The sequence below is a fragment of the Mesoplodon mirus genome, assembly GCF_964341445.2.
Source record: "Mesoplodon mirus genome assembly, chromosome: 1".
Classification (NCBI taxonomy): Eukaryota; Metazoa; Chordata; class Mammalia; order Artiodactyla; family Ziphiidae; genus Mesoplodon; species Mesoplodon mirus.
In genome coordinates, this window is record NC_138976.1 from 111,940,927 (window position 1) to 112,013,015 (window position 72,089).

Sequence of the window (72,089 nt, forward strand, 5' to 3'; positions counted from 1 at the left end):
GCACTGTCACCTTGGGTACTGCCACCATGAGTGCTGTCACCATGAGCACTGTCACCATTGTGAGTATCACAATGTGCACTGTCACCATGGGCACTGGCACAATGTCGTGTGTCACCTTGAGCAATGTCACCATGGGAAATGTCACCGTGAGATGTGTCACCATAGGCAATGTCACCATGGGCAATGTCATCATGGGAAATGCCATTTTGCACACTGTCACCATGGGTACTGCAACCATGAGTACTGTCACCATTGGCAGAATGACCATGTGCACTGTCACCATGGGCACTATCACCATGACAACTCTCAGCGTGAGCACTGTCACTGTGGGAACTGGCATTGTGTGCAATTCCACCATGGGCAATGTCACCATGGGCACTATCACTGTGAGCACTGTCAATATAAGCACGTCAACATGAGCCCTGTCACCATTGGCAATGTCACCGTGAGAAGTGTCACTATAGGCGATGTCACCGTGGGCACTGTCACCATGGTCACTGCCACCACTGTCACTGTCATTTTGAGCACTGTCACCATGGGTATTGCAACCATGAGCACTGTCACCATGAGCACTGTCACCATTGCGATTATCACCATGTGTACTGTCACCATGGGCACTATCACAATGAGAACTGTCAGCATGGGCACTGTCACTGTTGGCAAGGGCACCGTGGGCACTTCCACCATGGGCAATGTCACCATGGGCACTATCACTGTGAGCACTGTCAACATGAGCACGTCACCATGGGCACTGTCAACATGGGTACTATCTCGAAGGGCAATGTCACCATGAGCATTGTCAGGAAGGGCAATTTCACCATGAGCACTGTCACCAAAGGCACTATCACCATGAGCAATGTCACTGTGGGCCGTGTCACCAGGGGCACTATCACCATGGTTAATGTTATCATTGGCACTTTCCCCGTGAGCACTGTCACCCTGGGCACTGTCATCATGGGCACGGTCACCGTGAGCACTATCTCCATGAGCACAGCCACTGTGAACACCATCACCATAATCACTGGCCTCATCGGTACTGTCACCATGAGCAGTGCCACAATGAGCACTGTCAGCATGGGTACTTCCCCCATGAGCACTGTCACTATGAGAACTGCTAGCATGGGTATTTTCACCATGAGTACTGTCACCCTCTGTATTGTCACCATTTGCACTGTCACCATCAGGACTATTACCGTGAGTGCTATCACCGTGAGATCTCTCACCATGGTCACTGTCACCATGGCACCTTGCACAATGCGTGCTGTCAACATGAGTGCTGTCACCATTGGCACTATCACCGTGAGCATTCTCACTGTGGTCAGAGTCAACATGGGCTCTGTCACCATGAGCACTGTCACCATTGGCAATGTCACCGTGGTCAGTGTCACCATGAGCAATGTCACCATGGGCACTCCTACAGTGGGCACTGTCACTGTGCGAACTGTCACCATGGTTACTGCCACTATGAGCAGTGTCTCTGTGAGTACTGTCAGCATGGGTTTTTACCGTGAGCACTGTCACCATGAGCCCTGTCACCATTTTTCAGTGCCACCATGTGCACTACCACCATGTGCACTCTCACCATGGGCACTATCACCGATAACACTGTCACCATACGTACTGTCTGCATGGGCACTGTCACCAAGGGCACGGCCAACATGTGACCTGTAACCATTGTCAGTGTCACTGTGAGAAGTGTCACCATGGGAATTAACAACATAGGCACTCTCATCATGAGCACTGTCACCATGAGCACTGACACCACGAGCACTGTCACCCAGGGCAGTGCCACCATGAGCACTGTCACCATAACTGTTGCTATGAGAATTGTAACCATGGGCAATTTCTCAATGAGTAATGTCACCATGTGTATTTTCATCTTGGGCATTCTCAAAGTAAACAGTATTACCATGAGCACTTTCACTGTGAACACTGTCACCATGGGCACTGGCACAATGTGGTGTGTCACCATGAGCCATGTCACCATGGGAAATGTCACCGTGAGAAGTGTCACCATAGGCAATGTCACCATGGGCAATGTCACCATGGGAACTGCCATTTTGAGCACTGTCACCATGGGTACTGCAACCATGAGTACTGTCACCATGAGTAATTTAACCATTGGCAGTATGACCATGTGCACTGTCACCATGGGCACTATCACCATGACAACTCTCAGCGTGAGCACTGTCACTGTTGGAAATGGCATTGTGTGCAATTCCACCATGGGCAATGTCACCATGGACATTATCGCTGTGAGCACTGTCAATATGAGCACGTCAACATGAGCCCTGTCACCATGGGCAATGTCACTGTGAGAAGTGTCACTATAGGCAATGTCACCGTGGGCACTGTCACCATGGTCACTGCCACCACTGTCACTGTCATTTTGAGCACTGTCACCATGGGTACTGCAACCATGAGCGCTGTCACCATGAGCACTGTCACCATTGCAAGTATCACCATGTGTACTGTCACCATGGGCACTATCACAATGAGAACTGTCAGCATGGGCACTGTCACTCTTGGCAATGTCACCATGGGCACTATCACTTTGAGCACTGTCAACATGAGCACGTCACCATGGGCACTGTCAACATGGGTACTATCTCGAAGGTCAATGTCACCATGAGCATTGTCAGGATGGGCAACTTCACCGTGAGCACTGTCACCAATGGCACTATCACCATGAGCAATGTCACTGTGGGCCGTGTCACCAGGGGCACTATCACCATGGTTAATGTTATCATTGGCACTTTCCCCGTGAGCACTGTCACCCTGGGCACTGTCATCATGGGCACGGTCACCGTGAGCACTATCTCCATGAGCACAGCCACTGTGAACACCATCACCATAATCACTGGCCTCATCGGTACTGTCACCATGAGCACTGCCACAATGAGCACTGTCAGCATGGGTACTTCCCCCATGAGCACTGTCACTATGAGAACTGCTACCATGGGTATTTTCACCATGTGTACTGTCACCCTGTGTATTGTCACCATTTGCACTGTCACCATGAGGACTATTACCATGAGCGCTATCACCGTGAGATCTCTCACCATGGTCACTGTCACCATGGCACCTTGCACAATGGGGGCTGTCAACATGAGTGCTGGCACCATTGGCACTATCACTGTGAGCATTCTCACTGTGGTCAGTGTCACCATGGGCACTGTCACCATGAGCACTGTCACCATAGGCAATGTCACCATGGTCAGTGTCACCATGAGCACTGTCAACATGGGCACTCATACAGTGGGCACTGTCACTGTGAGCACTGTCACCTTGGGTACTGCCACCATGAGTGCTGTCACCATGAGCACTGTCACCATTGTGAGTATCACAATGTGCACTGTCACCATGGGCACTGGCACAATGTCGTGTGTCACCTTGAGCAATGTCACCATGGGAAATGTCACCGTGAGATGTGTCACCATAGGCAATGTCACCATGGGCAATGTCATCATGGGAAATGCCATTTTGCACACTGTCACCATGGGTACTGCAACCATGAGTACTGTCACCATTGGCAGAATGACCATGTGCACTGTCACCATGGGCACTATCACCATGACAACTCTCACCGTGAGCACTGTCACTGTGGGAACTGGCATTGTGTGCAATTCCACCATGGGCAATGTCACCATGGGCACTATCACTGTGAGCACTGTCAATATAAGCACGTCAACATGAGCCCTGTCACCATTGGCAATGTCACCGTGAGAAGTGTCACTATAGGCGATGTCACCGTGGGCACTGTCACCATGGTCACTGCCACCACTGTCACTGTCATTTTGAGCACTGTCACCATGGGTATTGCAACCATGAGCACTGTCACCATGAGCACTGTCACCATTGCGATTATCACCATGTGTACTGTCACCATGGGCACTATCACAATGAGAACTGTCAGCATGGGCACTGTCACTGTTGGCAAGGGCACCGTGGGCACTTCCACCATGGGCAATGTCACCATGGGCACTATCACTGTGAGCACTGTCAACATGAGCACGTCACCATGGGCACTGTCAACATGGGTACTATCTCGAAGGGCAATGTCACCATGAGCATTGTCAGGAAGGGCAATTTCACCATGAGCACTGTCACCAAAGGCACTATCACCATGAGCAATGTCACTGTGGGCCGTGTCACCAGGGGCACTATCACCATGGTTAATGTTATCATTGGCACTTTCCCCGTGAGCACTGTCACCCTGGGCACTGTCATCATGGGCACGGTCACCGTGAGCACTATCTCCATGAGCACAGCCACTGTGAACACCATCACCATAATCACTGGCCTCATCGGTACTGTCACCATGAGCACTGCCACAATGAGCACTGTCAGCATGGGTACTTCCCCCATGAGCACTGTCACTATGAGAACTGCTAGCATGGGTATTTTCACCATGAGTACTGTCACCCTCTGTATTGTCACCATTTGCACTGTCACCATCAGGACTATTACCGTGAGTGCTATCACCGTGAGATCTCTCACCATGGTCACTGTCACCATGGCACCTTGCACAATGCGTGCTGTCAACATGAGTGCTGTCACCATTGGCACTATCACCGTGAGCATTCTCACTGTGGTCAGAGTCAACATGGGCTCTGTCACCATGAGCACTGTCACCATAGGCAATGTCACCGTGGTCAGTGTCACCATGAGCAATGTCTCCATGGGCACTCCTACAGTGGGCACTGTCACTGTGCGAACTGTCACCATGGTTACTGCCACTATGAGCAGTGTCTCTGTGAGTACTCTCAGCATGGGTTTTTACCGTGAGCACTGTCACCATGAGCCCTGTCACCATTTTTCAGTGCCACCATGTGCACTACCACCATGTGCACTCTCACCATGGGCACTATCACCGATAACACTGTCACCATACGTACTGTCTGCATGGGCACTGTCACCAAGGGCACGGCCAACATGTGACCTGTAACCATTGTCAGTGTCACTGTGAGAAGTGTCACCATGGGAATTAACAACATAGGCACTCTCATCATGAGCACTGTCACCATGAGCACTGACACCACGAGCACTGTCACCCAGGGCAGTGCCACCATGAGCACTGTCACCATAACTGTTGCTATGAGAATTGTAACCATGGGCAATTTCTCAATGAGTAATGTCACCATGTGTATTTTCATCTTGGGCATTCTCAAAGTAAACAGTATTACCATGAGCACTTTCACTGTGAACACTGTCACCATGGGCACTGGCACAATGTGGTGTGTCACCATGAGCCATGTCACCATGGGAAATGTCACCGTGAGAAGTGTCACCATAGGCAATGTCACCATGGGCAATGTCACCATGGGAACTGCCATTTTGAGCACTGTCACCATGGGTACTGCAACCATGAGTACTGTCACCATGAGTAATTTAACCATTGGCAGTATGACCATGTGCACTGTCACCATGGGCACTATCACCATGACAACTCTCAGCGTGAGCACTGTCACTGTTGGAAATGGCATTGTGTGCAATTCCACCATGGGCAATGTCACCATGGACATTATCGCTGTGAGCACTGTCAATATGAGCACGTCAACATGAGCCCTGTCACCATGGGCAATGTCACTGTGAGAAGTGTCACTATAGGCAATGTCACCGTGGGCACTGTCACCATGGTCACTGCCACCACTGTCACTGTCATTTTGAGCACTGTCACCATGGGTACTGCAACCATGAGCGCTGTCACCATGAGCACTCTCACCATTGCAAGTGTCACCATGTGCACTGTCACCATGGGCACTATCACAATGAGAACTGTCAGCATGGGCACTGTCACTCTTGGCAATGTCACCATGGGCACTATCACTTTGAGCACTGTCAACATGAGCACGTCACCATGGGCACTGTCAACATGGGTACTATCTCGAAGGTCAATGTCACCATGAGCATTGTCAGGATGGGCAACTTCACCGTGAGCACTGTCACCAATGGCACTATCACCATGAGCAATGTCACTGTGGGCCGTGTCACCAGGGGCACTATCACCATGGTTAATGTTATCATTGGCACTTTCCCCGTGAGCACTGTCACCCTGGGCACTGTCATCATGGGCACGGTCACCGTGAGCACTATCTCCATGAGCACAGCCACTGTGAACACCATCACCATAATCACTGGCCTCATCGGTACTGTCACCATGAGCACTGCCACAATGAGCACTGTCAGCATGGGTACTTCCCCCATGAGCACTGTCACTATGAGAACTGCTAGCATGGGTAATTTCACCATGAGTACTGTCACCCTCTGTATTGTCACCATTTGCACTGTCACCATCAGGACTATTACCGTGAGTGCTATCACCGTGAGATCTCTCACCATGGTCACTGTCACCATGGCACCTTGCACAATGCGTGCTGTCAACATGAGTGCTGGCACCATTGGCACTATCACCGTGAGCATTCTCACTCTGGTCAGAGTCAACATGGGCTCTGTCACCATGAGCACTGTCACCATAGGCAATGTCACCGTGGTCAGTGTCACCATGAGCAATGTCTCCATGGGCACTCCTACAGTGGGCACTGTCACTGTGCGAACTGTCACCATGGTTACTGCCACTATGAGCAGTGTCTCTGTGAGTACTCTCAGCATGGGTTTTTACCGTGAGCACTGTCACCATGAGCCCTGTCACCATTTTTCAGTGCCACCATGTGCACTACCACCATGTGCACTCTCACCATGGGCACTATCACCGATAACACTGTCACCATAAGTACTGTCTGCATGGGCACTGTCACCAAGGGCACGGCCAACATGTGACCTGTAACCATTGTCAGTGTCACTGTGAGAAGTGTCACCATGGGAATTAACAACATAGGCACTCTCATCATGAGCACTGTCACCATGAGCACTGACACCACGAGCACTGTCACCCAGGGCAGTGCCACCATGAGCACTGTCACCACAACTGTTGCTATGAGAATTGTAACCATGGGCAATTTCTCAATGAGTAATGTCACCATGTGTATTTTCACCTTGGGCACTCTCAAAGTAAACAGTATTACCATGAGCACTTTCACTGTGAACACTGTCACCATGGGCACTGGCACAATGTGGTGTGTCACCATGAGCCATATCACCATGGGAAATGTCACCGTGAGAAGTGTCACCATAGGCAATGTCACCATGGGCAATGTCACCATGGGAACTGCCATTTTGAGCACTGTCACCATGGGTACTGCAACCATGAGTACTGTCACCATGAGTAATTTAACCATTGGCAGTATGACCATGTGCACTATCACCATGACAACTCTCAGCGTGAGCACTGTCACTGTTGGAAATGGCATTGTGTGCAATTCCACCATGGGCAATGTCACCATGGACATTATCGCTGTGAGCACTGTCAATATGAGCACGTCAACATGAGCCCTGTCACCATGGGCAATGTCACTGTGAGAAGTGTCACTATAGGCAATGTCACCGTGGGCACTGTCACCATGGTCACTGCCACCACTGTCACTGTCATTTTGAGCACTGTCACCATGGGTACTGCAACCATGAGCGCTGTCACCATGAGCACTGTCACCATTGCAAGTATCACCATGTGTACTGTCACCATGGGCACTATCACAATGAGAACTGTCAGCATGGGCACTGTCACTCTTGGCAATGTCACCATGGGCACTATCACTTTGAGCACTGTCAACATGAGCACGTCACCATGGGCACTGTCAACATGGGTACTATCTCGAAGGTCAATGTCACCATGAGCATTGTCAGGATGGGCAACTTCACCGTGAGCACTGTCACCAATGGCACTATCACCATGAGCAATGTCACTGTGGGCCGTGTCACCAGGGGCACTATCACCATGGTTAATGTTATCATTGGCACTTTCCCCGTGAGCACTGTCACCCTGGGCACTGTCATCATGGGCACGGTCACCGTGAGCACTATCTCCATGAGCACAGCCACTGTGAACACCATCACCATAATCACTGGCCTCATCGGTACTGTCACCATGAGCACTGCCACAATGAGCACTGTCAGCATGGGTACTTCCCCCATGAGCACTGTCACTATGAGAACTGCTACCATGGGTATTTTCACCATGTGTACTGTCACCCTGTGTATTGTCACCATTTGCACTGTCACCATGAGGACTATTACCATGAGCGCTATCACCGTGAGATCTCTCACCATGGTCACTGTCACCATGGCACCTTGCACAATGGGGGCTGTCAACATGAGTGCTGGCACCTTTGGCACTATCACTGTGAGCATTCTCACTGTGGTCAGTGTCACCATGGGCACTGTCACCATGAGCACTGTCACCATAGGCAATGTCACCATGGTCAGTGTCACCATGAGCACTGTCAACATGGGCACTCATACAGTGGGCACTGTCACTGTGAGCACTGTCACCTTGGGTACTGCCACCATAAGCGCTGTCACCATGAGCACTGTCACCATTGCGAGTATCACAATGTGCCCTGTCACCATGGGCACTGGCACAATGTCGTGTGTCACCTTGAGCAATGTCACCATGGGAAATGTCACCGTGAGATGTGTCACCATAGGCAATGGCACCATGGGCAATGTCATCATGGGAAATGCCATTTTGCACACTGTCACCATGGGCACTGCAACCATGAGTACTGTCACCATTGGCAGAATGACCATGTGCACTGTCACCATGGGCACTATCACCATGACAACTCTCAGCGTGAGCACTGTCACTGTGGGAACTGGCATTGTGTGCAATTCCACCATGGGCAATGTCACCATGGGCACTATCACTGTGAGCACTGTCAATATAAGCACGTCAACATGAGCCCTGTCACCATTGGCAATGTCACCGTGAGAAGTGTCACTATAGGCGATGTCACCGTGGGCACTGTCACCATGGTCACTGCCACCACTGTCACTGTCATTTTGAGCACTGTCACCATGGGTATTGCAACCATGAGCACTGTCACCATGAGCACTGTCACCATTGCGATTATCACCATGTGTACTGTCACCATGGGCACTATCACAATGAGAACTGTCAGCATGGGCACTGTCACTGTTGGCAAGGGCACCGTGGGCACTTCCACCATGGGCAATGTCACCATGGGCACTATCACTGTGAGCACTGTCAACATGAGCACGTCACCATGGGCACTGTCAACATGGGTACTATCTCGAAGGTCAATGTCACCATGAGCATTGTCAGGATGGGCAACTTCACCGTGAGCACTGTCACCAATGGCACTATCACCATGAGCAATGTCACTGTGGGCCGTGTCACCAGGGGCACTATCACCATGGTTAATGTTATCATTGGCACTTTCCCCGTGAGCACTGTCACCCTGGGCACTGTCATCATGGGCACGGTCACCGTGAGCACTATCTCCATGAGCACAGCCGCTGTGAACACCATCACCATAATCACTGGCCTCATCGGTACTGTCACCATGAGCACTGCCACAATGAGCACTGTCAGCATGGGTACTTCCCCCATGAGCACTGTCACTATGAGAACTGCTAGCATGGGTAATTTCACCATGAGTACTGTCACCCTCTGTATTGTCACCATTTGCACTGTCACCATCAGGACTATTACCGTGAGTGCTATCACCGTGAGATCTCTCACCATGGTCACTGTCACCATGGCACCTTGCACAATGCGTGCTGTCAACATGAGTGCTGTCACCATTGGCACTATCACCGTGAGCATTCTCACTGTGGTCAGAGTCAACATGGGCTCTGTCACCATGAGCACTGTCACCATAGGCAATGTCACCATGGTCAGTGTCACCATGAGCAATGTCTCCATGGGCACTCCTACAGTGGGCACTCTCACTGTGCGAACTGTCACCATGGTTACTGCCACTATGAGCAGTGTCTCTGTGAGTACTCTCAGCATGGGTTTTTACCGTGAGCACTGTCACCATGAGCCCTGTCACCATTTTTCAGTGCCACCATGTGCACTACCACCATGTGCACTCTCACCATGGGCACTATCACCGATAACACTGTCACCATAAGTACTGTCTGCATGGGCACTGTCACCAAGGGCACGGCCAACATGTGACCTGTAACCATTGTCAGTGTCACTGTGAGAAGTGTCACCATGGGAATTAACAACATAGGCACTCTCATCTTGAGCACTGTCACCATGAGCACTGACACCACGAGCACTGTCACCCAGGGCAGTGCCACCATGAGCACTGTCACCATAACTGTTGCTATGAGAATTGTAACCATGGGCAATTTCTCAATGAGTAATGTCACCATGTGTATTTTCACCTTGGGCACTCTCAAAGTAAACAGTATTACCATGAGCACTTTCACTGTGAACACTGTCACCATGGGCACTGGCACAATGTGGTGTGTCACCATGAGCCATATCACCATGGGAAATGTCACCGTGAGAAGTGTCACCATAGGCAATGTCACCATGGGCAATGTCACCATGGGAACTGCCATTTTGAGCACTGTCACCATGGGTACTGCAACCATGAGTACTGTCACCATGAGTAATTTAACCATTGGCAGTATGACCATGTGCACTGTCACCATGGGCACTATCACCATGACAACTCTCAGCGTGAGCACTGTCACTGTTGGAAATGGCATTGTGTGCAATTCCACCATGGGCAATGTCACCATGGACATTATCGCTGTGAGCACTGTCAATATGAGCACGTCAACATGAGCCCTGTCACCATGGGCAATGTCACTGTGAGAAGTGTCACTATAGGCAATGTCACCGTGGGCACTGTCACCATGGTCACTGCCACCACTGTCACTGTCATTTTGAGCACTGTCACCATGGGTACTGCAACCATGAGCGCTGTCACCATGAGCACTGTCACCATTGCAAGTATCACCATGTGTACTGTCACCATGGGCACTATCACAATGAGAACTGTCAGCATGGGCACTGTCACTCTTGGCAATATCACCATGGGCACTATCACTTTGAGCACTGTCAACATGAGCACGTCACCATGGGCACTGTCAACATGGGTACTATCTCGAAGGTCAATGTCACCATGAGCATTGTCAGGATGGGCAACTTCACCGTGAGCACTGTCACCAATGGCACTATCACCATGAGCAATGTCACTGTGGGCCGTGTCACCAGGGGCACTATCACCATGGTTAATGTTATCATTGGCACTTTCCCCGTGAGCACTGTCACCCTGGGCACTGTCATCATGGGCACGGTCACCGTGAGCACTATCTCCATGAGCACAGCCACTGTGAACACCATCACCATAATCACTGGCCTCATCGGTACTGTCACCATGAGCACTGCCACAATGAGCACTGTCAGCATGGGTACTTCCCCCATGAGCACTGTCACTATGAGAGCTGCTACCATGGGTATTTTCACCATGTGTACTGTCACCCTGTGTATTGTCACCATTTGCACTGTCACCATGAGGACTATTACCATGAGCGCTATCACCGTGAGATCTCTCACCATGGTCACTGTCACCATGGCACCTTGCACAATGGGGGCTGTCAACATGAGTGCTGGCACCATTGGCACTATCACTGTGAGCATTCTCACTGTGGTCAGTGTCACCATGGGCACTGTCACCATGAGCACTGTCACCATAGGCAATGTCACCATGGTCAGTGTCACCATGAGCACTGTCAACATGGGCACTCATACAGTGGGCACTGTCACTGTGAGCACTGTCACCTTGGGTACTGCCACCATAAGCGCTGTCACCATGAGCACTGTCACCATTGCGAGTATCACAATGTGCCCTGTCACCATGGGCACTGGCACAATGTCGTGTGTCACCTTGAGCATTGTCACCATGGGAAATGTCACCGTGAGATGTGTCACCATAGGCAATGGCACCATGGGCAATGTCATCATGGGAAATGCCATTTTGCACACTGTCACCATGGGCACTGCAACCATGAGTACTGTCACCATTGGCAGAATGACCATGTGCACTGTCACCATGGGCACTATCACCATGACAACTCTCAGCGTGAGCACTGTCACTGTGGGAACTGGCATTGTGTGCAATTCCACCATGGGCAATGTCACCATGGGCACTATCACTGTGAGCACTGTCAATATAAGCACGTCAACATGAGCCCTGTCACCATTGGCAATGTCACCGTGAGAAGTGTCACTATAGGCGATGTCACCGTGGGCACTGTCACCATGGTCACTGCCACCACTGTCACTGTCATTTTGAGCACTGTCACCATGGGTATTGCAACCATGAGCACTGTCACCATGAGCACTGTCACCATTGCGATTATCACCATGTGTACTGTCACCATGGGCACTATCACAATGAGAACTGTCAGCATGGGCACTGTCACTGTTGGCAAGGGCACCGTGGGCACTTCCACCATGGGCAATGTCACCATGGGCACTATGACTGTGAGCACTGTCAACATGAGCACGTCACCATGGGCACTGTCAACATGGGTACTATCTCGAAGGGCAATGTCACCATGAGCATTGTCAGGAAGGGCAATTTCACCATGAGCACTGTCAGCAAAGGCACTATCACCATGAGCAATGTCACTGTAGGCCGTGTCACCAGGGGCACTATCACCATGGTTAATGTTATCATTGGCACTTTCCCCGTGAGCACTGTCACCCTGGGCACTGTCATCATGGGCACGGTCACCGTGAGCACTATCTCCATGAGCACAGCCACTGTGAACACCATCACCATAATCACTGGCCTCATCGGTACTGTCACCATGAGCACTGCCACAATGAGCACTGTCAGCATGGGCACTTCCCCCATGAGCACTGTCACTTTGAGAACTGCTAGCATGGGTATTTTCACCATGAGTACTGTCACCCTCTGTATTGTCACCATTTGCACTGTCACCATCAGGACTATTACCGTGAGTGCTATCACCGTGAGATCTCTCACCATGGTCACTGTCACCATGGCACCTTGCACAATGCGTGCTGTCAACATGAGTGCTGTCACCATTGGCACTATCACCGTGAGCATTCTCACTGTGGTCAGAGTCAACATGGGCTCTGTCACCATGAGCACTGTCACCATAGGCAATGTCACCGTGGTCAGTGTCACCATGAGCAATGTCTCCATGGGCACTCCTACAGTGGGCACTGTCACTGTGCGAACTGTCACCATGGTTACTGCCACTATGAGCAGTGTCTCTGTGAGTACTCTCAGCATGGGTTTTTACCGTGAGCACTGTCACCATGAGCCCTGTCACCATTTTTCAGTGCCACCATGTGCACTACCACCATGTGCACTCTCACCATGGGCACTATCACCGATAACACTGTCACCATAAGTACTGTCTGCATGGGCACTGTCACCAAGGGCACGGCCAACATGTGACCTGTAACCATTGTCAGTGTCACTGTGAGAAGTGTCACCATGGGAATTAACAACATAGGCACTCTCATCATGAGCACTGTCACCATGAGCACTGACACCACGAGCACTGTCACCCAGGGCAGTGCCACCATGAGCACTGTCACCATAACTGTTGCTATGAGAATTGTAACCATGGGCAATTTCTCAATGAGTAATGTCACCATGTGTATTTTCACCTTGGGCACTCTCAAAGTAAACAGTATTACCATGAGCACCTTCACTGTGAACACTGTCACCATGGGCACTGGCACAATGTGGTGTGTCACCATGAGCCATATCACCATGGGAAATGTCACCGTGAGAAGTGTCACCATAGGCAATGTCACCATGGGCAATGTCACCATGGGAACTGCCATTTTGAGCACTGTCACCATGGGTACTGCAACCATGAGTACTGTCACCATGAGTAATTTAACCATTGGCAGTATGACCATGTGCACTGTCACCATGGGCACTATCACCATGACAACTCTCAGCGTGAGCACTGTCACTGTTGGAAATGGCATTGTGTGCAATTCCACCATGGGCAATGTCACCATGGACATTATCGCTGTGAGCACTGTCAATATGAGCACGTCAACATGAGCCCTGTCACCATGGGCAATGTCACTGTGAGAAGTGTCACTATAGGCAATGTCACCGTGGGCACTGTCACCATGGTCACTGCCACCACTGTCACTGTCATTTTGAGCACTGTCACCATGGGTACTGCAACCATGAGCGCTGTCACCATGAGCACTGTCACCATTGCAAGTATCACCATGTGTACTGTCACCATGGGCACTATCACAATGAGAACTGTCAGCATGGGCACTGTCACTCTTGGCAATGTCACCATGGGCACTATCACTTTGAGCACTGTCAACATGAGCACGTCACCATGGGCACTGTCAACATGGGTACTATCTCGAAGGTCAATGTCACCATGAGCATTGTCAGGATGGGCAACTTCACCGTGAGCACTGTCACCAATGGCACTATCACCATGAGCAATGTCACTGTGGGCCGTGTCACCAGGGGCACTATCACCATGGTTAATGTTATCATTGGCACTTTCCCCGTGAGCACCGTCACCCTGGGCACTGTCATCATGGGCACGGTCACCGTGAGCACTATCTCCATGAGCACAGCCACTGTGAACACCATCACCATAATCACTGTCCTCATCGGTACTGTCACCATGAGCACTGCCACAATGAGCACTGTCAGCATGGGTACTTCCCCCATGAGCACTGTCACTATGAGAACTGCTACCATGGGTATTTTCACCATGTGTACTGTCACCCTGTGTATTGTCACCATTTGCACTGTCACCATGAGGACTATTACCATGAGCGCTATCACCGTGAGATCTCTCACCATGGTCACTGTCACCATGGCACCTTGCACAATGGGGGCTGTCAACATGAGTGCTGGCACCATTGGCACTATCACTGTGAGCATTCTCACTGTGGTCAGTGTCACCATGGGCACTGTCACCATGAGCACTGTCACCATAGGCAATGTCACCATGGTCAGTGTCACCATGAGCACTGTCAACATGGGCACTCATACAGTGGGCACTGTCACTGTGAGCACTGTCACCTTGGGTACTGCCACCATGAGTGCTGTCACCATGAGCACTGTCACCATTGTGAGTATCACAATGTGCACTGTCACCATGGGCACTGGCACAATGTCGTGTGTCACCTTGAGCAATGTCACCATGGGAAATGTCACCGTGAGATGTGTCACCATAGGCAATGTCACCATGGGCAATGTCATCATGGGAAATGCCATTTTGCACACTGTCACCATGGGTACTGCAACCATGAGTACTGTCACCATTGGCAGAATGACCATGTGCACTGTCACCATGGGCACTATCACCATGACAACTCTCACCGTGAGCACTGTCACTGTGGGAACTGGCATTGTGTGCAATTCCACCATGGGCAATGTCACCATGGGCACTATCACTGTGAGCACTGTCAATATAAGCACGTCAACATGAGCCCTGTCACCATTGGCAATGTCACCGTGAGAAGTGTCACTATAGGCGATGTCACCGTGGGCACTGTCACCATGGTCACTGCCACCACTGTCACTGTCATTTTGAGCACTGTCACCATGGGTATTGCAACCATGAGCACTGTCACCATGAGCACTGTCACCATTGCGATTATCACCATGTGTACTGTCACCATGGGCACTATCACAATGAGAACTGTCAGCATGGGCACTGTCACTGTTGGCAAGGGCACCGTGGGCACTTCCACCATGGGCAATGTCACCATGGGCACTATCACTGTGAGCACTGTCAACATGAGCACGTCACCATGGGCACTGTCAACATGGGTACTATCTCGAAGGGCAATGTCACCATGAGCATTGTCAGGAAGGGCAATTTCACCATGAGCACTGTCACCAAAGGCACTATCACCATGAGCAATGTCACTGTGGGCCGTGTCACCAGGGGCACTATCACCATGGTTAATGTTATCATTGGCACTTTCCCCGTGAGCACTGTCACCCTGGGCACTGTCATCATGGGCACGGTCACCGTGAGCACTATCTCCATGAGCACAGCCACTGTGAACACCATCACCATAATCACTGGCCTCATCGGTACTGTCACCATGAGCACTGCCACAATGAGCACTGTCAGCATGGGCACTTCCCCCATGAGCACTGTCACTATGAGAACTGCTAGCATGGGTATTTTCACCATGAGTACTGTCACCCTCTGTATTGTCACCATTTGCACTGTCACCATCAGGACTATTACCGTGAGTGCTATCACCGTGAGATCTCTCACCATGGTCACTGTCACCATGGCACCTTGCACAATGCGTGCTGTCAACATGAGTGCTGTCACCATTGGCACTATCACCGTGAGCATTCTCACTGTGGTCAGAGTCAACATGGGCTCTGTCACCATGAGCACTGTCACCATAGGCAATGTCACCGTGGTCAGTGTCACCATGAGCAATGTCTCCATGGGCACTCCTACAGTGGGCACTGTCACTGTGCGAACTGTCACCATGGTTACTGCCACTATGAGCAGTGTCTCTGTGAGTACTCTCAGCATGGGTTTTTACCGTGAGCACTGTCACCATGAGCCCTGTCACCATTTTTCAGTGCCACCATGTGCACTACCACCATGTGCACTCTCACCATGGGCACTATCACCGATAACACTGTCACCATACGTACTGTCTGCATGGGCACTGTCACCAAGGGCACGGCCAACATGTGACCTGTAACCATTGTCAGTGTCACTGTGAGAAGTGTCACCATGGGAATTAACAACATAGGCACTCTCATCATGAGCACTGTCACCATGAGCACTGACACCACGAGCACTGTCACCCAGGGCAGTGCCACCATGAGCACTGTCACCATAACTGTTGCTATGAGAATTGTAACCATGGGCAATTTCTCAATGAGTAATGTCACCATGTGTATTTTCATCTTGGGCATTCTCAAAGTAAACAGTATTACCATGAGCACTTTCACTGTGAACACTGTCACCATGGGCACTGGCACAATGTGGTGTGTCACCATGAGCCATGTCACCATGGGAAATGTCACCGTGAGAAGTGTCACCATAGGCAATGTCACCATGGGCAATGTCACCATGGGAACTGCCATTTTGAGCACTGTCACCATGGGTACTGCAACCATGAGTACTGTCACCATGAGTAATTTAACCATTGGCAGTATGACCATGTGCACTGTCACCATGGGCACTATCACCATGACAACTCTCAGCGTGAGCACTGTCACTGTTGGAAATGGCATTGTGTGCAATTCCACCATGGGCAATGTCACCATGGACATTATCGCTGTGAGCACTGTCAATATGAGCACGTCAACATGAGCCCTGTCACCATGGGCAATGTCACTGTGAGAAGTGTCACTATAGGCAATGTCACCGTGGGCACTGTCACCATGGTCACTGCCACCACTGTCACTGTCATTTTGAGCACTGTCACCATGGGTACTGCAACCATGAGCGCTGTCACCATGAGCACTGTCACCATTGCAAGTGTCACCATGTGCACTGTCACCATGGGCACTATCACAATGAGAACTGTCAGCATGGGCACTGTCACTCTTGGCAATGTCACCATGGGCACTATCACTTTGAGCACTGTCAACATGAGCACGTCACCATGGGCACTGTCAACATGGGTACTATCTCGAAGGTCAATGTCACCATGAGCATTGTCAGGATGGGCAACTTCACCGTGAGCACTGTCACCAATGGCACTATCACCATGAGCAATGTCACTGTGGGCCGTGTCACCAGGGGCACTATCACCATGGTTAATGTTATCATTGGCACTTTCCCCGTGAGCACTGTCACCCTGGGCACTGTCATCATGGGCACGGTCACCGTGAGCACTATCTCCATGAGCACAGCCACTGTGAACACCATCACCATAATCACTGGCCTCATCGGTACTGTCACCATGAGCACTGCCACAATGAGCACTGTCAGCATGGGTACTTCCCCCATGAGCACTGTCACTATGAGAACTGCTAGCATGGGTAATTTCACCATGAGTACTGTCACCCTCTGTATTGTCACCATTTGCACTGTCACCATCAGGACTATTACCGTGAGTGCTATCACCGTGAGATCTCTCACCATGGTCACTGTCACCATGGCACCTTGCACAATGCGTGCTGTCAACATGAGTGCTGGCACCATTGGCACTATCACCGTGAGCATTCTCACTCTGGTCAGAGTCAACATGGGCTCTGTCACCATGAGCACTGTCACCATAGGCAATGTCACCGTGGTCAGTGTCACCATGAGCAATGTCTCCATGGGCACTCCTACAGTGGGCACTGTCACTGTGCGAACTGTCACCATGGTTACTGCCACTATGAGCAGTGTCTCTGTGAGTACTGTCAGCATGGGTTTTTACATTGAGCACTGTCACCATGAGCCCTGTCACCATTTTTCAGTGCCACCATGTGCACTACCACCATGTGCACTCTCACCATGGGCACTATCACCGATAACACTGTCACCATAAGTACTGTCTGCATGGGCACTGTCACCAAGGGCACGGCCAACATGTGACCTGTAACCATTGTCAGTGTCACTGTGAGAAGTGTCACCATGGGAATTAACAACATAGGCACTCTCATCATGAGCACTGTCACCATGAGCACTGACACCACGAGCACTGTCACCCAGGGCAGTGCCACCATGAGCACTGTCACCACAACTGTTGCTATGAGAATTGTAACCATGGGCAATTTCTCAATGAGTAATGTCACCATGTGTATTTTCACCTTGGGCACTCTCAAAGTAAACAGTATTACCATGAGCACTTTCACTGTGAACACTGTCACCATGGGCACTGGCACAATGTGGTGTGTCACCATGAGCCATATCACCATGGGAAATGTCACCGTGAGAAGTGTCACCATAGGCAATGTCACCATGGGCAATGTCACCATGGGAACTGCCATTTTGAGCACTGTCACCATGGGTACTGCAACCATGAGTACTGTCACCATGAGTAATTTAACCATTGGCAGTATGACCATGTGCACTGTCACCATGGGCACTATCACCATGACAACTCTCAGCGTGAGCACTGTCACTGTTGGAAATGGCATTGTGTGCAATTCCACCATGGGCAATGTCACCATGGACATTATCGCTGTGAGCACTGTCAATATGAGCACGTCAACATGAGCCCTGTCACCATGGGCAATGTCACTGTGAGAAGTGTCACTATAGGCAATGTCACCGTGGGCACTGTCACCATGGTCACTGCCACCACCGTCACTGTCATTTTGAGCACTGTCACCATGGGTACTGCAACCATGAGCGCTGTCACCATGAGCACTGTCACCATTGCAAGTATCACCATGTGTACTGTCACCATGGGCACTATCACAATGAGAACTGTCAGCATGGGCACTGTCACTCTTGGCAATGTCACCATGGGCACTATCACTTTGAGCACTGTCAACATGAGCACGTCACCATGGGCACTGTCAACATGGGTACTATCTCGAAGGTCAATGTCACCATGAGCATTGTCAGGATGGGCAACTTCACCGTGAGCACTGTCACCAATGGCACTATCACCATGAGCAATGTCACTGTGGGCCGTGTCACCAGGGGCACTATCACCATGGTTAATGTTATCATTGGCACTTTCCCCGTGAGCACTGTCACCCTGGGCACTGTCATCATGGGCACGGTCACCGTGAGCACTATCTCCATGAGCACAGCCACTGTGAACACCATCACCATAATCACTGGCCTCATCGGTACTGTCACCATGAGCACTGCCACAATGAGCACTGTCAGCATGGGTACTTCCCCCATGAGCACTGTCACTATGAGAACTGCTACCATGGGTATTTTCACCATGTGTACTGTCACCCTGTGTATTGTCACCATTTGCACTGTCACCATGAGGACTATTACCATGAGCGCTATCACCGTGAGATCTCTCACCATGGTCACTGTCACCATGGCACCTTGCACAATGGGGGCTGTCAACATGAGTGCTGGCACCATTGGCACTATCACTGTGAGCATTCTCACTGTGGTCAGTGTCACCATGGGCACTGTCACCATGAGCACTGTCACCATAGGCAATGTCACCATGGTCAGTGTCACCATGAGCACTGTCAACATGGGCACTCATACAGTGGGCACTGTCACTGTGAGCACTGTCACCTTGGGTACTGCCACCATAAGCGCTGTCACCATGAGCACTGTCACCATTGCGAGTATCACAATGTGCCCTGTCACCATGGGCACTGGCACAATGTCGTGTGTCACCTTGAGCAATGTCACCATGGGAAATGTCACCGTGAGATGTGTCACCATAGGCAATGGCACCATGGGCAATGTCATCATGGGAAATGCCATTTTGCACACTGTCACCATGGGCACTGCAACCATGAGTACTGTCACCATTGGCAGAATGACCATGTGCACTGTCACCATGGGCACTATCACCATGACAACTCTCAGCGTGAGCACTGTCACTGTGGGAACTGGCATTGTGTGCAATTCCACCATGGGCAATGTCACCATGGGCACTATCACTGTGAGCACTGTCAATATAAGCACGTCAACATGAGCCCTGTCACCATTGGCAATGTCACCGTGAGAAGTGTCACTATAGGCGATGTCACCGTGGGCACTGTCACCATGGTCACTGCCACCACTGTCACTGTCATTTTGAGCACTGTCACCATGGGTATTGCAACCATGAGCACTGTCACCATGAGCACTGTCACCATTGCGATTATCACCATGTGTACTGTCACCATGGGCACTATCACAATGAGAACTGTCAGCATGGGCACTGTCACTGTTGGCAAGGGCACCGTGGGCACTTCCACCATGGGCAATGTCACCATGGGCACTATCACTGTGAGCACTGTCAACATGAGCACGTCACCATGGGCACTGTCAACATGGGTACTATCTCGAAGGTCAATGTCACCATGAGCATTGTCAGGATGGGCAACTTCACCGTGAGCACTGTCACCAATGGCACTATCACCATGAGCAATGTCACTGTGGGCCGTGTCACCAGGGGCACTATCACCATGGTTAATGTTATCATTGGCACTTTCCCCGTGAGCACTGTCACCCTGGGCACTGTCATCATGGGCACGGTCACCGTGAGCACTATCTCCATGAGCACAGCCGCTGTGAACACCATCACCATAATCACTGGCCTCATCGGTACTGTCACCATGAGCACTGCCACAATGAGCACTGTCAGCATGGGTACTTCCCCCATGAGCACTGTCACTATGAGAACTGCTAGCATGGGTAATTTCACCATGAGTACTGTCACCCTCTGTATTGTCACCATTTGCACTGTCACCATCAGGACTATTACCGTGAGTGCTATCACCGTGAGATCTCTCACCATGGTCACTGTCACCATGGCACCTTGCACAATGCGTGCTGTCAACATGAGTGCTGTCACCATTGGCACTATCACCGTGAGCATTCTCACTGTGGTCAGAGTCAACATGGGCTCTGTCACCATGAGCACTGTCACCATAGGCAATGTCACCGTGGTCAGTGTCACCATGAGCAATGTCTCCATGGGCACTCCTACAGTGGGCACTGTCACTGTGCGAACTGTCACCATGGTTACTGCCACTATGAGCAGTGTCTCTGTGAGTACTGTCAGCATGGGTTTTTACCGTGAGCACTGTCACCATGAGCCCTGTCACCATTTTTCAGTGCCACCATGTGCACTACCACCATGTGCACTCTCACCATGGGCACTATCACCGATAACACTGTCACCATAAGTACTGTCTGCATGGGCACTGTCACCAAGGGCACGGCCAACATGTGACCTGTAACCATTGTCAGTGTCACTGTGAGAAGTGTCACCATGGGAATTAACAACATAGGCACTCTCATCTTGAGCACTGTCACCATGAGCACTGACACCACGAGCACTGTCACCCAGGGCAGTGCCACCATGAGCACTGTCACCATAACTGTTGCTATGAGAATTGTAACCATGGGCAATTTCTCAATGAGTAATGTCACCATGTGTATTTTCACCTTGGGCACTCTCAAAGTAAACAGTATTACCATGAGCACTTTCACTGTGAACACTGTCACCATGGGCACTGGCACAATGTGGTGTGTCACCATGAGCCATATCACCATGGGAAATGTCACCGTGAGAAGTGTCACCATAGGCAATGTCACCATGGGCAATGTCACCATGGGAACTGCCATTTTGAGCACTGTCACCATGGGTACTGCAACCATGAGTACTGTCACCATGAGTAATTTAACCATTGGCAGTATGACCATGTGCACTGTCACCATGGGCACTATCACCATGACAACTCTCAGCGTGAGCACTGTCACTGTTGGAAATGGCATTGTGTGCAATTCCACCATGGGCAATGTCACCATGGACATTATCGCTGTGAGCACTGTCAATATGAGCACGTCAACATGAGCCCTGTCACCATGGGCAATGTCACTGTGAGAAGTGTCACTATAGGCAATGTCACCGTGGGCACTGTCACCATGGTCACTGCCACCACTGTCACTGTCATTTTGAGCACTGTCACCATGGGTACTGCAACCATGAGCGCTGTCACCATGAGCACTGTCACCATTGCAAGTATCACCATGTGTACTGTCACCATGGGCACTATCACAATGAGAACTGTCAGCATGGGCACTGTCACTCTTGGCAATGTCACCATGGGCACTATCACTTTGAGCACTGTCAACATGAGCACGTCACCATGGGCACTGTCAACATGGGTACTATCTCGAAGGTCAATGTCACCATGAGCATTGTCAGGATGGGCAACTTCACCGTGAGCACTGTCACCAATGGCACTATCACCATGAGCAATGTCACTGTGGGCCGTGTCACCAGGGGCACTATCACCATGGTTAATGTTATCATTGGCACTTTCCCCGTGAGCACTGTCACCCTGGGCACTGTCATCATGGGCACGGTCACCGTGAGCACTATCTCCATGAGCACAGCCACTGTGAACACCATCACCATAATCACTGGCCTCATCGGTACTGTCACCATGAGCACTGCCACAATGAGCACTGTCAGCATGGGTACTTCCCCCATGAGCACTGTCACTATGAGAACTGCTACCATGGGTATTTTCACCATGTGTACTGTCACCCTGTGTATTGTCACCATTTGCACTGTCACCATGAGGACTATTACCATGAGCGCTATCACCGTGAGATCTCTCACCATGGTCACTGTCACCATGGCACCTTGCACAATGGGGGCTGTCAACATGAGTGCTGGCACCATTGGCACTATCACTGTGAGCATTCTCACTGTGGTCAGTGTCACCATGGGCACTGTCACCATGAGCACTGTCACCATAGGCAATGTCACCATGGTCAGTGTCACCATGAGCACTGTCAACATGGGCACTCATACAGTGGGCACTGTCACTGTGAGCACTGTCACCTTGGGTACTGCCACCATAAGCGCTGTCACCATGAGCACTGTCACCATTGCGAGTATCACAATGTGCCCTGTCACCATGGGCACTGGCACAATGTCGTGTGTCACCTTGAGCAATGTCACCATGGGAAATGTCACCGTGAGATGTGTCACCATAGGCAATGGCACCATGGGCAATGTCATCATGGGAAATGCCATTTTGCACACTGTCACCATGGGCACTGCAACCATGAGTACTGTCACCATTGGCAGAATGACCATGTGCACTGTCACCATGGGCACTATCACCATGACAACTCTCAGCGTGAGCACTGTCACTGTGGGAACTGGCATTGTGTGCAATTCCACCATGGGCAATGTCACCATGGGCACTATCACTGTGAGCACTGTCAATATAAGCACGTCAACATGAGCCCTGTCACCATTGGCAATGTCACCGTGAGAAGTGTCACTATAGGCGATGTCACCGTGGGCACTGTCACCATGGTCACTGCCACCACTGTCACTGTCATTTTGAGCACTGTCACCATGGGTATTGCAACCATGAGCACTGTCACCATGAGCACTGTCACCATTGCGATTATCACCATGTGTACTGTCACCATGGGCACTATCACAATGAGAACTGTCAGCATGGGCACTGTCACTGTTGGCAAGGGCACCGTGGGCACTTCCACCATGGGCAATGTCACCATGGGCACTATCACTGTGAGCACTGTCAACATGAGCACGTCACCATGGGCACTGTCAACATGGGTACTATCTCGAAGGTCAATGTCACCATGAGCATTGTCAGGATGGGCAACTTCACCGTGAGCACTGTCACCAATGGCACTATCACCATGAGCAATGTCACTGTGGGCCGTGTCACCAGGGGCACTATCACCATGGTTAATGTTATCATTGGCACTTTCCCCGTGAGCACTGTCACCCTGGGCACTGTCATCATGGGCACGGTCACCGTGAGCACTATCTCCATGAGCACAGCCGCTGTGAACACCATCACCATAATCACTGGCCTCATCGGTACTGTCACCATGAGCACTGCCACAATGAGCACTGTCAGCATGGGTACTTCCCCCATGAGCACTGTCACTATGAGAACTGCTAGCATGGGTAATTTCACCATGAGTACTGTCACCCTCTGTATTGTCACCATTTGCACTGTCACCATCAGGACTATTACCGTGAGTGCTATCACCGTGAGATCTCTCACCATGGTCACTGTCACCATGGCACCTTGCACAATGCGTGCTGTCAACATGAGTGCTGTCACCATTGGCACTATCACCGTGAGCATTCTCACTGTGGTCAGAGTCAACATGGGCTCTGTCACCATGAGCACTGTCACCATAGGCAATGTCACCATGGTCAGTGTCACCATGAGCAATGTCTCCATGGGCACTCCTACAGTGGGCACTGTCACTGTGCGAACTGTCACCATGGTTACTGCCACTATGAGCAGTGTCTCTGTGAGTACTCTCAGCATGGGTTTTTACCGTGAGCACTGTCACCATGAGCCCTGTCACCATTTTTCAGTGCCACCATGTGCACTACCACCATGTGCACTCTCACCATGGGCACTATCACCGATAACACTGTCACCATAAGTACTGTCTGCATGGGCACTGTCACCAAGGGCACGGCCAACATGTGACCTGTAACCATTGTCAGTGTCACTGTGAGAAGTGTCACCATGGGAATTAACAACATAGGCACTCTCATCTTGAGCACTGTCACCATGAGCACTGACACCACGAGCACTGTCACCCAGGGCAGTGCCACCATGAGCACTGTCACCATAACTGTTGCTATGAGAATTGTAACCATGGGCAATTTCTCAATGAGTAATGTCACCATGTGTATTTTCACCTTGGGCACTCTCAAAGTAAACAGTATTACCATGAGCACTTTCACTGTGAACACTGTCACCATGGGCACTGGCACAATGTGGTGTGTCACCATGAGCCATATCACCATGGGAAATGTCACCGTGAGAAGTGTCACCATAGGCAATGTCACCATGGGCAATGTCACCATGGGAACTGCCATTTTGAGCACTGTCACCATGGGTACTGCAACCATGAGTACTGTCACCATGAGTAATTTAACCATTGGCAGTATGACCATGTGCACTGTCACCATGGGCACTATCACCATGACAACTCTCAGCGTGAGCACTGTCACTGTTGGAAATGGCATTGTGTGCAATTCCACCATGGGCAATGTCACCATGGACATTATCGCTGTGAGCACTGTCAATATGAGCACATCAACATGAGCCCTGTCACCATGGGCAATGTCACTGTGAGAAGTGTCACTATAGGCAATGTCACCGTGGGCACTGTCACCATGGTCACTGCCACCACTGTCACTGTCATTTTGAGCACTGTCACCATGGGTACTGCAACCATGAGCGCTGTCACCATGAGCACTGTCACCATTGCAAGTATCACCATGTGCACTGTCACCATGGGCACTATCACAATGAGAACTGTCAGCATGGGCACTGTCACTCTTGGCAATGTCACCATGGGCACTATCACTTTGAGCACTGTCAACATGAGCACGTCACCATGGGCACTGTCAACATGGGTACTATCTCGAAGGTCAATGTCACCATGAGCATTGTCAGGATGGGCAACTTCACCGTGAGCACTGTCACCAATGGCACTATCACCATGAGCAATGTCACTGTGGGCCGTGTCACCAGGGGCACTATCACCATGGTTAATGTTATCATTGGCACTTTCCCCGTGAGCACTGTCACCCTGGGCACTGTCATCATGGGCACGGTCACCGTGAGCACTATCTCCATGAGCACAGCCACTGTGAACACCATCACCATAATCACTGGCCTCATCGGTACTGTCACCATGAGCACTGCCACAATGAGCACTGTCAGCATGGGTACTTCCCCCATGAGCACTGTCACTATGAGAACTGCTACCATGGGTATTTTCACCATGTGTACTGTCACCCTGTGTATTGTCACCATTTGCACTGTCACCATGAGGACTATTACCATGAGCGCTATCACCGTGAGATCTCTCACCATGGTCACTGTCACCATGGCACCTTGCACAATGGGGGCTGTCAACATGAGTGCTGGCACCATTGGCACTATCACTGTGAGCATTCTCACTGTGGTCAGTGTCACCATGGGCACTGTCACCATGAGCACTGTCACCATAGGCAATGTCACCATGGTCAGTGTCACCATGAGCACTGTCAACATGGGCACTCATACAGTGGGCACTGTCACTGTGAGCACTGTCACCTTGGGTACTGCCACCATAAGCGCTGTCACCATGAGCACTGTCACCATTGCGAGTATCACAATGTGCCCTGTCACCATGGGCACTGGCACAATGTCGTGTGTCACCTTGAGCAATGTCACCATGGGAAATGTCACCGTGAGATGTGTCACCATAGGCAATGGCACCATGGGCAATGTCATCATGGGAAATGCCATTTTGCACACTGTCACCATGGGCACTGCAACCATGAGTACTGTCACCATTGGCAGAATGACCATGTGCACTGTCACCATGGGCAATATCACCATGACAACTCTCAGCGTGAGCACTGTCACTGTGGGAACTGGCATTGTGTGCAATTCCACCATGGGCAATGTCACCATGGGCACTATCACTGTGAGCACTGTCAATATAAGCACGTCAACATGAGCCCTGTCACCATTGGCAATGTCACCGTGAGAAGTGTCACTATAGGCGATGTCACCGTGGGCACTGTCACCATGGTCACTGCCACCACTGTCACTGTCATTTTGAGCACTGTCACCATGGGTATTGCAACCATGAGCACTGTCACCATGAGCACTGTCACCATTGCGATTATCACCATGTGTACTGTCACCATGGGCACTATCACAATGAGAACTGTCAGCATGGGCACTGTCACTGTTGGCAAGGGCACCGTGGGCACTTCCACCATGGGCAATGTCACCATGGGCACTATGACTGTGAGCACTGTCAACATGAGCACGTCACCATGGGCACTGTCAACATGGGTACTATCTCGAAGGGCAATGTCACCATGAGCATTGTCAGGAAGGGCAACTTCACCATGAGCACTGTCAGCAAAGGCACTATCACCATGAGCAATGTCACTGTAGGCCGTGTCACCAGGGGCACTATCACCATGGTTAATGTTATCATTGGCACTTTCCCCGTGAGCACTGTCACCCTGGGCACTGTCATCATGGGCACGGTCACCGTGAGCACTATCTCCATGAGCACAGCCACTGTGAACACCATCACCATAATCACTGGCCTCATCGGTACTGTCACCATGAGCACTGCCACAATGAGCACTGTCAGCATGGGCACTTCCCCCATGAGCACTGTCACTATGAGAACTGCTAGCATGGGTATTTTCACCATGAGTACTGTCACCCTCTGTATTGTCACCATTTGCACTGTCACCATCAGGACTATTACCGTGAGTGCTATCACCGTGAGATCTCTCACCATGGTCACTGTCACCATGGCACCTTGCACAATGCGTGCTGTCAACATGAGTGCTGTCACCATTGGCACTATCACCGTGAGCATTCTCACTGTGGTCAGAGTCAACATGGGCTCTGTCACCATGAGCACTGTCACCATAGGCAATGTCACCGTGGTCAGTGTCACCATGAGCAATGTCTCCATGGGCACTCCTACAGTGGGCACTGTCACTGTGCGAACTGTCACCATGGTTACTGCCACTATGAGCAGTGTCTCTGTGAGTACTCTCAGCATGGGTTTTTACCGTGAGCACTGTCACCATGAGCCCTGTCACCATTTTTCAGTGCCACCATGTGCACTACCACCATGTGCACTCTCACCATGGGCACTATCACCGATAACACTGTCACCATAAGTACTGTCTTCATGGGCACTGTCACCAAGGGCACGGACAACATGTGACCTGTAACCATTGTCAGTGTCACTGTGAGAAGTGTCACCATGGGAATTAACAACATAGGCACTCTCATCATGAGCACTGTCACCATGAGCACTGACACCACGAGCACTGTCACCCAGGGCAGTGCCACCATGAGCACTGTCACCATAACTGTTGCTATGAGAATTGTAACCATGGGCAATTTCTCAATGAGTAATGTCACCATGTGTATTTTCACCTTGGGCACTCTCAAAGTAAACAGTATTACCATGAGCACCTTCACTCTGAACACTGTCACCATGGGCACTGGCACAATGTGGTGTGTCACCATGAGCCATGTCACCATGGGAAATGTCACCGTGAGAAGTGTCACCATAGGCAATGTCACCATGGGCAATGTCACCATGGGAACTGCCATTTTGAGCACTGTCACCATGGGTACTACAACCATGAGTACTGTCACCATGAGTAATTTAACCATTGGCAGTATGACCATGTGCACTGTCACCATGGGCACTATCACCATGACAACTCTCAGCGTGAGCACTGTCACTGTTGGAAATGGCATTGTGTGCAATTCCACCATGGGCAATGTCACCATGGACATTATCGCTGTGAGCACTGTCAATATGAGCACGTCAACATGAGCCCTGTCACCATGGGCAATGTCACTGTGAGAAGTGTCACTATAGGCAATGTCACCGTGGGCACTGTCACCATGGTCACTGCCACCACTGTCACTGTCATTTTGAGCACTGTCACCATGGGTACTGCAACCATGAGCGCTGTCACCATGAGCACTGTCACCATTGCAAGTATCACCATGTGTACTGTCACCATGGGCACTATCACAATGAGAACTGTCAGCATGGGCACTGTCACTCTTGGCAATGTCACCATGGGCACTATCACTTTGAGCACTGTCAACATGAGCACGTCACCATGGGCACTGTCAACATGGGTACTATCTCGAAGGTCAATGTCACCATGAGCATTGTCAGGATGGGCAACTTCACCGTGAGCACTGTCACCAATGGCACTATCACCATGAGCAATGTCACTGTGGGCCGTGTCACCAGGGGCACTATCACCATGGTTAATGTTATCATTGGCACTTTCCCCGTGAGCACTGTCACCCTGGGCACTGTCATCATGGGCACGGTCACCGTGAGCACTATCTCCATGAGCACAGCCACTGTGAACACCATCACCATAATCACTGGCCTCATCGGTACTGTCACCATGAGCACTGCCACAATGAGCACTGTCAGCATGGGTACTTCCCCCATGAGCACTGTCACTATGAGAACTGCTACCATGGGTATTTTCACCATGTGTACTGTCACCCTGTGTATTGTCACCATTTGCACTGTCACCATGAGGACTATTACCATGAGCGCTATCACCGTGAGATCTCTCACCATGGTCACTGTCACCATGGCACCTTGCACAATGGGGGCTGTCAACATGAGTGCTGGCACCATTGGCACTATCACTGTGAGCATTCTCACTGTGGTCAGTGTCACCATGGGCACTGTCACCATGAGCACTGTCACCATAGGCAATGTCACCATGGTCAGTGTCACCATGAGCACTGTCAACATGGGCACTCATACAGTGGGCACTGTCACTGTGAGCACTGTCACCTTGGGTACTGCCACCATAAGCGCTGTCACCATGAGCACTGTCACCATTGCGAGTATCACAATGTGCCCTGTCACCATGGGCACTGGCACAATGTCGTGTGTCACCTTGAGCAATGTCACCATGGGAAATGTCACCGTGAGATGTGTCACCATAGGCAATGGCACCATGGGCAATGTCATCATGGGAAATGCCATTTTGCACACTGTCACCATGGGTACTGCAACCATGAGTACTGTCACCATTGGCAGAATGACCATGTGCACTGTCACCATGGGCCCTATCACCATGACAACTCTCAGCGTGAGCACTGTCACTGTGGGAACTGGCATTGTGTTCAATTCCACCATGGGCAATGTCACCATGGGCACTATCACTGTGAGCACTGTCAATATAAGCACGTCAACATGAGCCCTGTCACCATTGGCAATGTCACCGTGAGAAGTGTCACTATAGGCGATGTCACCGTGGGCACTGTCACCATGGTCACTGCCACCACTGTCACTGTCATTTTGAGCACTGTCACCATGGGTATTGCAACCATGAGCACTGTCACCATGAGCACTGTCACCATTGCGATTATCACCATGTGTACTGTCACCATGGGCACTATCACAATGAGAACTGTCAGCATGGGCACTGTCACTGTTGGCAAGGGCACCGTGGGCACTTCCACCATGGGCAATGTCACCATGGGCACTATCACTGTGAGCACTGTCAACATGAGCACGTCACCATGGGCACTGTCAACATGGGTACTATCTCGAAGGGCAATGTCACCATGAGCATTGTCAGGAAGGGCAATTTCACCATGAGCACTGTCACCAAAGGCACTATCACCATGAGCAATGTCACTGTGGGCCGTGTCACCAGGGGCACTATCACCATGGTTAATGTTATCATTGGCACTTTCCCCGTGAGCACTGTCACCCTGGGCACTGTCATCATGGGCACGGTCACCGTGAGCACTATCTCCATGAGCACAGCCACTGTGAACACCATCACCATAATCACTGGTCTCATCGGTACTGTCACCATGAGCACTGCCACAATGAGCACTGTCAGCATGGGCACTTCCCCCATGAGCACTGTCACTATGAGAACTGCTAGCATGGGTATTTTCACCATGAGTACTGTCACCCTCTGTATTGTCACCATTTGCACTGTCACCATCAGGACTATTACCGTGAGTGCTATCACCGTGAGATCTCTCACCATGGTCACTGTCACCATGGCACCTTGCACAATGCGTGCTGTCAACATGAGTGCTGTCACCATTGGCACTATCACCGTGAGCATTCTCACTGTGGTCAGAGTCAACATGGGCTCTGTCACCATGAGCACTGTCACCATAGGCAATGTCACCGTGGTCAGTGTCACCATGAGCAATGTCTCCATGGGCACTCCTACAGTGGGCACTGTCACTGTGCGAACTGTCACCATGGTTACTGCCACTATGAGCAGTGTCTCTGTGAGTACTCTCAGCATGGGTTTTTACCGTGAGCACTGTCACCATGAGCCCTGTCACCATTTTTCAGTGCCACCATGTGCACTACGACCATGTGCACTCTCACCATGGGCACTATCACCGATAACACTGTCAACATAAGTACTGTCTTCATTGGCACTGTCACCAAGGGCACGGACAACATGTGACCTGTAACCATTGTCAGTGTCACTGTGAGAAGTGTCACCATGGGAATTAACAACATAGGCACTCTCATCATGAGCACTGTCACCATGAGCACTGACACCACGAGCACTGTCACCCAGGGCAGTGCCACCATGAGCACTGTCACCATAACTGTTGCTATGAGAATTGTAACCATGGGCAATTTCTCAATGAGTAATGTCACCATGTGTATTTTCACCTTGGGCATTCTCAAAGTAAACAGTATTACCATGAGCACTTTCACTGTGAACACTGTCACCATGGGCACTGGCACAATGTGGTGTGTCACCATGAGCCATGTCACCATGGGAAATGTCACCGTGAGAAGTGTCACCATAGGCAATGTCACCATGGGCAATGTCACCATGGGAACTGCCATTTTGAGCACTGTCACCATGGGTACTGCAACCATGAGTACTGTCACCATGAGTAATTTAACCATTGGCAGTATGACCATGTGCACTGTCACCATGGGCACTATCACCATGACAACTCTCAGCGTGAGCACTGTCACTGTTGGAAATGGCATTGTGTGCAATTCCACCATGGGCAATGTCACCATGGACATTATCGCTGTGAGCACTGTCAATATGAGCACATCGACATGAGCCCTGTCACCATGGGCAATGTCACTGTGAGAAGTGTCACTATAGGCAATGTCACCGTGGGCACTGTCACCATGGTCACTGCCACCACTGTCACTGTCATTTTGAGCACTGTCACCATGGGTACTGCAACCATGAGCACTGTCACCATGAGCACTGTCACCATTGCAAGTATCACCATGTGCACTGTCACCATGGGCACTATCACAATGAGAACTGTCAGCATGGGCACTGTCACTCTTGGCAATGTCACCATGGGCACTATCACTTTGAGCACTGTCAACATGAGCACGTCACCATGGGCACTGTCAACATGGGTACTATCTCGAAGGTCAATGTCACCATGAGCATTGTCAGGATGGGCAACTTCACCGTGAGCACTGTCACCAAAGGCACTATCACCATGAGCAATGTCACTGTGGGCCGTGTCACCAGGGGCACTATCACCATGGTTAATGTTATCATTGGCACTTTCCCCGTGAGCACTGTCACCCTGGGCACTGTCATCATGGGCACGGTCACCGTGAGCACTATCTCCATGAGCACAGCCACTGTGAACACCATCACCATAATCACTGGCCTCATCGGTACTGTCACCATGAGCACTGCCACAATGAGCACTGTCAGCATGGGCACTTCCCCCATGAGCACTGTCACTATGATAACTGCTAGCATGGGTATTTTCACCATGAGTACTCTCACCCTCTGTATTGTCACCGTTTGCACTGTCACCATCAGGACTATTACCGTGAGTGCTATCACCGTGAGATCTCTCACCATGGTCACTGTCACCATGGCACCTTGCACAATGCGTGCTGTCAACATGAGTGCTGTCACCATTGGCACTATCACCGTGAGCATTCTCACTGTGGTCAGAGTCAACATGGGCTCTGTCACCATGAGCACTGTCACCATAGGCAATGTCACCATGGTCAGTGTCACCATGAGCAATGTCTCCATGGGCACTCCTACAGTGGGCACTGTCACTGTGCGAACTGTCACCATGGTTACTGCCACTATGAGCAGTGTCTCTGTGAGTACTCTCAGCATGGGTTTTTACCGTGAGCACTGTCACCATGAGCCCTGTCACCATTTTTCAGTGCCACCATGTGCACTACCACCATGTGCACTCTCACCATGGGCACTATCACCGATAACACTGTCACCATAAGTACTGTCTTCATGGGCACTGTCACCAAGGGCACGGACAACATGTGACCTGTAACCATTGTCAGTGTCACTGTGAGAAGTGTCACCATGGGAATTAACAACATAGGCACTCTCATCATGAGCACTGTCACCATGAGCACTGACACCACGAGCACTGTCACCCAGGGCAGTGCCACCATGAGCACTGTCACCATAACTGTTGCTATGAGAATTGTAACCATGGGCAATTTCTCAATGAGCAATGTCACCATGTGTATTTTCACCTTGGGCACTCTCAAAGTAAACAGTATTACCATGAGCACTTTCACTGTGAACACTGTCACCATGGGCACTGGCACAATGTGCTGTGTCACCATGAGCCATGTCACCATGGGAAATGTCACCGTGAGAAGTGTCACCATAGGCAATGTCACCATGGGCAATGTCACCATGGGAACTGCCATTTTGAGCACTGTCACCATGGGTACTACAACCATGAGTAGTGTCTCCATGAGTAATTTAACCATTGGCAGTATGACCATGTGCACTGTCACCATGGGCACTATCACCATGACAACTCTCAGTGTGAGCACTGTCACTGTTGGAAATGGCATTGTGTGCAATTCCACCATGGGCAATGTCACCATGGACATTATCGCTGTGAGCACTGTCAATATGAGCACGTCAACATGAGCCCTGTCACCATGGGCAATGTCACTGTGAGAAGTGTCACTATAGGCAATGTCACCGTGGGCACTGTCACCATGGTCACTGCCACCACTGTCACTGTCATTTTGAGCACTGTCACCATGGGTACTGCAACCATGAGCGCTGTCACCATGAGCACTGTCACCATTGCAAGTATCACCATGTGTACTGTCACCATGGGCACTATCACAATGAGAACTGTCAGCATGGGCACTGTCACTCTTGGCAATGTCACCATGGGCACTATCACTTTGAGCACTGTCAACATGAGCACGTCACCATGGGCACTGTCAACATGGGTACTATCTCGAAGGTCAATGTCACCATGAGCATTGTCAGGATGGGCAACTTCACCGTGAGCACTGTCACCAATGGCACTATCACCATGAGCAATGTCACTGTGGGCCGTGTCACCAGGGGCACTATCACCATGGTTAATGTTATCATTGGCACTTTCCCCGTGAGCACTGTCACCCTGGGCACTGTCATCATGGGCACGGTCACCGTGAGCACTATCTCCATGAGCACAGCCACTGTGAACACCATCACCATAATCACTGGCCTCATCGGTACTGTCACCATGAGCACTGCCACAATGAGCACTGTCAGCATGGGTACTTCCCCTATGAGCACTGTCACTATGAGAACTGCTACCATGGGTATTTTCACCATGTATACTGTCACCCTGTGTATTGTCACCATTTGCACTGTCACCATGAGGACTATTACCATGAGCGCTATCACCGTGAGATCTCTCACCATGGTCTCTGTCACCATGGCACCTTGCACAATGGGGGCTGTCAACATGAGTGCTGGCACCATTGGCACTATCACTGTGAGCATTCTCACTGTGGTCAGTGTCACCATGGGCACTGTCACCATGAGCACTGTCACCATAGGCAATGTCACCATGGTCAGTGTCACCATGAGCACTGTCAACATGGGCACTCATACAGTGGGCACTGTCACTGTGAGCACTGTCACCTTGGGTACTGCCACCATGAGTGCTGTCACCATGAGCACTGTCACCATTGTGAGTATCACAATGTGCACTGTCACCATGGGCACTGGCACAATGTCGTGTGTCACCTTGAGCAATGTCACCATGGGAAATGTCACCGTGAGATGTGTCACCATAGGCAATGTCACCATGGGCAATGTCATCATGGGAAATGCCATTTTGCACACTGTCACCATGGGTACTGCAACCATGAGTACTGTCACCATTGGCAGAATGACCATGTGCACTGTCACCATGGGCACTATCACCATGACAACTCTCAGCGTGAGCACTGTCACTGTGGGAACTGGCATTGTGTGCAATTCCACCATGGGCAATGTCACCATGGGCACTATCACTGTGAGCACTGTCAATATAAGCACGTCAACATGAGCCCTGTCACCATTGGCAATGTCACCGTGAGAAGTGTCACTATAGGCGATGTCACCGTGGGCACTGTCACCATGGTCACTGCCACCACTGTCACTGTCATTTTGAGCACTGTCACCATGGGTATTGCAACCATGAGCACTGTCACCATGAGCACTGTCACCATTGCGATTATCACCATGTGTACTGTCACCATGGGCACTATCACAATGAGAACTGTCAGCGTGGGCACTGTCACTGTTGGCAAGGGCACCGTGGGCACTTCCACCATGGGCAATGTCACCATGGGCACTATCACTGTGAGCACTGTCAACATGAGCACGTCACCATGGGCACTGTCAACATGGGTACTATCTCGAAGGGCAATGTCACCATGAGCATTGTCAGGAAGGGCAATTTCACCATGAGCACTGTCACCAAAGGCACTATCACCATGAGCAATGTCACTGTGGGCCGTGTCACCAGGGGCACTATCACCATGGTTAATGTTATCATTGGCACTTTCCCCGTGAGCACTGTCACCCTGGGCACTGTCATCATGGGCACGGTCACCGTGAGCACTATCTCCATGAGCACAGCCACTGTGAACACCATCACCATAATCACTGGCCTCATCGGTACTGTCACCATGAGCACTGCCACAATGAGCACTGTCAGCATGGGCACTTCCCCCATGAGCACTGTCACTATGAGAACTGCTAGCATGGGTATTTTCACCATGAGTACTCTCACCCTCTGTATTGTCACCGTTTGCACTGTCACCATCAGGACTATTACCGTGAGTGCTATCACCGTGAGATCTCTCACCATGGTCACTGTCACCATGGCACCTTGCACAATGCGTGCTGTCAACATGAGTGCTGTCACCATTGGCACTATCACCGTGAGCATTCTCACTGTGGTCAGAGTCAACATGGGCTCTGTCACCATGAGCACTGTCACCATAGGCAATGTCACCGTGGTCAGTGTCACCATGAGCAATGTCTCCATGGGCACTCCTACAGTGGGCACTGTCACTGTGCGAACTGTCACCATGGTTACTGCCACTATGAGCAGTGTCTCTGTGAGTACTGTCAGCATGGGTTTTTACCGTGAGCACTGTCACCATGAGCCATGTCACCATTTTTCAGTGCCACCATGTGCACTACCACCATGTGCACTCTCACCATGGGCACTATCACCGATAACACTGTCACCATAAGTACTGTCTGCATGGGCACTGTCACCAAGGGCACGGCCAACATGTGACCTGTAACCATTGTCAGTGTCACTGTGAGAAGTGTCACCATGGGAATTAACAACATAGGCACTCTCATCATGAGCACTGTCACCATGAGCACTGACACCACGAGCACTGTCACCCAGGGAAGTGCCACCATGAGCACTGTCACCATAACTGTTGCTTTGAGAATTGTAACCATGGGCAATTTCTCAATGAGTAATGTCACCATGTGTATTTTCACCTTGGGCATTCTCAAAGTAAACAGTATTACCATGAGCACTTTCACTGTGAACACTGTCACCATGGGCACTGGCACAATGTGGTGTGTCACCATGAGCCATGTCACCATGGGAAATGTCACCGTGAGAAGTGTCACCATAGGCAATGTCACCATGGGCAAAGTCACCATGGGAACTGCCATTTTGAGCACTGTCACCATGGGTACTACAACCATGAGTAGTGTCACCATGAGTAATTTAACCATTGGCAGTATGACCATGTGCACTGTCACCATGGGCACTATCACCATGACAACTCTCAGCGTGAGCACTGTCACTGTTGGAAATGGCATTGTGTGCAATTCCACCATGGGCAATGTCACCATGGACATTATCGCTGTGAGCACTGTCAATATGAGCACGTCAACATGAGCCCTGTCACCATGGGCAATGTCACTGTGAGAAGTGTCACTATAAGCAATGTCACCGTGGGCACTGTCACCATGGTCACTGCCACCACTGTCACTGTCATTTTGAGCACTGTCACCATGGGTACTGCAACCATGAGCGCTGTCACCATGAGCACTCTCACCATTGCAAGTATCACCATGTGTACTGTCACCATGGGCACTATCACAATGAGAACTGTCAGCATGGGCACTGTCACTCTTGGCAATGTCACCATGGGCACTATCACTTTGAGCACTGTCAACATGAGCACGTCACCATGGGCACTGTCAACATGGGTACTATCTCGAAGGTCAATGTCACCATGAGCATTGTCAGGATGGGCAACTTCACCGTGAGCACTGTCACCAATGGCACTATCACCATGAGCAATGTCACTGTGGGCCGTGTCACCAGGGGCACTATCACCATGGTTAATGTTATCATTGGCACTTTCCCCGTGAGCACTGTCACCCTGGGCACTGTCATCATGGGCACGGTCACCGTGAGCACTATCTCCATGAGCACAGCCACTGTGAACACCATCACCATAATCACTGGCCTCATCGGTACTGTCACCATGAGCACTGCCACAATGAGCACTGTCAGCATGGGTACTTCCCCCATGAGCACTGTCACTATGAGAACTGCTACCATGGGTATTTTCACCATGTGTACTGTCACCCTGTGTATTGTCACCATTTGCACTGTCACCATGAGGACTATTACCGTGAGCGCTATCACCGTGAGCTCTCTCACCATGGTCACTGTCACCATGGCACCTTGCACAATGGGGGCTGTCAACATGAGTGCTGGCACCATTGGCACTATCACTGTGAGCATTCTCACTGTGGTCAGTGTCACCATGGGCACTGTCACCATGAGCACTGTCACCATAGGCAATGTCACCATGGTCAGTGTCACCATGAGCACTGTCAACATGGGCACTCATACAGTGGGCACTGTCACTGTGAGCACTGTCACCTTGGGTACTGCCACTATGAGCGCTGTTACCATGAGCACTGTCACCATTGCGAGTATCACAATGTGCACTGTCACCATGGGCACTGGCACAATGTCGTGTGTCACCTTGAGCAATGTCACCATGGGAAATGTCACCGTGAGATGTGTCACCATAGGCAATGTCACCATGGGCAATGTCACCATGGGAAAAGCCATTTTGCACACTGTCACCATGGGTACTGCAACCATGAGTACTGTCACCATTGGCAGAATGACCATGTGCACTGTCACCATGGGCACTATCACCATGACAACTCTCAGCGTGAGCACTGTCACTGTGGGAACTGGCATTGTGTGCAATTCCACCATGGGCCATGTCACCATGGGCACTATCACTGTGAGCACTGTCAATATAAGCACGTCAACATGAGCCCTGTCACCATTGGCAATGTCACCGTGAGAAGTGTCACTATAGGCGATGTCACCGTGGGCACTGTCACCATGGTCACTGCCACCACTGTCACTGTCATTTTGAGCACTGTCACCATGGGTATTGCAACCATGAGCACTGTCACCATGAGCACTGTCACCATTGCGATTATCAACATGTGTACTGTCACCATGGGCACTATCACAATGAGAACTGTCAGCGTGGGCACTGTCACTGTTGGCAAGGGCACCGTGGGCACTTCCACCATGGGCAATGTCACCATGGGCACTATCACTGTGAGCACTGTCAACATGAGCACGTCACCATGGGCACTGTCAACATGGGTACTATCTCGAAGGGCAATGTCACCATGAGCATTGTCAGGAAGGGCAATTTCACCATGAGCACTGTCACCAAAGGCACTATCACCATGAGCAATGTCACTGTGGGCCGTGTCACCAGGGGCACTATCACCATGGTTAATGTTATCATTGGCACTTTCCCCGTGAGCACTGTCACCCTGGGCACTGTCATCATGGGCACGGTCACCGTGAGCACTATCTCCATGAGCACAGCCACTGTGAACACCATCACCATAATCACTGGCCTCATCGGTACTGTCACCATGAGCACTGCCACAATGAGCACTGTCAGCATGGGCACTTCCCCCATGAGCACTGTCACTATGAGAACTGCTAGCATGGGTATTTTCACCATGAGTACTCTCACCCTCTGTATTGTCACCGTTTGCACTGTCACCATCAGGACTATTACCGTGAGTGCTATCACCGTGAGATCTCTCACCATGGTCACTGTCACCATGGCACCTTGCACAATGCGTGCTGTCAACATGAGTGCTGTCACCATTGGCACTATCACCGTGAGCATTCTCACTGTGGTCAGAGTCAACATGGGCTCTGTCACCATGAGCACTGTCACCATAGGCAATGTCACCGTGGTCAGTGTCACCATGAGCAATGTCTCCATGGGCACTCCTACAGTGGGCACTGTCACTGTGCGAACTGTCACCATGGTTACTGCCACTATGAGCAGTGTCTCTGTGAGTACTCTCAGCATGGGTTTTTACCGTGAGCACTGTCACCATGAGCCCTGTCACCATTTTTCAGTGCCACCATGTGCACTACCACCATGTGCACTCTCACCATGGGCACTATCACCGATAACACTGTCACCATAAGTACTGTCTTCATGGGCACTGTCACCAAGGGCACGGACAACATGTGACCTGTAACCATTGTCAGTGTCACTGTGAGAAGTGTCACCATGGGAATTAACAACATAGGCACTCTCATCATGAGCACTGTCACCATGAGCACTGACACCACGAGCACTGTCACCCAGGGCAGTGCCACCATGAGCACTGTCACCATAACTGTTGCTATGAGAATTGTAACCATGGGCAATTTCTCAATGAGCAATGTCACCATGTGTATTTTCACCTTGGGCACTCTCAAAGTAAACAGTATTACCATGAGCACTTTCACTGTGAACACTGTCACCATGGGCACTGGCACAATGTGCTGTGTCACCATGAGCCATGTCACCATGGGAAATGTCACCGTGAGAAGTGTCACCATAGGCAATGTCACCATGGGCAATGTCACCATGGGAACTGCCATTTTGAGCACTGTCACCATGGGTACTACAACCATGAGTAGTGTCACCATGAGTAATTTAACCATTGGCAGTATGACCATGTGCACTGTCACCATGGGCACTATCACCATGACAACTCTCAGTGTGAGCACTGTCACTGTTGGAAATGTCATTGTGTGCAATTCCACCATGGGCAATGTCACCATGGACATTATCGCTGTGAGCACTGTCAATATGAGCACGTCAACATGAGCCCTGTCACCATGGGCAATGTCACTGTGAGAAGTGTCACTATAGGCAATGTCACCGTGGGCACTGTCACCATGGTCACTGCCACCACTGTCACTGTCATTTTGAGCACTGTCACCATGGGTACTGCAACCATGAGCGCTGTCACCATGAGCACTGTCACCATTGCAAGTATCACCATGTGTACTGTCACCATGGGCACTATCACAATGAGAACTGTCAGCATGGGCACTGTCACTCTTGGCAATGTCACCATGGGCACTATCACTTTGAGCACTGTCAACATGAGCACGTCACCATGGGCACTGTCAACATGGGTACTATCTCGAAGGTCAATGTCACCATGAGCATTGTCAGGATGGGCAACTTCACCGTGAGCACTGTCACCAATGGCACTATCACCATGAGCAATGTCACTGTGGGCCGTGTCACCAGGGGCACTATCACCATGGTTAATGTTATCATTGGCACTTTCCCCGTGAGCACTGTCACCCTGGGCACTGTCATCATGGGCACGGTCACCGTGAGCACTATCTCCATGAGCACAGCCACTGTGAACACCATCACCATAATCACTGGCCTCATCGGTACTGTCACCATGAGCACTGCCACAATGAGCACTGTCAGCATGGGTACTTCCCCTATGAGCACTGTCACTATGAGAACTGCTACCATGGGTATTTTCACCATGTATACTGTCACCCTGTGTATTGTCACCATTTGCACTGTCACCATGAGGACTATTACCATGAGCGCTATCACCGTGAGATCTCTCACCATGGTCTCTGTCACCATGGCACCTTGCACAATGGGGGCTGTCAACATGAGTGCTGGCACCATTGGCACTATCACTGTGAGCATTCTCACTGTGGTCAGTGTCACCATGGGCACTGTCACCATGAGCAATGTCACTGTGAGAAGTTTCACTATAGGCAATGTCACCGTGGGCACTGTCACCATGGTCACTGCCACCACTGTCACTGTCATTTTGAGCACTGTCACCATGGGTACTGCAACCATGAGCGCTGTCACCATGAGCACTGTCACCATTGCAAGTATCACCATGTGTACTGTCACCATGGGCACTATCACAATGAGAACTGTCAGCATGGGCACTGTCACTCTTGGCAATGTCACCATGGGCACTATCACTTTGAGCACTGTCAACATGAGCACGTCACCATGGGCACTGTCAACATGGGTACTATCTCGAAGGTCAATGTCACCATGAGCATTGTCAGGATGGGCAACTTCACCGTGAGCACTGTCACCAATGGCACTATCACCATGAGCAATGTCACTGTGGGCCGTGTCACCAGGGGCACTATCACCATGGTTAATGTTATCATTGGCACTTTCCCCGTGAGCACTGTCACCCTGGGCACTGTCATCATGGGCACGGTCACCGTGAGCACTATCTCCATGAGCACAGCCACTGTGAACACCATCACCATAATCACTGGCCTCATCGGTACTGTCACCATGAGCACTGCCACAATGAGCACTGTCAGCATGGGTACTTCCCCCATGAGCACTGTCACAATGAGAACTGCTACCATGGGTATTTTCACCATGTGTACTGTCACCCTGTGTATTGTCACCATTTGCACTGTCACCATGAGGACTATTACCATGAGCGCTATCACCGTGAGATCTCTCACCATGGTCACTGTCACCATGGCACCTTGCACAATGGGGGCTGTCAACATGAGTGCTGGCACCATTGGCACTATCACTGTGAGCATTCTCACTGTGGTCAGTGTCACCATGGGCACTGTCACCATGAGCACTGTCACCATAGGCAATGTCACCATGGTCAGTGTCACCATGAGCACTGTCAACATGGGCACTCATACAGTGGGCACTGTCACTGTGAGCACTGTCACCTTGGGTACTGCCACTATGAGCGCTGTTACCATGAGCACTGTCACCATTGCGAGTATCACAATGTGCACTGTCACCATGGGCACTGGCACAATGTCGTGTGTCACCTTGAGCAATGTCACCATGGGAAATGTCACCGTGAGATGTGTCACCATAGGCAATGTCACCATGGGCAATGTCACCATGGGAAATGCCATTTTGCACACTGTCACCATGGGTACTGCAACCATGAGTACTGTCACCATTGGCAGAATGACCATGTGCACTGTCACCATGGGCACTATCACCATGACAACTCTCAGCGTGAGCACTGTCACTGTGGGAACTGGCATTGTGTGCAATTCCACCATGGGCAATGTCACCATGGGCACTATCACTGTGAGCACTGTCAATATAAGCACGTCAACATGAGCCCTGTCACCATTGGCAATGTCACCGTGAGAAGTGTCACTATAGGCGATGTCACCGTGGGCACTGTCACCATGGTCACTGCCACCACTGTCACTGTCATTTTGAGCACTGTCACCATGGGTATTGCAACCATGAGCACTGTCACCATGAGCACTGTCACCATTGCGATTATCAACATGTGTACTGTCACCATGGGCACTATCACAATGAGAACTGTCAGCGTGGGCACTGTCACTGTTGGCAAGGGCACCGTGGGCACTTCCACCATGGGCAATGTCACCATGGGCACTATCACTGTGAGCACTGTCAACATGAGCACGTCACCATGGGCACTGTCAACATGGGTACTATCTCGAAGGGCAATGTCACCATGAGCATTGTCAGGAAGGGCAATTTCACCATGAGCACTGTCACCAAAGGCACTATCACCATGAGCAATGTCACTGTGGGCCGTGTCACCAGGGGCACTATCACCATGGTTAATGTTATCATTGGCACTTTCCCCGTGAGCACTGTCACCCTGGGCACTGTCATCATGGGCACGGTCACCGTGAGCACTATCTCCATGAGCACAGCCACTGTGAACACCATCACCATAATCACTGGCCTCATCGGTACTGTCACCATGAGCACTGCCACAATGAGCACTGTCAGCATGGGCACTTCCCCCATGAGCACTGTCACTATGAGAACTGCTAGCATGGGTATTTTCACCATGAGTACTCTCACCCTCTGTATTGTCACCGTTTGCACTGTCACCATCAGGACTATTACCGTGAGTGCTATCACCGTGAGATCTCTCACCATGGTCACTGTCACCATGGCACCTTGCACAATGCGTGCTGTCAACATGAGTGCTGTCACCATTGGCACTATCACCGTGAGCATTCTCACTGTGGTCAGAGTCAACATGGGCTCTGTCACCATGAGCACTGTCACCATAGGCAATGTCACCGTGGTCAGTGTCACCATGAGCAATGTCTCCATGGGCACTCCTACAGTGGGCACTGTCACTGTGCGAACTGTCACCATGGTTACTGCCACTATGAGCAGTGTCTCTGTGAGTACTCTCAGCATGGGTTTTTACCGTGAGCACTGTCACCATGAGCCCTGTCACCATTTTTCAGTGCCACCATGTGCACTACCACCATGTGCACTCTCACCATGGGCACTATCACCGATAACACTGTCACCATAAGTACTGTCTTCATGGGCACTGTCACCAAGGGCACGGACAACATGTGACCTGTAACCATTGTCAGTGTCACTGTGAGAAGTGTCACCATGGGAATTAACAACATAGGCACTCTCATCATGAGCACTGTCACCATGAGCACTGACACCACGAGCACTGTCACCCAGGGCAGTGCCACCATGAGCACTGTCACCATAACTGTTGCTATGAGAATTGTAACCATGGGCAATTTCTCAATGAGCAATGTCACCATGTGTATTTTCACCTTGGGCACTCTCAAAGTAAACAGTATTACCATGAGCACTTTCACTGTGAACACTGTCACCATGGGCACTGGCACAATGTGCTGTGTCACCATGAGCCATGTCACCATGGGAAATGTCACCGTGAGAAGTGTCACCATAGGCAATGTCACCATGGGCAATGTCACCATGGGAACTGCCATTTTGAGCACTGTCACCATGGGTACTACAACCATGAGTAGTGTCTCCATGAGTAATTTAACCATTGGCAGTATGACCATGTGCACTGTCACCATGGGCACTATCACCATGACAACTCTCAGTGTGAGCACTGTCACTGTTGGAAATGGCATTGTGTGCAATTCCACCATGGGCAATGTCACCATGGACATTATCGCTGTGAGCACTGTCAATATGAGCACGTCAACATGAGCCCTGTCACCATGGGCAATGTCACTGTGAGAAGTGTCACTATAGGCAATGTCACCGTGGGCACTGTCACCATGGTCACTGCCACCACTGTCACTGTCATTTTGAGCACTGTCACCATGGGTACTGCAACCATGAGCGCTGTCACCATGAGCACTGTCACCATTGCAAGTATCACCATGTGTACTGTCACCATGGGCACTATCACAATGAGAACTGTCAGCATGGGCACTGTCACTCTTGGCAATGTCACCATGGGCACTATCACTTTGAGCACTGTCAACATGAGCACGTCACCATGGGCACTGTCAACATGGGTACTATCTCGAAGGTCAATGTCACCATGAGCATTGTCAGGATGGGCAACTTCACCGTGAGCACTGTCACCAATGGCACTATCACCATGAGCAATGTCACTGTGGGCCGTGTCACCAGGGGCACTATCACCATGGTTAATGTTATCATTGGCACTTTCCCCGTGAGCACTGTCACCCTGGGCACTGTCATCATGGGCACGGTCACCGTGAGCACTATCTCCATGAGCACAGCCACTGTGAACACCATCACCATAATCACTGGCCTCATCGGTACTGTCACCATGAGCACTGCCACAATGAGCACTGTCAGCATGGGTACTTCCCCTATGAGCACTGTCACTATGAGAACTGCTACCATGGGTATTTTCACCATGTATACTGTCACCCTGTGTATTGTCACCATTTGCACTGTCACCATGAGGACTATTACCATGAGCGCTATCACCGTGAGATCTCTCACCATGGTCTCTGTCACCATGGCACCTTGCACAATGGGGGCTGTCAACATGAGTGCTGGCACCATTGGCACTATCACTGTGAGCATTCTCACTGTGGTCAGTGTCACCATGGGCACTGTCACCATGAGCACTGTCACCATAGGCAATGTCACCATGGTCAGTGTCACCATGAGCACTGTCAACATGGGCACTCATACAGTGGGCACTGTCACTGTGAGCACTGTCACCTTGGGTACTGCCACCATGAGTGCTGTCACCATGAGCACTGTCACCATTGTGAGTATCACAATGTGCACTGTCACCATGGGCACTGGCACAATGTCGTGTGTCACCTTGAGCAATGTCACCATGGGAAATGTCACCGTGAGATGTGTCACCATAGGCAATGTCACCATGGGCAATGTCATCATGGGAAATGCCATTTTGCACACTGTCACCATGGGTACTGCAACCATGAGTACTGTCACCATTGGCAGAATGACCATGTGCACTGTCACCATGGGCACTATCACCATGACAACTCTCAGCGTGAGCACTGTCACTGTGGGAACTGGCATTGTGTGCAATTCCACCATGGGCAATGTCACCATGGGCACTATCACTGTGAGCACTGTCAATATAAGCACGTCAACATGAGCCCTGTCACCATTGGCAATGTCACCGTGAGAAGTGTCACTATAGGCGATGTCACCGTGGGCACTGTCACCATGGTCACTGCCACCACTGTCACTGTCATTTTGAGCACTGTCACCATGGGTATTGCAACCATGAGCACTGTCACCATGAGCACTGTCACCATTGCGATTATCACCATGTGTACTGTCACCATGGGCACTATCACAATGAGAACTGTCAGCGTGGGCACTGTCACTGTTGGCAAGGGCACCGTGGGCACTTCCACCATGGGCAATGTCACCATGGGCACTATCACTGTGAGCACTGTCAACATGAGCACGTCACCATGGGCACTGTCAACATGGGTACTATCTCGAAGGGCAATGTCACCATGAGCATTGTCAGGAAGGGCAATTTCACCATGAGCACTGTCACCAAAGGCACTATCACCATGAGCAATGTCACTGTGGGCCGTGTCACCAGGGGCACTATCACCATGGTTAATGTTATCATTGGCACTTTCCCCGTGAGCACTGTCACCCTGGGCACTGTCATCATGGGCACGGTCACCGTGAGCACTATCTCCATGAGCACAGCCACTGTGAACACCATCACCATAATCACTGGCCTCATCGGTACTGTCACCATGAGCACTGCCACAATGAGCACTGTCAGCATGGGCACTTCCCCCATGAGCACTGTCACTATGAGAACTGCTAGCATGGGTATTTTCACCATGAGTACTCTCACCCTCTGTATTGTCACCGTTTGCACTGTCACCATCAGGACTATTACCGTGAGTGCTATCACCGTGAGATCTCTCACCATGGTCACTGTCACCATGGCACCTTGCACAATGCGTGCTGTCAACATGAGTGCTGTCACCATTGGCACTATCACCGTGAGCATTCTCACTGTGGTCAGAGTCAACATGGGCTCTGTCACCATGAGCACTGTCACCATAGGCAATGTCACCGTGGTCAGTGTCACCATGAGCAATGTCTCCATGGGCACTCCTACAGTGGGCACTGTCACTGTGCGAACTGTCACCATGGTTACTGCCACTATGAGCAGTGTCTCTGTGAGTACTCTCAGCATGGGTTTTTACCGTGAGCACTGTCACCATGAGCCCTGTCACCATTTTTCAGTGCCACCATGTGCACTACCACCATGTGCACTCTCACCATGGGCACTATCACCGATAACACTGTCACCATAAGTACTGTCTTCATGGGCACTGTCACCAAGGGCACGGACAACATGTGACCTGTAACCATTGTCAGTGTCACTGTGAGAAGTGTCACCATGGGAATTAACAACATAGGCACTCTCATCATGAGCACTGTCACCATGAGCACTGACACCACGAGCACTGTCACCCAGGGCAGTGCCACCATGAGCACTGTCACCATAACTGTTGCTATGAGAATTGTAACCATGGGCAATTTCTCAATGAGTAATGTCACCATGTGTATTTTCACCTTGGGCACTCTCAAAGTAAACAGTATTACCATGAGCACTTTCACTGTGAACACTGTCACCATGGGCACTGGCACAATGTGGTGTGTCACCATGAGCCATGTCACCATGGGAAATGTCACCGTGAGAAGTGTCACCATAGGCAATGTCACCATGGGCAATGTCACCATGGGAACTGCCATTTTGAGCACTGTCACCATGGGTACTACAACCATGAGTAGTGTCACCATGAGTAATTTAACCATTGGCAGTATGACCATGTGCACTGTCACCATGGGCACTATCACCATGACAACTCTCAGTGTGAGCACTGTCACTGTTGGAAATGGCATTGTGTGCAATTCCACCATGGGCAATGTCACCATGGACATTATCGCTGTGAGCACTGTCAATATGAGCACGTCAACATGAGCCCTGTCACCATGGGCAATGTCACTGTGAGAAGTGTCACTATAGGCAATGTCACCGTGGGCACTGTCACCATGGTCACTGCCACCACTGTCACTGTCATTTTGAGCACTGTCACCATGGGTACTGCAACCATGAGCGCTGTCACCATGAGCACTGTCACCATTGCAAGTATCACCATGTGTACTGTCACCATGGGCACTATCACAATGAGAACTGTCAGCATGGGCACTGTCACTCTTGGCAATGTCACCATGGGCACTATCACTTTGAGCACTGTCAACATGAGCACGTCACCATGGGCACTGTCAACATGGGTACTATCTCGAAGGTCAATGTCACCATGAGCATTGTCAGGATGGGCAACTTCACCGTGAGCACTGTCACCAATGGCACTATCACCATGAGCAATGTCACTGTGGGCCGTGTCACCAGGGGCACTATCACCATGGTTAATGTTATCATTGGCACTTTCCCCGTGAGCACTGTCACCCTGGGCACTGTCATCATGGGCACGGTCACCGTGAGCACTATCTCCATGAGCACAGCCACTGTGAACACCATCACCATAATCACTGGCCTCATCGGTACTGTCACCATGAGCACTGCCACAATGAGCACTGTCTGCATGGGTACTTCCCCTATGAGCACTGTCACTATGAGAACTGCTACCATGGGTATTTTCACCATGTATACTGTCACCCTGTGTATTGTCACCATTTGCACTGTCACCATGAGGACTATTACCATGAGCGCTATCACCGTGAGATCTCTCACCATGGTCTCTGTCACCATGGCACCTTGCACAATGGGGGCTGTCAACATGAGTGCTGGCACCATTGGCACTATCACTGTGAGCATTCTCACTGTGGTCAGTGTCACCATGGGCACTGTCACCATGAGCACTGTCACCATAAGCAATGTCACCATGGTCAGTGTCACCATGAGCACTGTCAACATGGGCACTCATACAGTGGGCACTGTCACTGTGAGCACTGTCACCTTGGGTACTGCCACCATGAGTGCTGTCACCATGAGCACTGTCACCATTGTGAGTATCACAATGTGCACTGTCACCATGGGCACTGGCACAATGTCGTGTGTCACCTTGAGCAATGTCACCATGGGAAATGTCACCGTGAGATGTGTCACCATAGGCAATGTCACCATGGGCAATGTCATCATGGGAAATGCCATTTTGCACACTGTCACCATGGGTACTGCAACCATGAGTACTGTCACCATTGGCAGAATGACCATGTGCACTGTCACCATGGGCACTATCACCATGACAACTCTCAGCGTGAGCACTGTCACTGTGGGAACTGGCATTGTGTGCAATTCCACCATGGGCAATGTCACCATGGGCACTATCACTGTGAGCACTGTCAATATAAGCACGTCAACATGAGCCCTGTCACCATTGGCAATGTCACCGTGAGAAGTGTCACTATAGGCGATGTCACCGTGGGCACTGTCACCATGGTCACTGCCACCACTGTCACTGTCATTTTGAGCACTGTCACCATGGGTATTGCAACCATGAGCACTGTCACCATGAGCACTGTCACCATTGCGATTATCACCATGTGTACTGTCACCATGGGCACTATCACAATGAGAACTGTCAGCGTGGGCACTGTCACTGTTGGCAAGGGCACCGTGGGCACTTCCACCATGGGCAATGTCACCATGGGCACTATCACTGTGAGCACTGTCAACATGAGCACGTCACCATGGGCACTGTCACCATGAGCAATGTCACTGTGGGCCGTGTCACCAGGGGCACTATCACCATGGTTAATGTTATCATTGGCACTTTCCCCGTGAGCACTGTCACCCTGGGCACTGTCATCATGGGCACGGTCACCGTGAGCACTATCTCCATGAGCACAGCCACTGTGAACACCATCACCATAATCACTGGCCTCATCGGTACTGTCACCATGAGCACTGCCACAATGAGCACTGTCAGCATGGGTACTTCCCCCATGAGCACTGTCACTATGAGAACTGCTAGCATGGGTATTTTCACCATGAGTACTGTCACCCTCTGTATTGTCACCATTTGCACTGTCACCATCAGGACTATTACCGTGAGTGCTATCACCGTGAGATCTCTCACCATGGTCACTGTCACCATGGCACCTTGCACAATGCGTGCTGTCAACATGAGTGCTGTCACCATTGGCACTATCACCGTGAGCATTCTCACTGTGGTCAGAGTCAACATGGGCTCTGTCACCATGAGCACTGTCACCATAGGCAATGTCACCGTGGTCAGTGTCACCATGAGCAATGTCTCCATGGGCACTCCTACAGTGGGCACTGTCACTGTGCGAACTCTCACCATGGTTACTGCCACTATGAGCAGTGTCTCTGTGAGTACTGTCAGCATGGGTTTTTACCGTGAGCACTGTCACCATGAGCCCTGTCACCATTTCTCAGTGCCACCATGTGCACTACCACCATGTGCACTCTCACCATGGGCACTATCACCGATAACACTGTCAACATAAGTACTGTCTTCATGGGCACTGTCAACAAGGGCACGGACAACATGTGACCTGTAACCATTGTCAGTGTCACTGTGAGAAGTGTCACCATGGGAATTAACAACATAGGCACTCTCATCATGAGCACTGTCACCATGAGCACTGACACCACGAGCACTGTCACCCAGGGCAGTGCCACCATGAGCACTGTCACCATAACTGTTGCTATGAGAATTGTAACCATGGGCAATTTCTCAATGAGTAATGTCACCATGTGTATTTTCACCTTGGGCACTCTCAAAGTAAACAGTATTACCATGAGCACTTTCACTGTGAACACTGTCACCATGGGCACTGGCACAATGTGGTGTGTCACCATGAGCCATGTCACCATGGGAAATGTCACCGTGAGAAGTGTCACCATAGGCAATGTCACCATGGGCAATGTCACCATGGGAACTGCCATTTTGAGCACTGTCACCATGGGTACTGCAACCATGAGTACTGTCACCATGAGTAATTTAACCATTGGCAGTATGACCATGTGCACTGTCACCATGGGCACTATCACCATGACAACTCTCAGCGTGAGCACTGTCACTGTTGGAAATGGCATTGTGTGCAATTCCACCATGGGCAATGTCACCATGGACATTATCGCTGTGAGCACTGTCAATATGAGCACGTCAACATGAGCCCTGTCACCATGGGCAATGTCACTGTGAGAAGTGTCACTATAGGCAATGTCACCGTGGGCACTGTCACCATGGTCACTGCCACCACTGTCACTGTCATTTTGAGCACTGTCACCATGGGTACTGCAACCATGAGCGCTGTCACCATGAGCACTGTCACCATTGCAAGTATCACCATGTGCACTGTCACCATGGGCACTATCACAATGAGAACTGTCAGCATGGGCACTGTCACTCTTGGCAATGTCACCATGGGCACTATCACTTTGAGCACTGTCAACATGAGCACGTCACCATGGGCACTGTCAACATGGGTACTATCTCGAAGGTCAATGTCACCATGAGCATTGTCAGGATGGGCAACTTCACCGTGAGCACTGTCACCAATGGCACTATCACCATGAGCAATGTCACTGTGGGCCGTGTCACCAGGGGCACTATCACCATGGTTAATGTTATCATTGGCACTTTCCCCGTGAGCACTGTCACCCTGGGCACTGTCATCATGGGCACGGTCACCGTGAGCACTATCTCCATGAGCACAGCCACTGTGAACACCATCACCATAATCACTGGCCTCATCGGTACTGTCACCATGAGCACTGCCACAATGAGAACTGTCAGCATGGGTACTTCCCCCATGAGCACTGTCACTATGAGAACTGCTAGCATGGGTAATTTCACCATGAGTACTGTCACCCTCTGTATTGTCACCATTTGCACTGTCACCATCAGGACTATTACCGTGAGTGCTATCACTGTGAGATCTCTCACCATGGTCACTGTCACCATGGCACCTTGCACAATGCGTGCTGTCAACATGAGTGCTGTCACCATTGGCACTATCACCGTGAGCATTCTCACTGTGGTCAGAGTCAACATGGGCTCTGTCACCATGAGCACTGTCACCATAGGCAATGTCACCTTGGTCAGTGTCACCATGAGCAATGTCTCCATGGGCACTCCTACAGTGGGCACTGTCACTGTGCGAACTGTCACCATGGTTACTGCCACTATGAGCAGTGTCTCTGTGAGTACTATCAGCATGGGTTTTTACCGTGAGCACTGTCACCATGAGCCCTGTCACCATTTTTCAGTGCCACCATGTGCACTACCACCATGTGCACTCTCACCATGGGCACTATCACCGATAACACTGTCACCATAAGTACTGTCTGCATGGGCACTGTCACCAAGGGCACGGCCAACATGTGACCTGTAACCATTGTCAGTGTCACTGTGAGAAGTGTCACCATGGGAATTAACAACATAGGCACTCTCATCTTGAGCACTGTCACCATGAGCACTGACACCACGAGCACTGTCACCCAGGGCAGTGCCACCATGAGCACTGTCACCATAACTGTTGCTATGAGAATTGTAACCATGGGCAATTTCTCAATGAGTAATGTCACCATGTGTATTTTCACCTTGGGCACTCTCAAAGTAAACAGTATTACCATGAGCACTTTCACTGTGAACACTGTCACCATGGGCACTGGCACAATGTGGTGTGTCACCATGAGCCATATCACCATGGGAAATGTCACCGTGAGAAGTGTCACCATAGGCAATGTCACCATGGGCAATGTCACCATGGGAACTGCCATTTTGAGCACTGTCACCATGGGTACTGCAACCATGAGTACTGTCACCATGAGTAATTTAACCATTGGCAGTATGACCATGTGCACTGTCACCATGGGCACTATCACCATGACAACTCTCAGCGTGAGCACTGTCACTGTTGGAAATGGCATTGTGTGCAATTCCACCATGGGCAATGTCACCATGGACATTATCGCTGTGAGCACTGTCAATATGAGCACGTCAACATGAGCCCTGTCACCATGGGCAATGTCACTGTGAGAAGTGTCACTATAGGCAATGTCACCGTGGGCACTGTCACCATGGTCACTGCCACCACTGTCACTGTCATTTTGAGCACTGTCACCATGGGTACTGCAACCATGAGCGCTGTCACCATGAGCACTGTCACCATTGCAAGTATCACCATGTGCACTGTCACCATGGGCACTATCACAATGAGAACTGTCAGCATGGGCACTGTCACTCTTGGCAATGTCACCATGGGCACTATCACTTTGAGCACTGTCAACATGAGCACGTCACCATGGGCACTGTCAACATGGGTACTATCTCGAAGGTCAATGTCACCATGAGCATTGTCAGGATGGGCAACTTCACCGTGAGCACTGTCACCAATGGCACTATCACCATGAGCAATGTCACTGTGGGCCGTGTCACCAGGGGCACTATCACCATGGTTAATGTTATCATTGGCACTTTCCCCGTGAGCACTGTCACCCTGGGCACTGTCATCATGGGCACGGTCACCGTGAGCACTATCTCCATGAGCACAGCCACTGTGAACACCATCACCATAATCACTGGCCTCATCGGTACTGTCACCATGAGCACTGCCACAATGAGCACTGTCAGCATGGGTACTTCCCCCATGAGCACTGTCACTATGAGAACTGCTACCATGGGTATTTTCACCATGTATACTGTCACCCTGTGTATTGTCACCATTTGCACTGTCACCATGAGGACTATTACCATGAGCGCTATCACCGTGAGATCTCTCACCATGGTCTCTGTCACCATGGCACCTTGCACAATGGGGGCTGTCAACATGAGTGCTGGCACCATTGGCACTATCACTGTGAGCATTCTCACTGTGGTCAGTGTCACCATGGGCACTGTCACCATGAGCACTGTCACCATAAGCAATGTCACCATGGTCAGTGTCACCATGAGCACTGTCAACATGGGCACTCATACAGTGGGCACTGTCACTGTGAGCACTGTCACCTTGGGTACTGCCACCATGAGTGCTGTCACCATGAGCACTGTCAGCATTGTGAGTATCACAATGTGCACTGTCACCATGGGCACTGGCACAATGTCGTGTGTCACCTTGAGCAATGTCACCATGGGAAATGTCACCGTGAGATGTGTCACCATAGGCAATGTCACCATGGGCAATGTCATCATGGGAAATGCCATTTTGCACACTGTCACCATGGGTACTGCAACCATGAGTACTGTCACCATTGGCAGAATGACCATGTGCACTGTCACCATGGGCACTATCACCATGACAACTCTCAGCGTGAGCACTGTCACTGTGGGAACTGGCATTGTGTGCAATTCCACCATGGGCAATGTCACCATGGGCACTATCACTGTGAGCACTGTCAATATAAGCACGTCAACATGAGCCCTGTCACCATTGGCAATGTCACCGTGAGAAGTGTCACTATAGGCGATGTCACCGTGGGCACTGTCACCATGGTCACTGCCACCACTGTCACTGTCATTTTGAGCACTGTCACCATGGGTATTGCAACCATGAGCACTGTCACCATGAGCACTGTCACCATTGCAATTATCACCATGTGTACTGTCACCATGGGCACTATCACAATGAGAACTGTCAGCGTGGGCACTGTCACTGTTGGCAAGGGCACCGTGGGCACTTCCACCATGGGCAATGTCACCATGGGCACGATCACTGTGAGCACTGTCAACATGAGCACGTCACCATGGGCACTGTCACCATGAGCAATGTCACTGTGGGCCGTGTCACCAGGGGCACTATCACCATGGTTAATGTTATCATTGGCACTTTCCCCGTGAGCACTGTCACCCTGGGCACTGTCATCATGGGCACGGTCACCGTGAGCACTATCTCCATGAGCACAGCCACTGTGAACACCATCACCATAATCACTGGCCTCATCGGTACTGTCACCATGAGCACTGCCACAATGAGCACTGTCAGCATGGGTACTTCCCCCATGAGCACTGTCACTATGAGAACTGCTAGCATGGGTATTTTCACCATGAGTACTGTCACCCTCTGTATTGTCACCATTTGCACTGTCACCATCAGGACTATTACCGTGAGTGCTATCACCGTGAGATCTCTCACCATGGTCACTGTCACCATGGCACCTTGCACAATGCGTGCTGTCAACATGAGTGCTGTCACCATTGGCACTATCACCGTGAGCATTCTCACTGTGGTCAGAGTCAACATGGGCTCTGTCACCATGAGCACTGTCACCATAGGCAATGTCACCGTGGTCAGTGTCACCATGAGCAATGTCTCCATGGGCACTCCTACAGTGGGCACTGTCACTGTGCGAACTCTCACCATGGTTACTGCCACTATGAGCAGTGTCTCTGTGAGTACTGTCAGCATGGGTTTTTACCGTGAGCACTGTCACCATGAGCCCTGTCACCATTTCTCAGTGCCACCATGTGCACTACCACCATGTGCACTCTCACCATGGGCACTATCACCGATAACACTGTCAACATAAGTACTGTCTTCATGGGCACTGTCAACAAGGGCACGGACAACATGTGACCTGTAACCATTGTCAGTGTCACTGTGAGAAGTGTCACCATGGGAATTAACAACATAGGCACTCTCATCATGAGCACTGTCACCATGAGCACTGACACCACGAGCACTGTCACCCAGGGCAGTGCCACCATGAGCACTGTCACCATAACTGTTGCTATGAGAATTGTAACCATGGGCAATTTCTCAATGAGTAATGTCACCATGTGTATTTTCACCTTGGGCACTCTCAAAGTAAACAGTATTACCATGAGCACTTTCACTGTGAACACTGTCACCATGGGCACTGGCACAATGTGGTGTGTCACCATGAGCCATGTCACCATGGGAAATGTCACCGTGAGAAGTGTCACCATAGGCAATGTCACCATGGGCAATGTCACCATGGGAACTGCCATTTTGAGCACTGTCACCATGGGTACTACAACCATGAGTACTGTCACCATGAGTAATTTAACCATTGGCAGTATGACCATGTGCACTGTCACCATGGGCACTATCACCATGACAACTCTCAGCGTGAGCACTGTCACTGTTGGAAATGGCATTGTGTGCAATTCCACCATGGGCAATGTCACCATGGACATTATCGCTGTGAGCACTGTCAATATGAGCACGTCAACATGAGCCCTGTCACCATGGGCAATGTCACTGTGAGAAGTGTCACTATAGGCAATGTCACCGTGGGCACTGTCACCATGGTCACTGCCACCACTGTCACTGTCATTTTGAGCACTGTCACCATGGGTACTGCAACCATGAGCGCTGTCACCATGAGCACTGTCACCATTGCAAGTATCACCATGTGCACTGTCACCATGGGCACTATCACAATGAGAACTGTCAGCATGGGCACTGTCACTCTTGGCAATGTCACCATGGGCACTATCACTTTGAGCACTGTCAACATGAGCACGTCACCATGGGCACTGTCAACATGGGTACTATCTCGAAGGTCAATGTCACCATGAGCATTGTCAGGATGGGCAACTTCACCGTGAGCACTGTCACCAATGGCACTATCACCATGAGCAATGTCACTGTGGGCCGTGTCACCAGGGGCACTATCACCATGGTTAATGTTATCATTGGCACTTTCCCCGTGAGCACTGTCACCCTGGGCACTGTCATCATGGGCACGGTCACCGTGAGCACTATCTCCATGAGCACAGCCACTGTGAACACCATCACCATAATCACTGGCCTCATCGGTACTGTCACCATGAGCACTGCCACAATGAGCACTGTCAGCATGGGTACTTCCCCCATGAGCACTGTCACTATGAGAACTGCTAGCATGGGTATTTTCACCATGAGTACTGTCACCCTCTGTATTGTCACCATTTGCACTGTCACCATCAGGACTATTACCGTGAGTGCTATCACCGTGAGATCTCTCACCATGGTCTCTGTCACCATGGCACCTTGCACAATGGGGGCTGTCAACATGAGTGCTGGCACCATTGGCACTATCACTGTGAGCATTCTCACTGTGGTCAGTGTCACCATGGGCACTGTCACCATGAGCACTGTCACCATAAGCAATGTCACCATGGTCAGTGTCACCATGAGCACTGTCAACATGGGCACTCATACAGTGGGCACTGTCACTGTGAGCACTGTCACCTTGGGTACTGCCACCATGAGTGCTGTCACCATGAGCACTGTCAGCATTGTGAGTATCACAATGTGCACTGTCACCATGGGCACTGGCACAATGTCGTGTGTCACCTTGAGCAATGTCACCATGGGAAATGTCACCGTGAGATGTGTCACCATAGGCAATGTCACCATGGGCAATGTCATCATGGGAAATGCCATTTTGCACACTGTCACCATGGGTACTGCAACCATGAGTACTGTCACCATTGGCAGAATGACCATGTGCACTGTCACCATGGGCACTATCACCATGACAACTCTCAGCGTGAGCACTGTCACTGTGGGAACTGGCATTGTGTGCAATTCCACCATGGGCAATGTCACCATGGGCACTATCACTGTGAGCACTGTCAATATAAGCACGTCAACATGAGCCCTGTCACCATTGGCAATGTCACCGTGAGAAGTGTCACTATAGGCGATGTCACCGTGGGCACTGTCACCATGGTCACTGCCACCACTGTCACTGTCATTTTGAGCACTGTCACCATGGGTATTGCAACCATGAGCACTGTCACCATGAGCACTGTCACCATTGCGATTATCACCATGTGTACTGTCACCATGGGCACTATCACAATGAGAACTGTCAGCGTGGGCACTGTCACTGTTGGCAAGGGCACCGTGGGCACTTCCACCATGGGCAATGTCACCATGGGCACGATCACTGTGAGCACTGTCAACATGAGCACGTCACCATGGGCACTGTCACCATGAGCAATGTCACTGTGGGCCGTGTCACCAGGGGCACTATCACCATGGTTAATGTTATCATTGGCACTTTCCCCGTGAGCACTGTCACCCTGGGCACTGTCATCATGGGCACGGTCACCGTGAGCACTATCTCCATGAGCACAGCCACTGTGAACACCATCACCATAATCACTGGCCTCATCGGTACTGTCACCATGAGCACTGCCACAATGAGCACTGTCAGCATGGGTACTTCCCCCATGAGCACTGTCACTATGAGAACTGCTAGCATGGGTATTTTCACCATGAGTACTGTCACCCTCTGTATTGTCACCATTTGCACTGTCACCATCAGGACTATTACCGTGAGTGCTATCACCGTGAGATCTCTCACCATGGTCACTGTCACCATGGCACCTTGCACAATGCGTGCTGTCAACATGAGTGCTGTCACCATTGGCACTATCACCGTGAGCATTCTCACTGTGGTCAGAGTCAACATGGGCTCTGTCACCATGAGCACTGTCACCATAGGCAATGTCACCGTGGTCAGTGTCACCATGAGCAATGTCTCCATGGGCACTCCTACAGTGGGCACTGTCACTGTGCGAACTCTCACCATGGTTACTGCCACTATGAGCAGTGTCTCTGTGAGTACTGTCAGCATGGGTTTTTACCGTGAGCACTGTCACCATGAGCCCTGTCACCATTTCTCAGTGCCACCATGTGCACTACCACCATGTGCACTCTCACCATGGGCACTATCACCGATAACACTGTCAACATAAGTACTGTCTTCATGGGCACTGTCAACAAGGGCACGGACAACATGTGACCTGTAACCATTGTCAGTGTCACTGTGAGAAGTGTCACCATGGGAATTAACAACATAGGCACTCTCATCATGAGCACTGTCACCATGAGCACTGACACCACGAGCACTGTCACCCAGGGCAGTGCCACCATGAGCACTGTCACCATAACTGTTGCTATGAGAATTGTAACCATGGGCAATTTCTCAATGAGTAATGTCACCATGTGTATTTTCACCTTGGGCACTCTCAAAGTAAACAGTATTACCATGAGCACTTTCACTGTGAACACTGTCACCATGGGCACTGGCACAATGTGGTGTGTCACCATGAGCCATGTCACCATGGGAAATGTCACCGTGAGAAGTGTCACCATAGGCAATGTCACCATGGGCAATGTCACCATGGGAACTGCCATTTTGAGCACTGTCACCATGGGTACTACAACCATGAGTACTGTCACCATGAGTAATTTAACCATTGGCAGTATGACCATGTGCACTGTCACCATGGGCACTATCACCATGACAACTCTCAGCGTGAGCACTGTCACTGTTGGAAATGGCATTGTGTGCAATTCCACCATGGGCAATGTCACCATGGACATTATCGCTGTGAGCACTGTCAATATGAGCACGTCAACATGAGCCCTGTCACCATGGGCAATGTCACTGTGAGAAGTGTCACTATAGGCAATGTCACCGTGGGCACTGTCACCATGGTCACTGCCACCACTGTCACTGTCATTTTGAGCACTGTCACCATGGGTACTGCAACCATGAGCGCTGTCACCATGAGCACTGTCACCATTGCAAGTATCACCATGTGCACTGTCACCATGGGCACTATCACAATGAGAACTGTCAGCATGGGCACTGTCACTCTTGGCAATGTCACCATGGGCACTATCACTTTGAGCACTGTCAACATGAGCACGTCACCATGGGCACTGTCAACATGGGTACTATCTCGAAGGTCAATGTCACCATGAGCATTGTCAGGATGGGCAACTTCACCGTGAGCACTGTCACCAATGGCACTATCACCATGAGCAATGTCACTGTGGGCCGTGTCACCAGGGGCACTATCACCATGGTTAATGTTATCATTGGCACTTTCCCCGTGAGCACTGTCACCCTGGGCACTGTCATCATGGGCACGGTCACCGTGAGCACTATCTCCATGAGCACAGCCACTGTGAACACCATCACCATAATCACTGGCCTCATCGGTACTGTCACCATGAGCACTGCCACAATGAGCACTGTCAGCATGGGTACTTCCCCCATGAGCACTGTCACTATGAGAACTGCTAGCATGGGTATTTTCACCATGAGTACTGTCACCCTCTGTATTGTCACCATTTGCACTGTCACCATCAGGACTATTACCGTGAGTGCTATCACCGTGAGATCTCTCACCATGGTCACTGTCACCATGGCACCTTGCACAATGCGTGCTGTCAACATGAGTGCTGTCACCATTGGCACTATCACCGTGAGCATTCTCACTGTGGTCAGAGTCAACATGGGCTCTGTCACCATGAGCACTGTCACCATAGGCAATGTCACCGTGGTCAGTGTCACCATGAGCAATGTCTCCATGGGCACTCCTACAGTGGGCACTGTCACTGTGCGAACTCTCACCATGGTTACTGCCACTATGAGCAGTGTCTCTGTGAGTACTGTCAGCATGGGTTTTTACCGTGAGCACTGTCACCATGAGCCCTGTCACCATTTCTCAGTGCCACCATGTGCACTACCACCATGTGCACTCTCACCATGGGCACTATCACCGATAACACTGTCAACATAAGTACTGTCTTCATGGGCACTGTCAACAAGGGCACGGACAACATGTGACCTGTAACCATTGTCAGTGTCACTGTGAGAAGTGTCACCATGGGAATTAACAACATAGGCACTCTCATCATGAGCACTGTCACCATGAGCACTGACACCACGAGCACTGTCACCCAGGGCAGTGCCACCATGAGCACTGTCACCATAACTGTTGCTATGAGAATTGTAACCATGGGCAATTTCTCAATGAGTAATGTCACCATGTGTATTTTCACCTTGGGCACTCTCAAAGTAAACAGTATTACCATGAGCACTTTCACTGTGAACACTGTCACCATGGGCACTGGCACAATGTGGTGTGTCACCATGAGCCATGTCACCATGGGAAATGTCACCGTGAGAAGTGTCACCATAGGCAATGTCACCATGGGCAATGTCACCATGGGAACTGCCATTTTGAGCACTGTCACCATGGGTACTACAACCATGAGTACTGTCACCATGAGTAATTTAACCATTGGCAGTATGACCATGTGCACTGTCACCATGGGCACTATCACCATGACAACTCTCAGCGTGAGCACTGTCACTGTTGGAAATGGCATTGTGTGCAATTCCACCATGGGCAATGTCACCATGGACATTATCGCTGTGAGCACTGTCAATATGAGCACGTCAACATGAGCCCTGTCACCATGGGCAATGTCACTGTGAGAAGTGTCACTATAGGCAATGTCACCGTGGGCACTGTCACCATGGTCACTGCCACCACTGTCACTGTCATTTTGAGCACTGTCACCATGGGTACTGCAACCATGAGCGCTGTCACCATGAGCACTGTCACCATTGCAAGTATCACCATGTGCACTGTCACCATGGGCACTATCACAATGAGAACTGTCAGCATGGGCACTGTCACTCTTGGCAATGTCACCATGGGCACTATCACTTTGAGCACTGTCAACATGAGCACGTCACCATGGGCACTGTCAACATGGGTACTATCTCGAAGGTCAATGTCACCATGAGCATTGTCAGGATGGGCAACTTCACCGTGAGCACTGTCACCAATGGCACTATCACCATGAGCAATGTCACTGTGGGCCGTGTCACCAGGGGCACTATCACCATGGTTAATGTTATCATTGGCACTTTCCCCGTGAGCACTGTCACCCTGGGCACTGTCATCATGGGCACGGTCACCGTGAGCACTATCTCCATGAGCACAGCCACTGTGAACACCATCACCATAATCACTGGCCTCATCGGTACTGTCACCATGAGCACTGCCACAATGAGCACTGTCAGCATGGGTACTTCCCCCATGAGCACTGTCACTATGAGAACTGCTACCATGGGTATTTTCACCATGTGTACTGTCACCCTGTGTATTGTCACCATTTGCACTGTCACCATGAGGACTATTACCATGAGCGCTATCACCGTGAGATCTCTCACCATGGTCACTGTCACCATGGCACCTTGCACAATGGGGGCTGTCAACATGAGTGCTGGCACCATTGGCACTATCACTGTGAGCATTCTCACTGTGGTCAGTGTCACCATGGGCACTGTCACCATGAGCACTGTCACCATAGGCAATGTCACCATGGTCAGTGTCACCATGAGCACTGTCAACATGGGCACTCATACAGTGGGCACTGTCACTGTGAGCACTGTCACCTTGGGTACTGCCACTATGAGCGCTGTTACCATGAGCACTGTCACCATTGCGAGTATCACAATGTGCACTGTCACCATGGGCACTGGCACAATGTCGTGTGTCACCTTGAGCAATGTCACCATGGGAAATGTCACCGTGAGATGTGTCACCATAGGCAATGTCACCATGGGCAATGTCACCATGGGAAATGCCATTTTGCACACTGTCACCATGGGTACTGCAACCATGAGTACTGTCACCATTGGCAGAATGACCATGTGCACTGTCACCATGGGCACTATCACCATGACAACTCTCAGCGTGAGCACTGTCACTGTGGGAACTGGCATTGTGTGCAATTCCACCATGGGCAATGTCACCATGGGCACTATCACTGTGAGCACTGTCAATATAAGCACGTCAACATGAGCCCTGTCACCATTGGCAATGTCACCGTGAGAAGTGTCACTATAGGCGATGTCACCGTGGGCACTGTCACCATGGTCACTGCCACCACTGTCACTGTCATTTTGAGCACTCTCACCATGGGTATTGCAACCATGAGCACTGTCACCAAGAGCACTGTCACCATTGCGATTATCAACATGTGTACTGTCACCATGGGCACTATCACAATGAGAACTGTCAGCGTGGGCACTGTCACTGTTGGCAAGGGCACCGTGGGCACTTCCACCATGGGCAATGTCACCATGGGCACTATCACTGTGAGCACTGTCAACATGAGCACGTCACCATGGGCACTGTCAACATGGGTACTATCTCGAAGGGCAATGTCACCATGAGCATTGTCAGGAAGGGCAATTTCACCATGAGCACTGTCACCAAAGGCACTATCACCATGAGCAATGTCACTGTGGGCCGTGTCACCAGGGGCACTATCACCATGGTTAATGTTATCATTGGCACTTTCCCCGTGAGCACTGTCACCCTGGGCACTGTCATCATGGGCACGGTCACCGTGAGCACTATCTCCATGAGCACAGCCACTGTGAACACCATCACCATAATCACTGGCCTCATCGGTACTGTCACCATGAGCACTGCCACAATGAGCACTGTCAGCATGGGCACTTCCCCCATGAGCACTGTCACTATGAGAACTGCTAGCATGGGTATTTTCACCATGAGTACTCTCACCCTCTGTATTGTCACCGTTTGCACTGTCACCATCAGGACTATTACCGTGAGTGCTATCACCGTGAGATCTCTCACCATGGTCACTGTCACCATGGCACCTTGCACAATGCGTGCTGTCAACATGAGTGCTGTCACCATTGGCACTATCACCGTGAGCATTCTCACTGTGGTCAGAGTCAACATGGGCTCTGTCACCATGAGCACTGTCACCATAGGCAATGTCACCGTGGTCAGTGTCACCATGAGCAATGTCTCCATGGGCACTCCTACAGTGGGCACTGTCACTGTGCGAACTGTCACCATGGTTACTGCCACTATGAGCAGTGTCTCTGTGAGTACTCTCAGCATGGGTTTTTACCGTGAGCACTGTCACCATGAGCCCTGTCACCATTTTTCAGTGCCACCATGTGCACTACCACCATGTGCACTCTCACCATGGGCACTATCACCGATAACACTGTCACCATAAGTACTGTCTTCATGGGCACTGTCACCAAGGGCACGGACAACATGTGACCTGTAACCATTGTCAGTGTCACTGTGAGAAGTGTCACCATGGGAATTAACAACATAGGCACTCTCATCATGAGCACTGTCACCATGAGCACTGACACCACGAGCACTGTCACCCAGGGCAGTGCCACCATGAGCACTGTCACCATAACTGTTGCTATGAGAATTGTAACCATGGGCAATTTCTCAATGAGTAATGTCACCATGTGTATTTTCACCTTGGGCACTCTCAAAGTAAACAGTATTACCATGAGCACTTTCACTGTGAACACTGTCACCATGGGCACTGGCACAATGTGCTGTGTCACCATGAGCCATGTCACCATGGGAAATGTCACCGTGAGAAGTGTCACCATAGGCAATGTCACCATGGGCAATGTCACCATGGGAACTGCCATTTTGAGCACTGTCACCATGGGTACTACAACCATGAGTACTGTCACCATGAGTAATTTAACCATTGGCAGTATGACCATGTGCACTGTCACCATGGGCACTATCACCATGACAACTCTCAGTGTGAGCACTGTCACTGTTGGAAATGGCATTGTGTGCAATTCCACCATGGGCAATGTCACCATGGACATTATCGCTGTGAGCACTGTCAATATGAGCACGTCAACATGAGCCCTGTCACCATGGGCAATGTCACTGTGAGAAGTGTCACTATAGGCAATGTCACCGTGGGCACTGTCACCATGGTCACTGCCACCACTGTCACTGTCATTTTGAGCACTGTCACCATGGGTACTGCAACCATGAGCGCTGTCACCATGAGCACTGTCACCATTGCAAGTATCACCATGTGTACTGTCACCATGGGCACTATCACAATGAGAACTGTCAGCATGGGCACTGTCACTCTTGGCAATGTCACCATGGGCACTATCACTTTGAGCACTGTCAACATGAGCACGTCACCATGGGCACTGTCAACATGGGTACTATCTCGAAGGTCAATGTCACCATGAGCATTGTCAGGATGGGCAACTTCACCGTGAGCACTGTCACCAATGGCACTATCACCATGAGCAATGTCACTGTGGGCCGTGTCACCAGGGGCACTATCACCATGGTTAATGTTATCATTGGCACTTTCCCCGTGAGCACTGTCACCCTGGGCACTGTCATCATGGGCACGGTCACCGTGAGCACTATCTCCATGAGCACAGCCACTGTGAACACCATCACCATAATCACTGGCCTCATCGGTACTGTCACCATGAGCACTGCCACAATGAGCACTGTCAGCATGGGTACTTCCCCCATGAGCACTGTCACTATGAGAACTGCTACCATGGGTATTTTCACCATGTATACTGTCACCCTGTGTATTGTCACCATTTGCACTGTCACCATGAGGACTATTACCATGAGCGCTATCACCGTGAGATCTCTCACCATGGTCTCTGTCACCATGGCACCTTGCACAATGGGGGCTGTCAGCATGAGTGCTGGCACCATTGGCACTATCACTGTGAGCATTCTCACTGTGGTCAGTGTCACCATGGGCACTGTCACCATGAGCAATGTCACCATAGGCAATGTCACCATGGTCAGTGTCACCATGAGCACTGTCAACATGGGCACTCATACAGTGGGCACTGTCACTGTGAGCACTGTCACCTTGGGTACTGCCACCATGAGTGCTGTCACCATGAGCACTGTCACCATTGTGAGTATCACAATGTGCACTGTCACCATGGGCACTGGCACAATGTCGTGTGTCACCTTGAGCAATGTCACCATGGGAAATGTCACCGTGAGATGTGTCACCATAGGCAATGTCACCATGGGCAATGTCATCATGGGAAATGCCATTTTGCACACTGTCACCATGGGTACTGCAACCATGAGTACTGTCACCATTGGCAGAATGACCATGTGCACTGTCACCATGGGCACTATCACCATGACAACTATCAGCGTGAGCACTGTCACTGTGGGAACTGGCATTGTGTGCAATTCCACCATGGGCAATGTCACCATGGGCACTATCACTGTGAGCACTGTCAATATAAGCACGTCAACATGAGCCCTGTCACCATTGGCAATGTCACCGTGAGAAGTGTCACTATAGGCGATGTCACCGTGGGCACTGTCACCATGGTCACTGCCACCACTGTCACTGTCATTTTGAGCACTGTCACCATGGGTATTGCAACCATGAGCACTGTCACCATGAGCACTGTCACCATTGCGATTATCACCATGTGTACTGTCACCATGGGCACTATCACAATGAGAACTGTCAGCGTGGGCACTGTCACTGTTGGCAAGGGCACCGTGGGCACTTCCACCATGGGCAATGTCACCATGGGCACTATCACTGTGAGCACTGTCAACATGAGCACGTCACCATGGGCACTGTCACCATGAGCAATGTCACTGTGGGCCGTGTCACCAGGGGCACTATCACCATGGTTAATGTTATCATTGGCACTTTCCCCGTGAGCACTGTCACCCCGGGCACTGTCATCATGGGCACGGTCACCGTGAGCACTATCTCCATGAGCACAGCCACTGTGAACACCATCACCATAATCACTGGCCTCATCGGTACTGTCACCATGAGCACTGCCACAATGAGCACTGTCAGCATGGGTACTTCCCCCATGAGCACTGTCACTATGAGAACTGCTAGCATGGGTATTTTCACCATGAGTACTGTCACCCTCTGTATTGTCACCATTTGCACTGTCACCATCAGGACTATTACCGTGAGTGCTATCACCGTGAGATCTCTCACCATGGTCACTGTCACCATGGCACCTTGCACAATGCGTGCTGTCAACATGAGTGCTGTCACCATTGGCACTATCACCGTGAGCATTCTCACTGTGGTCAGAGTCAACATGGGCTCTGTCACCATGAGCACTGTCACCATAGGCAATGTCACCGTGGTCAGTGTCACCATGAGCAATGTCTCCATGGGCACTCCTACAGTGGGCACTGTCACTGTGCGAACTGTCACCATGGTTACTGCCACTATGAGCAGTGTCTCTGTGAGTACTGTCAGCATGGGTTTTTACCGTGAGCACTGTCACCATGAGCCCTGTCACCATTTCTCAGTGCCACCATGTGCACTACCACCATGTGCACTCTCACCATGGGCACTATCACCGATAACACTGTCACCATAAGTACTGTCTTCATGGGCAATGTCAACAAGGGCACGGACAACATGTGACCTGTAACCATTGTCAGTGTCACTGTGAGAAGTGTCACCATGGGAATTAACAACATAGGCACTCTCATCATGAGCACTGTCACCATGAGCACTGACACCACGAGCACTGTCACCCAGGGCAGTGCCACCATGAGCACTGTCACCATAACTGTTGCTATGAGAATTGTAACCATGGGCAATTTCTCAATGAGTAATGTCACCATGTGTATTTTCACCTTGGGCACTCTCAAAGTAAACAGTATTACCATGAGCACTTTCACTGTGAACACTGTCACCATGGGCACTGGCACAATGTGGTGTGTCACCATGAGCCATGTCACCATGGGAAATGTCACCGTGAGAAGTGTCACCATAGGCAATGTCACCATGGGCAATGTCACCATGGGAACTGCCATTTTGAGCACTGTCACCATGGGTACTACAACCATGAGTACTGTCACCATGAGTAATTTAACCATTGGCAGTATGACCATGTGCACTGTCACCATGGGCACTATCACCATGACAACTCTCAGCGTGAGCACTGTCACTGTTGGAAATGGCATTGTGTGCAATTCCACCATGGGCAATGTCACCATGGACATTATCGCTGTGAGCACTGTCAATATGAGCACGTCAACATGAGCCCTGTCACCATGGGCAATGTCACTGTGAGAAGTGTCACTATAGGCAATGTCACCGTGGGCACTGTCACCATGGTCACTGCCACCACTGTCACTGTCATTTTGAGCACTGTCACCATGGGTACTGCAACCATGAGCGCTGTCACCATGAGCACTGTCACCATTGCAAGTATCACCATGTGCACTGTCACCATGGGCACTATCACAATGAGAACTGTCAGCATGGGCACTGTCACTCTTGGCAATGTCACCATGGGCACTATCACTTTGAGCACTGTCAACATGAGCACGTCACCATGGGCACTGTCAACATGGGTACTATCTCGAAGGTCAATGTCACCATGAGCATTGTCAGGATGGGCAACTTCACCGTGAGCACTGTCACCAATGGCACTATCACCATGAGCAATGTCACTGTGGGCCGTGTCACCAGGGGCACTATCACCATGGTTAATGTTATCATTGGCACTTTCCCCGTGAGCACTGTCACCCTGGGCACTGTCATCATGGGCACGGTCACCGTGAGCACTATCTCCATGAGCACAGCCACTGTGAACACCATCACCATAATCACTGGCCTCATCGGTACTGTCACCATGAGCACTGCCACAATGAGCACTGTCAGCATGGGTACTTCCCCCATGAGCACTGTCACTATGAGAACTGCTAGCATGGGTATTTTCACCATGAGTACTGTCACCCTCTGTATTGTCACCATTTGCACTGTCACCATCAGGACTATTACCGTGAGTGCTATCACCGTGAGATCTCTCACCATGGTCACTGTCACCATGGCACCTTGCACAATGCGTGCTGTCAACATGAGTGCTGTCACCATTGGCACTATCACCGTGAGCATTCTCACTGTGGTCAGAGTCAACATGGGCTCTGTCACCATGAGCACTGTCACCATAGGCAATGTCACCGTGGTCAGTGTCACCATGAGCAATGTCTCCATGGGCACTCCTACAGTGGGCACTGTCACTGTGCGAACTCTCACCATGGTTACTGCCACTATGAGCAGTGTCTCTGTGAGTACTGTCAGCATGGGTTTTTACCGTGAGCACTGTCACCATGAGCCCTGTCACCATTTCTCAGTGCCACCATGTGCACTACCACCATGTGCACTCTCACCATGGGCACTATCACCGATAACACTGTCAACATAAGTACTGTCTTCATGGGCACTGTCAACAAGGGCACGGACAACATGTGACCTGTAACCATTGTCAGTGTCACTGTGAGAAGTGTCACCATGGGAATTAACAACATAGGCACTCTCATCATGAGCACTGTCACCATGAGCACTGACACCACGAGCACTGTCACCCAGGGCAGTGCCACCATGAGCACTGTCACCATAACTGTTGCTATGAGAATTGTAACCATGGGCAATTTCTCAATGAGTAATGTCACCATGTGTATTTTCACCTTGGGCACTCTCAAAGTAAACAGTATTACCATGAGCACTTTCACTGTGAACACTGTCACCATGGGCACTGGCACAATGTGGTGTGTCACCATGAGCCATGTCACCATGGGAAATGTCACCGTGAGAAGTGTCACCATAGGCAATGTCACCATGGGCAATGTCACCATGGGAACTGCCATTTTGAGCACTGTCACCATGGGTACTACAACCATGAGTACTGTCACCATGAGTAATTTAACCATTGGCAGTATGACCATGTGCACTGTCACCATGGGCACTATCACCATGACAACTCTCAGCGTGAGCACTGTCACTGTTGGAAATGGCATTGTGTGCAATTCCACCATGGGCAATGTCACCATGGACATTATCGCTGTGAGCACTGTCAATATGAGCACGTCAACATGAGCCCTGTCACCATGGGCAATGTCACTGTGAGAAGTGTCACTATAGGCAATGTCACCGTGGGCACTGTCACCATGGTCACTGCCACCACTGTCACTGTCATTTTGAGCACTGTCACCATGGGTACTGCAACCATGAGCGCTGTCACCATGAGCACTGTCACCATTGCAAGTATCACCATGTGCACTGTCACCATGGGCACTATCACAATGAGAACTGTCAGCATGGGCACTGTCACTCTTGGCAATGTCACCATGGGCACTATCACTTTGAGCACTGTCAACATGAGCACGTCACCATGGGCACTGTCAACATGGGTACTATCTCGAAGGTCAATGTCACCATGAGCATTGTCAGGATGGGCAACTTCACCGTGAGCACTGTCACCAATGGCACTATCACCATGAGCAATGTCACTGTGGGCCGTGTCACCAGGGGCACTATCACCATGGTTAATGTTATCATTGGCACTTTCCCCGTGAGCACTGTCACCCTGGGCACTGTCATCATGGGCACGGTCACCGTGAGCACTATCTCCATGAGCACAGCCACTGTGAACACCATCACCATAATCACTGGCCTCATCGGTACTGTCACCATGAGCACTGCCACAATGAGCACTGTCAGCATGGGTACTTCCCCCATGAGCACTGTCACTATGAGAACTGCTACCATGGGTATTTTCACCATGTGTACTGTCACCCTGTGTATTGTCACCATTTGCACTGTCACCATGAGGACTATTACCATGAGCGCTATCACCGTGAGATCTCTCACCATGGTCACTGTCACCATGGCACCTTGCACAATGGGGGCTGTCAACATGAGTGCTGGCACCATTGGCACTATCACTGTGAGCATTCTCACTGTGGTCAGTGTCACCATGGGCACTGTCACCATGAGCACTGTCACCATAGGCAATGTCACCATGGTCAGTGTCACCATGAGCACTGTCAACATGGGCACTCATACAGTGGGCACTGTCACTGTGAGCACTGTCACCTTGGGTACTGCCACTATGAGCGCTGTTACCATGAGCACTGTCACCATTGCGAGTATCACAATGTGCACTGTCACCATGGGCACTGGCACAATGTCGTGTGTCACCTTGAGCAATGTCACCATGGGAAATGTCACCGTGAGATGTGTCACCATAGGCAATGTCACCATGGGCAATGTCACCATGGGAAATGCCATTTTGCACACTGTCACCATGGGTACTGCAACCATGAGTACTGTCACCATTGGCAGAATGACCATGTGCACTGTCACCATGGGCACTATCACCATGACAACTCTCAGCGTGAGCACTGTCACTGTGGGAACTGGCATTGTGTGCAATTCCACCATGGGCAATGTCACCATGGGCACTATCACTGTGAGCACTGTCAATATAAGCACGTCAACATGAGCCCTGTCACCATTGGCAATGTCACCGTGAGAAGTGTCACTATAGGCGATGTCACCGTGGGCACTGTCACCATGGTCACTGCCACCACTGTCACTGTCATTTTGAGCACTCTCACCATGGGTATTGCAACCATGAGCACTGTCACCATGAGCACTGTCACCATTGCGATTATCAACATGTGTACTGTCACCATGGGCACTATCACAATGAGAACTGTCAGCGTGGGCACTGTCACTGTTGGCAAGGGCACCGTGGGCACTTCCACCATGGGCAATGTCACCATGGGCACTATCACTGTGAGCACTGTCAACATGAGCACGTCACCATGGGCACTGTCAACATGGGTACTATCTCGAAGGGCAATGTCACCATGAGCATTGTCAGGAAGGGCAATTTCACCATGAGCACTGTCACCAAAGGCACTATCACCATGAGCAATGTCACTGTGGGCCGTGTCACCAGGGGCACTATCACCATGGTTAATGTTATCATTGGCACTTTCCCCGTGAGCACTGTCACCCTGGGCACTGTCATCATGGGCACGGTCACCGTGAGCACTATCTCCATGAGCACAGCCACTGTGAACACCATCACCATAATCACTGGCCTCATCGGTACTGTCACCATGAGCACTGCCACAATGAGCACTGTCAGCATGGGCACTTCCCCCATGAGCACTGTCACTATGAGAACTGCTAGCATGGGTATTTTCACCATGAGTACTCTCACCCTCTGTATTGTCACCGTTTGCACTGTCACCATCAGGACTATTACCGTGAGTGCTATCACCGTGAGATCTCTCACCATGGTCACTGTCACCATGGCACCTTGCACAATGCGTGCTGTCAACATGAGTGCTGTCACCATTGGCACTATCACCGTGAGCATTCTCACTGTGGTCAGAGTCAACATGGGCTCTGTCACCATGAGCACTGTCACCATAGGCAATGTCACCGTGGTCAGTGTCACCATGAGCAATGTCTCCATGGGCACTCCTACAGTGGGCACTGTCACTGTGCGAACTGTCACCATGGTTACTGCCACTATGAGCAGTGTCTCTGTGAGTACTCTCAGCATGGGTTTTTACCGTGAGCACTGTCACCATGAGCCCTGTCACCATTTTTCAGTGCCACCATGTGCA